Consider the following 70,295-nt stretch of genomic DNA (forward strand, 5'->3'; position numbering starts at 1 on the left):
TCGGCATCCCAGAGCGCTCCTAAAAGAAAGGGCGAGCACAGTAGAGGAGCGGCCCAAGTAAAAGGCTGCTAATACTGCAATTAAGTACTCTACGCCTGACAGGTCCATGCTCTTCACCATGCTCTTCAGTTTTTACAACCACCCCCAACCACTTTGGGTATGGGCTGAAAAGACAAGTACCTGCCCTAAAAAGCGAAACCTACACGTAGACGTATAAGAGAGGGGAAAAGCTAATATAAAAGAAGAGGGAAGCAGCCAAGAAGAAGTGGAGGACATATCGTCTCCTGGACCATTGAGCCCTAAAAAGGAGAATAATAAGAACATGAAACTCCTCGGACGAGGTCTAAGGACTGGAGCCACTCAGGTCGTGTTGGAAAAAAGTTTTGTTAGATACGCCAAGTTCATCCTCATGCAAATTATTATGAAAACCATAGCTAACCACCGTCTGGTGACCAAGGCCTAACCTTTTAGCCAACTTTCTACAAATTTATTGTTTGAGCCTTTAACGTTCGAACCCAACACACCAACTTGGAGTCGTTACAAATTGAGTCCTTATAATAACTATGTACTCTTTAAGTTATTCAAGACATATAAAGGATGAACTATTTGTAAGGAGCATTAGAAACAAATTTCAATTATACATTACATTATTTACAAAATATCTCAACTTACAAAATTTAAAACACGATGAAATAATAAATATAGATGGCTTAATTTTGAAAAATCTAATATATTGTATCAACTATAATTTATTAAAAAATAACCACATCATTTGAAGAAAGGTTTGAGACACATTTATAAATGTCATCTTCTATTATAATTTTTCATTTAACAAAAAAAAAAAATACAAGTCGTCAAATTTTTGTCGTGAGACTAACAAAATGAAAATCTAGTGTCAAAATAGAACATGGCTTCGGGCTACATGTAAATCACTCTGCAAGAACTTCCTTGCTTTTATAGGGCGAAAAAGTGAAGTTACTTGAGGGTTTCATGGGAAAAAAAATCCCATTATTGTAAATAAATTAAAACTACAATACTCTATCTGCAAAATTATTTCCCACCTGACAGAATTTCTTGTTGGAATTGGTAAAAGCCCAGAACCAAGTCTCAATACGTCCCCCTCCATGAATTCCACTTCAGTTTAAGTTGATACCACAAATGAGGAATACCCAGGACCCCTCTTGATAACCTTGGATCAAATACATCAAAATTTACCCTCCTCAGGGAATCCAAGAGAACTTGAGCGGGAACAGCATGCAGAAGCACTGGGCGAGCCTCAGCCGGCACTGTTCCAGCTAGTTCACGAGCCTTCTGTAGATGGATATTAGCTACTGATGCCATCTCAAAGACTGCATCACACAAATGCTCACGAGAATCCAAGAGGATCTCTGAACGACCGCCATCCTTCACCAACAAGCCATGCTTGGAAGCCACTTTAACTGGTATGTATGAAAAATGCTGGTTACGACTGGCATGGTAAGGTAGTGACTTAAGCAGCAAAAGGAGGCCACTTGCTTTACCAATATGAGATGCTGCATGATCAGCTGCAGTAGACCTGATACCACCACCTTGAAGTGTCATGTACAGAATAGTTGATACAGTATCCTCGGCATATTTCTCCAACTCTTCAATGGATTCGGGAATATCAGTAACCTCTCTTCTTGCATCATTGATCCGAGCTTCAATAGACCGTTTCAACCATCCCTTGCTGATTTGATTCTCAGATATCACTGATGATAGAGCCTGTGCTGTGGGGTGCTCTATTAACTTTTTAGCATAGATTTTGTCTATAGCTTCCTGCCACCAGACGAGGCGCATAAGCCCAACCCTGGGATCAGAAGCAACATCCATGGCTCTCGCTGTTTCAACATTAAAGGCACGGAGTGCAAAAGCAGCCTTCCGCATTGAAGGGGGAAGTTCAAGGAGGCAGAGATAGTGATGGTAATCATAGCTACGTACTTGTTGTACACAGTGGGAGAAAGCTGACCGTAGGCTACTAGATGCAGAAGCACCATTCATCAAATCCCAGATGTAGTTCTTCCTGCAGATACATAACTATATCAACTATAACAGTGTACAAAAAGTAACAATACACTGAAAAAAGATATACGAACATCCACTCAGTCATCCTAGCATTCCTTGTTAGCCTTTTTTAGTCTTCCAGCTTGTCTCACAAATTTGTTTTTTCAGTTTTTTATTCTTTTTCTTTCCTAAAGACTAACAAGCAGTAAAGGAAAGGTTGTACTTTGTGCACAACCCTCCCACTTTTGCAAGTTTGGGAGAGGTGATGGTAGGTCTCAAACCCATTACCTGTCGCTTCTTGGCAAAAGGCACTTGCCATTACACCAAGGCCTGATCTCTTGACTGATAAACACAACTAAAATAGGAAAAACAATCAACGATGGAAAGATTGAAAAATATATCTTCCAAAATCCATTTAAATTTCATTTAAAGCTATCCATCAAACACATAAGGGCTTCTATGATGTAAAGAAGAGATTACAAAACAATATGTCTAACAACTCCTTAGTGCCATTTCTAAAGTCTCAAACACAATGTTGGTTAAACAACTAAATGCTCCAAACGTTGAAATCTTTTTCATTCTCAATTATGTGTACATCAAGTAAAGCACTGCTGCAAACATTCAAGTTTCAAGAGCCTATTGTTTTCATGGAATTTTTAATAAATATCACCCTCGGACTTTCATGTGAGTCTGAGTGTCAATTTGGCCATTGACCTTTAGATTTAAACAATTGATCCCTAGATATAAGGTTTGTGGCAAATTAAATCTTCTTTTAAAGCTTAACAGATTTAATCATGTGATGTGCACATGGTTTCTGCCACATCATCAATAATTTTGAATGTCATTATAAACATGAGCACATTATGTTTATACTAAAAATTATAAAAGAAGGTTTGAATTGTCACAAACCTAGTGTCAAAAGGGTTAGTTGGTCAAGTTGAAAGTCCAAAACCAAATTGACACTCCTGTCAAAATCTGAGGATATATATGTGTGTGTTGGATAAAATCCAGATTCCAGACACAAGACACTCATGGTTCTTTCCATGCACATTAATCCACATCCTTTTTTGTGGTCAGCAAATCTGGTCTTCAATACAAAGCAAAAGTCATGCTTTTAAAAACACAGAATCCAGCTGAACAAACAATGTCATTTATGAGAGGAATAGTAGGGCTGAACTTTAAGCATCCACAAGAATAGGGCTTAGATTTTGAAGGTGCGAGTTACAATTTCACAACAGCACTGGATTTCAAAAGTAAATAGAAGTGCTTAGGCTGATTACCACAAGAAATAAAAGGTGGAATTGGCACAAGATGCTTAAGAGCATAATGATATCCCTGAATCACAGTATCTGAATAAATATCATCTATGGCATCTGAAACACCACTAGAGCCTGTACTCCCTTGGAATTCTAGCTGATGCTTATCCTAGAAGAGACACTGAAGTTTCTTTATATTCATCTTCCTTACCAGCAGGCTTGGAAATAAACTAGAAAGTAAAAATACTAAAACACCACAAAGGCACTATGTATCCACACCACAAAATTGGGTCTTTGAAAACATGAAGTTGATTGATTTACATGTACAATCATATTTACAGAGTTGGCAACTCTACTTAGATAGGGTTATCAAGTTGGAAAGGAATGATTTGGGCTGAACTTTAGAGATGACCATCAAATTACACATCAAATGCACCCCAATTACACAGGCAGTATATTAAGGTAGCTACAAAAATTACGGACATCTAAAAAATCCTCCAAATTGGAAAATGAATGGCCACTCAATGCAGCCATCTAATCATATATTCATTTTTTTTTTTTTTTGTAAGTAAGAATGATATATACACAAAAAAGGCTACTCTATGCATGAAAACACAGAGCACACCAAATATTACAAGAAAATGAAAAAAGAGAACTGCCCCCCATAAATTAGCCCGGTGGCTATGATCTAGCCAGATGGTCCACAAGAGGTATAAAGGAACTGCCCCCCATAAATTAGCGTGGTGGTGACCACCAAAGCCTCCTTTCCAGCTAGCCAACAACTACACCCTCTCGGGCATAACCCAATGAAGAGTAAAGAGCAAACAAACAAAACACCAATGAGGTAGAACCTATAGCCGAGATATAAAAGTTGAATCCTAAAAACGATCAATCCTATCATTACAAACTTATAGGGGGAATATGCATATATAAAATATTAAAAACTTTTTGAACTGTTTTAGAATTGCATACATTGAAAAAAAAAAATGGAGACAAAGTTGAGAACCTTCTTAAAAGATTAGATCATCCAGCAATTTAAAAAACTTACAGGTATGTTAAAATATAAAATAATGCAAAGAAAAAAGTTTTTTTTTATTCCTGACTGGTATGTTGAGGATCCATAGCCAACACCAAAATTTTGGGACTAAATCTTGGTTGCTATTGGTCCCAAAAGATAAAAACTATTACTCAACATTTCCCCACCCCCATACCATACCAAATAGCAAACATCTAAACATCACAATCTGTCAATATGGCCAAGAGAGAGAGAGAGAGAGAGATAAAAATAAATAAATAAAATAAAAAAAGAGTAAAAGGAGGAAGACAAAAAAAAAAATTGAGGTAAGTGAAAATTTATTTAAACCCATAATTTTTAAATTGGATTGTAATTATTTGAATCTTAGACAGTTTGAATTGAAATTTATTATATCAGGGATTTTCTTATTTAGTTTTGAATAATATATAACTTAACTTAATTATTTATCAAAATGAATATCTCTCTCTCTCTCTTAGCAAACACCACTAAGAACTAAAGCCTGTACAAACACTATGTTTTAGGGGGAAAGATAGAAAAGCTCTTAGAGGAATTTTGCCTAACAGGTGAATTCTTTTCTTCAGAAACCTAGAATAACACAACCAAACTCATAGCAAGTAATGAAATCCAATTCCAAAAAAGAATCCAGCAAATATGTGTACAGCTTGACTACTCTTAAAACTCCAATCAAAATTACCAACAAATGGGTTTCAAAATCTACCATAATCTCTGAGAACTAAATGCAAAAATGACAAAAAATGGCAACTAACTAACTAACTAAATAACCCATTCCCAAAGACCACATCAAATTAAAAACCCACAAACTGATTAAAACAAAACAGATAATGGAATTAAAATATATATATATATCAACCTACAATACCCAAATCCAAAATCCAATCTTTTTGCAAAACCTTACCACGAATGTATTCAATACAGAGAATCACAGACTCAGAACGAAAATTTCCCAAAAAAAAAAAAAAAAAAAAAACTAAAAACATAACATTCTGATCTCAGACTCTCTAAGCTGAGAGAGAAAGCTAATTAAAATTTAATGGAACTGGGCATACCATTACCATGTAGTGTAATTGAAATAATGAGAGGATATTAGATCTTCGAAAGAAATAATGAAATGGAAGCTTACCACAACAGAGGAAAGAGAGAGAGAAATGAGCTTGGCAGCTGAAGAAGCGAGAGGTGAAGCTGAAGAATTACTCTCCCAATGCTCTGCTACAGACTCACACGACTAGTCGTCTATGATCTCTGTGAGTATCACCAAAATTGAGAGAGAGAGAGAGAGAGAGAGAACTGTACTGGCGTGTGTGCACTGTGCACAACGTCATTGGTGGTGTGCATTTCACTTCAGTGTGGGTTAGGAGGCCCAATGGTTTTGGACAAGACCAAAGGGATTTACTAAAATTTGGAACATGGATTATGTTTCCATCTAAAAGCCCAGCCCAAACCTTACACCCACAACAACAACTACAAGAAGCTAGAGGCGGAAAGTTTTGTTTTGTACACCCTTTCTTAAATACTATAAAAATGGGATTAGGTGGTGGATTTAAACTGAGTCACATAGAATGTCATAACCTTACCACTATATTCACCCCAGGTTTTTATGTTGCTTTGGGTCATGGGCTTGACAAAAAGAGATTGCGATGACAAAGAATGATTTTAGTTATAAGTGTGGAAAATAGAGTTTTGGTGGGATGCGAAGTCCTCCTCGTACATAGAATTGTTAATGAGGCACGATTTCTTTGGTACTTGTGTATTTTTTTTGTTTTCTCTCTTTTTTTTTTTGATTAAGTACATAGGTAGAAATTGAATTATAAATGGATTAGATTGATGCTCAAATGATTTTTACTTTTTATTTTTATAATCGGTTGACAAGAGTGTTTTAGGGAACAACTCTTCAGTTTTTTTTTGTTTTTTAATTATGTGTTTTGGATATATTTTTCTTTGATTGTGCATGCACAATGTGGCATTGAGTTTTAGAGTTAGTTATGATATGATCTTGGCTATCCACAATGACTAGGTCATGTCAAAATTTAGAATAGATTCAATCATATTAAAATTTGAAGTTACGAACTAGGGGTGTGTCGGTTCGGTTTCGGTCGGTTTTCTAAGTGTTGGCCAACCGAAACCGAAATTTTCGGTTTGTGAAATTCTCAACCGAAACCGACCGAAATAATTGGAAATCCGTCGGTTTCGGTTGGATTTGATTTCAGTCGGTTTTTCGGTTTCCTCATCATTTATTTTCTAAGAAAGCAAACAAAGAAAAAAAATTAACAAACCCAGAAAGCAGAAACCCAGAAAATATTAACAAACCCAAAAGAAATAAACAAACCCAGAAAATCCCTTTGCTTTCCCACGTTTTCTCACCACCCAAACACCAACAAACACCAAGCACCAAGCACCAAGCAAAGTAGCAAAGTAGCAAACACAAAACCTAAAAAAAAAAAAAAAAAAAAAAAAAAAAAAAAAAAAGAGAACGGCGAAGAAGTGTACCAGCGAAGCCAAACTCACAACCTTTTACCTTGAAACCCAGAAATCACAAAGAACAAAACCCAAACCATGAAGAACAAAACCCAAACACCCAGAAACCTTGAAACCCAAACACTAAGAACAAAACCCAAACACCCAGAAACCTTGAAACCCAAACACTAAGAACAAAACCCAAACCACGAACCCAGAAACCTTGAAACCCAAATAGAAACCCACAAAGAACAAAACCCAAACCACGAAGACAGAAAAATCAAACCAGAGAGGCGGCGACAGCGTAGGAGGCGGCGGCGATTGAACCCAGGTGGCGAAGACTCCAGGCAGCGGCGACAACGGGGTTTTCTCTCTGGATCTTTGGGTGGGTTTCTTGATTCTCTTTGAATCTTGTTCTTGGTGTGGGTTTTTCATTTCTTGCTTCTTTATGCTCTCTCTTGATGTTGCCAACGGAAGTGAGAGAGAACAAAACCCAAACGTGAGAGACAAATGCAGAAAATAGGATTAATAGGGTTATAAAGCAAACCCCAAAACGACGTAGTTTTGGTAATAAGGAGAGGAAAAATAAAAAAGGCATTACTAAGGGTCGAACCTGGGCTGACTGGAGACAAGCATGTCTCCTTGCCGCTAGGATACCAGGTACTTTGTTAAAACATTTTGTACAAATTATAATTTAATATATTTCGGTTCGGTTCGGTCGGTTCGGCCTATTAGAAATTGCAACCGAAAACCGAACCGAAATTATCGGTTTTTTTATGATAAAACCGAAACCGAACCGAACCGAAACCAAACCGAAATTTTTACATCGGTTCGGTCGGTTTGAAGCGGTTTTTTCGGTTCGTCGGTTTTTTGCACACCCCTATTACGAACCAACTAAAAAGTTCATTACTATAAATTGTTTTAGTAATTAAGTGTTTGAATTAATAAATTAAATAGGAAATATCTTATAATCAACTTTATATTAACAATTTAAACTCTATGAATAACATATATGGATTCAATTCTTATCTATACTAAAAACCAATTGATGTTTTAACTTGGGAAACTCAACTCGCTTCACGCCTTCACCAACTTTATCATCACTAGAATGACTGTTGTCATGTTCATTCACCTTCAAATCAAGGTAAGAACAAAACTTTGAGATCAGCTAACTCAAACCAAAAGTCACAAGAAGCAAAATATATTTCATTTACAGGCTTGGATAGTAGGGAAAAAAAATGCTAATAGATATCTTAATACATATAATTTGACAAAAAAAGTATTAAAGACACCTAATAATAACCCTAAACTTAAAATTTTAAAAATTACATCAAAAAATACTATAAATAATAAATAACAAAAATTGCAGATTTTGTTCTACATCAAGCATGCATAATCCTTCACTTGCCACCCATCAATTTATAGCCCTACTTGACACCCATCAACTTCCTATAGTCAATAGCCAAGCTTGAACCAAGAAAAGTCGGTATAGATCGATTGAACAAACTATCCAAATTCATTATACCAAGGTTAAGAATCCCTTGAGGCATGCCTGACGAATCACGCACATGAAATGCCATAACGTGTTGGGTTTTATCCATCAAACTCTCCAACAAGATATGAACTTTACCAATGCGCCTGTCCTTCCTGTAAGGCCGCTTGCTGTAGATTTCAAGTACCAACGTAGTGTTAGGCTTGTGAAACACCAAGTCTTTATTGATTGCAAATATAAACTTGTCGTTCCATGTGGGGTTCTTGTTTCCGGCATAGTCAACCCTTGAAGTAAGCTTTTTTTGCGGGCTAATCCATGCAACCACGTAGGTTTTGATGCTTGATTCTTTGTATGAAGGCAAATCTTGTGCAGAGATGAGATTGATCTCAATAATTGTTGGTTTAGGTGGAGTTGCCATGGCCATAAACATGACCGTGACAAAAGAAAACAAAGGTAATTGATGAAGAAGATGAGAAGAATAGGAAGGTCTAGGTGGAGTTCTTGGGCTGTAGGGCAATATAATATATATATGATTAAAAGATCCTAATAGTTATATAGAAAGAAACTAGTCGGTTTGAATATATATGATTAAAAAAAAAATCCTATTAGCTTTCGACTTGTAGTAAAAAACACGTTTTGAATGTATATGATTAAAAAATCCTATTCCTATTAGGTTTCCACTTAATAGTTAATACAGAGAGAAACACTGTTTGTAGGCATATAAAGTCTTGTTTATGTGCACGATTGGTAATGATGTTGTAAAAGGATTATATTGTTGGTTCGAAGTCATTGACTCGTGAAAGGTTTATTTGAAGATATACTTGGAAGATTCTAGTAGTTAAAAATCCAAAATCCAATTTTTTTGCAAAACCTTACCATGAATGTATTCAATACAGAGAATCACAGACCCAGAACGAAAATTTCCCAAAAAAAAAAAAAAAAAAAAAAACTAAAAACATAACATTCTGATCTCAGAGTCTCTAAGCTGAGAGAGCAAGCTAATTAAAATTTAATGGAACTGGGCATACCATTACCATGTAGTGTAATTGAAATAATGAGAGGGAATTAGATCTTCGAAAGAAATAATGAAATGGAAGCTTACCACAACAGAGGACAGCGAGAGAGAAATGAGTTTGGCAGCTGAAGAAGCGAGAGGTGAAGCTGAAGAATTACTCTCCCAATGCTCTGCTACAGACTCACACGACTAGTCGTCTATGATCTCTGTGAGTATCACCAAAATTGAGAGAGAGAGAGAGAGAGAGAACTGTACTGGCGTGTGTGCACTGTGCACAACGTCATTGGTGGTGTGCATTTCACTTCAGTGTGGGTTAGGAGGCCCAATGGTTTTGGACAAGACCAAAGGGACTTACTAAAATTTGGATCATGGATTATGTTTGCATGTAAAAGCCCAGCCCAAACCTTATACCCACAACAACAACAACAACACCAACACGAAGCTAGAGGCAGAGGCCTTCTTTGGTAAGAGTGTTTAAGTGATCTGTGAACAGTAAAAAAAAGAACAGTTTTTTTCACCTTTTTTTTTTTTTTACTCAAATAATCAGCAGCAAAGTCTTGTCATTTTCTTTTATCTAAAGTGCCAAATCTTGCTAAAAGAGAACTTGAAAAGACCAAAAGCTTGAGAAAATTTCTTTTTCAAAGAACATCATCATAAGCTTGAGGAAACTCCTTTTTCACAACACTTATTTTTACACATTTTTTTACATACACGTTTTTTTGTAAAACTTAAACAACATTGCTAGAAATCTCTTACCAAACAGAGTGAGGAAGTTTTGTTTTGTACACCCTTTCTTAAATATAAAAATGGGATTAGGTGGTGGATTTAAGCCGAGTCACATGGAATGTCATAATGCATAACCTTACCACTATATTCACCCCAGGTTTTTATGTTGCTTTAGGTGGACTGGCCATGGGCTTGACAAAAAGAGATTGCGATGAAAAAGAATGATTTTAGTTATAGAAAATAGAGTTTTGGTGGGATGCGAAGTCCTCCTTGTGTATTTTTTTTTTTTTTTTTCCTCTTTTTTTGATTAAGTACGTAGGTAGTAATTGAGTTATAAATGGATTAGATTGATGCTCAAATGATTTTTACTTTTTATTTTTATAATCGGTTGACAAGAGTGTTTTAAGTAACAACCCCTTAAGTTTTTTTTTTTTTTTTAAAATTATGCGTTTTGGATATATTTTTCTTTGATTGTGCGTGCACAATGTGGCATTGCATTTAAGAGTTAGTTATGATATGATCTTGGCTATCCACAATGACTAGGTTATGTCAAAATTTAGAATAGATTCAATCATATTGAAATTTGAAGTTACGGACCAACTAAAAAAATCATTACTATAAATTGTTTTAGTAATGAAGTGTTTAAATTAATAAATCAAATAAGACATATCTTATAATCAGCTTTATATTAAGGATTCAATCATTTCCTACACTAAAAATCAATTGTTATTTTAATCTGGGACAATCATTATAAAACAGATATTATAAGTTTAAAATATTAACGAATTTATCAAAAAGTTTAAAATACTATCGAATTCATCAAAGATACTTTTTCTTCATCACATATCTCCTAATAATAAAAATATTCTTCCAAATCAAGAATCCAACCAATAATTCAATTTACGCATAATTTTGTTGAATTAAGGAATGTATCTCTGAATAGATTGATGGGTGTTGCCATGGAATGACTTCATAGCAAGAACAAAGAATGGAATGGATTTTTTTTCACGAAATTGAAGGAACTCAACTTGCTTCACCAACTTCTTCATCACTAGAGTGACTTTTGTCACGTTCATTTACCTTCAAACCAAGGTAAGGACAAGACTCTGATATCAGCTAACTCAAACCAAAAGTCACAAGAAGCAAAATATATTTCGTTTACAGTAAGGACGGACCTACACCATGCAAGAAGGGGGCCATTGTCCCCACCCCCCCCCCCCCCCCCCACAATTAAAAAAAAAAAACTTTTAAGATTTGCCCTTATATATATATATATATATATTTGTCTCTCCTCCTCTAAAATATTTAAATATTGACCTACAATAAAATAAATAAATAAATAAAAGTCATGCCCCTTTAACTACAATACCAAAATAAATAAATAAAATATGGACTTAACAAACATTGCACACAAAATAAGTGTTATTTTGTATGTTATACTTTGTTAATGTATTTTATAATATGAAATGTTTAAGAAATACTTATTATGTAGGTAGTATTTTGTTAAATATGAAATAGATGTTAATTTTTATTTTCATAAATTTTTTTTTGGTTTTAAGCTTTGGCCCCCTAGATATGAATTCTGATTCCGTCCCTAGTTTACAAGTGTGGGGAGAAGGAGAAAAAAAATGCTAATAAATATCTTAATAGATATAATTTGACTAAAAAAGTATTAAATACACCTAATAATAACCCTAAACTTAAAATTTTAAAAATTACATAAAAAAATACTAAAAATAATAAATAACAAAAATTGCAGATTTTGTTCCACATCAAGCATGCATAATCCTTCACTTGCCACCCATCAACCCATCAATTTATAGCCCTACTTGACACCCATCAACTTCCTATAGTCAATAGCCAAGCTTGAACCAAGAAAAGTCGGTATAGATCGATTGAACAAACCGTCCAAATTCATTATACCAAGGTTAAGAATCCCTTGAGGCATGCCTAACGAATCACGCACATGAAATGCCATAACGTGTTGGGTTTTATCCATCAAACTCTCCAACAAGATATGAACTTTCCCAATGCGCCTGTCCTTCCTGTAAGGCCGCTTGCTGTAGATTTCAAGTACCAACGTAGTGTTAGGCTTGTGAAACACAAAGTCTTTATTGATTGCAAATATGAACTTGTCGTTCCATGTGGGGTTCTTGTTTCCGGCGTAGTCAACCCTTGAAGTAAGCTTTTTTTGCGGGCTAATCCATGCAACCACGTAGGTTTTGATGCTTGATTCTTTGTATGAAGGTAAATCTTGTGCAGAGATGAGATTGATCTCAATAATTGTTGGTTTAGGTGGAGTTGCCATGGCCATAAACATGACCATGACAAAAGAAAACAAAGGTAATTGATGAAGAAGATGAGAAGAATAGGAAGGTCTAGGTTGAGTTCTTGGGCTGTAGGGCAATATAATATATATATGATTAAAAGATCCTAGTAGCTTTCGACTTAATAGTTATATAGAAAGAAACTGGTCGGTTTGAATATATATGATTAAAAAAAATCCTATTAGCTTTCGACTTGTAGAAAAAAACATATGATTAAAGAATCCTATTCCTATTAGGTTTCCACTTAATAGTTAATACAGAGAGAAATTGATAAATCCGGGGTAAATAGCAATTATAAAAGATAATTTTGGTTGTATATGAGGCAACCAGCCTCCTGAACGTGGGAGAAAGGAAGGGAATTAAGATTAATTTCTGCTTGCCTTTTACTTCTTTCCTTGCTGTATTTAAACACAGCTTCTGATAACAATCACCAATGATTACTAGATAATTCAAATAGCCGTAACAATTGGCTAAACACTATCCTAATAACAATCAACTCAATCTCCTAAATAATAGAGAACCAACCTAATCACAACCAACCTAACCTCCTAAATAATAGGAATTCTTATTGCAATCAAATTGAACTAACAAAATATAAACATAGCAGATATTTGAATCCTCAGCAACTTGGTAACTTCAGCTGCGTGACTTCAATTGTATCAGCCACGTGATTTTGGCTGTTCCAACTTTGTCTGGGGCATAACAGAAACACTGTTTGTAGGCATATGATGTCTTGTTTATGTGCACGATTGGTAGTGATGTTGTAAAAGGATTATATTGTTGGTTCGAAGTCAGTGACTCGTGCAAGGTTTATTTGAAGATATACTTGGAAGATTCTAGTAGTAAAAAAAAAAAAAAAAAAAAAGAATATCACCTAAATAGGCACATCACAAAAATGTATTAACTCTTTTTTTAGGTAAATACATTAACTTTTATATATATATATATATATATATTATAGTAAAATAATAAATTTATTCTAAGTCTCTTGAAATAGTTGGTAAGAGAATTTCAGTTGGACTAACATTTTAAATTTTTTAAAACTTTCTTTATTACGAATAAAATTTTTTAAAATTTGGGTAATAAAAATTTACTTTTATTCTAAACAATTAATAAGTCAACTTATCCTTAGAGCTCCAAACAAACTTATCATGAGGCTTTGAATTAAATTATAGTTAAGATTTAAGAATAATAATTGGATTATTATTTGGGACTTGACTGCAAAAAAAAGCTACGGTGGCTCTTTCACATTATTCTCGACTCTCTGAGAAATGCTAACTTCTGCTCAACCCAAACATAGTTCTAATACTACATAAATTGCCACAATTATTTTACGGGTTAAACAATGATTGGCTACTTGTCACTTTCACATGAACTCATAATTTTTTTTCTACCATTTGCAGTTTGCCACATGAACAATTGTAGCACAAGTTGTGCCATTTTATGTGGTGTTAGAATTTTTCCAAACAAAAAGGGTAAAGACAGCTTCTTGGACTCATTATTGATATTTTCCCATGAGCTCGAGCCCTTGTGGTCAAATAGGGGGAAGAGGGAAGCGGGCTCAATTGAATATATCCAACTTTCTGATAAGGCAACCAGTAAAATATTATCTAATCATGTGTTTTGATGAATAAATTTCCCCGATTTGGCACCAAATCAAAATATATATACAAAACTGGACCGGCAAAGGATGAAATAAATGCTCTCATGGAACTAATTAAAAAATAGGCACAACGAACTAATTTGATTGATGCAATGAGTTCACAAGGAAAAATTATAAAAGTTAAAATGGCAGATTTGCTAGTCCTGGCTACTCCCAAAACTGTCACGGTTCTCATGCTGCCAGCCATAGCCCTGTCCGTCATGGCTTGATTCAGAATAGAACTTTCTTTTAAGCTGGGACGAGTGAGGTGGGGGTGGTGGTGGCGGTGGGAGTGTCATAGGCTGTGGTGCCAAAATGCCCTTGCCATCCCTTGGATCCATCGCATTGCCACTCTGCGCTTGTTCCATGCCCTTGTTAGCCAAAGGTGGAGGATTTAAAAGCAAACCTCCAGAATTGCGTCCATAGTCACCTTGATGGAATGCAGCTTTCCCATGAGAATCTGATGCATTAGCAAAGCCATCTAGCATTCCATGACCACCGTGTGGATGCTCAAAAGGTGCACCAACAAAGCCTCCATTCCAGGGTTGAGCATAGTTTCCTGAGAAATTCACACCACCCACTTGAACTGGTGGGAAACCCAACAATGACCCCTGTTCCGCTCCTACTTCTGAAGCTGAATCTTGCCTTGTCATCTCATAGGGAGCACCATAAAATGGTTGACCTCCCTCAGTCTGGAAAGGAGGGTAACCAAAAGGTGGAGGGGGATTTAGCATTGGATTTGCATTGACTGGCACAGCATAATTAGGTGTCTGAATGGAATGCATAGGTGGGTATTCAGGAAACTGGTTCTCAGATAGGATTCCCTGCTGCTTGTCTGGAAACTGACCAGACTCTTGTTGTGGGCCACCTTGGGTGTCAAAACCCTGTTGATGGAATCGGTTTTGAGGACCCAGCCTGTCAAAGCCTTGCGGTCGGTTGTTATCTGGTTGGAGCTCTGATGGATGATTTTGCACTTGTCCAAAACTTTGTGGTTGCTTTGGCTGTACATTTGGCCTTGAAGGTGGTGGTTCTCTAGGTTGCTGTCGACGGGTTTTGTCTTCACGATCATGAATCTGGGAATTTGAACCAGGAGAAAAGACCGGCCTTGGGGGAGCCCGGGCTGTGGATTCAGAAGCTCCAGATTGTTTAACACTCTGAGACTCTGATTCATTTCCATCTTCTTTCTCAGCATTGGGTTGAAGAAGGTCAGCATGGCTCTCATTGATGTGAGATTCAAATTCAGACCTCTTCAGAAAAGACTTTAGACAATGAGGTGCTGCACAGATGAAGATCCCTTCCATCATTTTAATTGTCTGAATCTTCTGTATACGTTCATCACAACTGTATTCAACAACAGGCAAGAAATGACAGCTTAGCTCATATCATTTCACAGATTCTAGCACAAAAGGCTTTAAATTGGCGGACATAAAATTTCACAGAAATTTATAGTAATATAGACGCTCTATTAGAATATATATATATATATATATCAGCACAGTTTTTATCTTGTCACAAGACTGATTGCTAATAGATTAGTTGTACCAACAGCCCATTCCACAATGTTCAAGAATTTGATTCTTAAATCCTAAGTGCTAAATAGATACAGCTTAAAATCATGTGAGGTAACTAGCATGAGAATATAAAAAAATCTGTAAAGTAGGTTAATTTTTTTTTTTTTTTTCTTCAGTGACTCCCGTACCTGAGCAGTGCCAGAAGGACTCAATAACATAACTGCACTTTTCCTCATTTAAAGAGTTTCAGGGTTTGAATCTGTGTAAGAAGTGGGGAGAAGGTATTTGGTGGCCTCCTCCCTTGAATACAATGACAAAGCCTAGGTCCCAAATTTTTTGGGGCTGACTATACATCCATAACAAATTAGTTAGGGTTGGCCCCATATATTGTTTTCTTCCATTCTATTTTTAGATTTTATTTGAAGTCATACTCGCAATTACTTTTTTAATTGACATGTCCTTTTTTACTGCTTCTACTAATGCTATTTTTTGTCTCATCCACCTCACCAACTTGCTCTTATAGGGGAAGGCACCATTTGAGCACCCTTTTTTTAAGTGAAAACCCAGCTTCTGTAATATTCCTAGGTCTTTGGCAACTCTAGAAATCATTCATGAGTTGAAACTGATTGTAAGTAGAGAACCTCAAAATCACAATAAATCATCTAAGTACATGTGCAAGAGTGAAAGAAAAGTGGGCACAAACAAGTGATTAAATTAATAAGTACTATAAAAACCCTAAAAAAATCTTGCATATTTGCTTTTTAGCAGGGTGCTAAAAGGAAAGAAAAAGTTGCACAACATAAATATTGAGTAGCGCATCGCAATGATACAAGAAAGAAACAAGTTATTTCTCTTAGTGATGAACAGATCAGATATCCACTTACAGGTAGCAAATTGAATCACTCCTAGCACAATCAAGACAGAAGGCATGCTCACAAGGGCTCTGCAAGAGCATAAACATGTTAGACAATGATAAATCCACACAAAGCTACAAAAACACTTCTAGTATACATGTTCCATCCAGCTAAACTGGAAAGAAACAGATACAAGCAGCCTTCATTTTGATAGGCCTCACACTTTTACATATGGAATTGATAATCAGCACCCAACTGCATAACATGGCTTTAATGAGGGGTAACAAACTTGTCAATTCCTTTTAATAAGTGTCCCTCAAAATACATGAATGCATACGAAAAATACAGAGTAAAACAACTAAGCACACAGCAAAATAACCACTAATTGAATTATTATTAAAAACTCCCTGAGCTTTCTACAAAGTAATGTATTTACAAGAAACAAAAAGGTGGAACAAGGAAAGGATTATATCACATAAACTGAACAAGTAAAACTGCACAAATAACACCCCCTTGCCAATATATCAGAAGGAAGCCGCATGAAATTCTGAATATGTTTGAATTGGAATGTTGGCCATATGAAAATATCTTATAGCTGTTGGAAAACTTCATTTAAAGATAATTATCTAGTTATGGATCTGTCTTAGTAAGGTCCTAGGAGGAGTGGCTTAGAAACCGTCCTAACCTTTAGCATTTCTCAGAGATCATTATTTGATGCACAAAATGCCCCTAAAAAAGGAGCTGCTTGTGACAGTTCAATATCAAACAAGATTATTTAAGATATCCCTATGGTTTTATAGCTAAGCCTTGAAGTTTTAAATGTCAAGAATGGTTGAATGAGATAAACATGATAAAGGGTTTAAAAAACACATGCATTTGAATATTTCATAGCCTTTTAAGTAAGAATTGAAGAAAATTAAAACCTAAAACAAAAAGAAGGATTTGTCAGTTTTTCCCCCCACATCCCAGATACGGATTCATATACTAAGCATGATTGGGCTCATGATCAGATCGAGCTTTTGATTGTCTATGAGATTGAATTGGTTGTACTAAAGTCATTTTATTAGATTTAGTGATTTGAATTGCACAATCTAACAACTATGACCTGTCACTACCAGAATAGAACTTCCTCCAAGCCTCAGCACTCCAGGAAGCAGATATGCTTCTGAAACTCATATTAAAACTTGTTTTCCTTTAAAATCAAATTATATCTTAGAAATTTTTTTTTTGCACTGACTCCTGTGATATCTGCTTCCTGGTGCATTATTCTTTTCTCACTTCTGAGATAGTCTTTTGCATAAAATTGTCACAACTTAGTACCTCTGCAGATTTGCAGCCACTGAAAAGTGGTCATCATAATTGTCTGATGAGAAAGACCAAAATATAAATGAACTTACCATGCAGTTTACTTTACAGTGATACAAAAAGAATACAAAGTGCACCATTGTCTCTGACTATATGTTTAGTGTAATTATCCAACACCATCAAGTTCAATGTTATTGTAGGCATCATTTTTCATTGCTTATGTTGTCACATCTGGATGGACAAGCACTTCATCGGATCTCTTTCGCTTAATCCGTCTTATTGGCAGTCTAATAACAGAACCATGTAAAAGCAGTACAGATGATGAACTTGTAGTTCCTACTAGAACCATGTAACATTCAGTACAGATGATGGAACTTGTAGTTCCTACTATTCCTTACCACAGGGACATTCCAAGACTTCTATTCTTTGGACTTCTTGGTATCACATTTTTTTTTTTGCTCCACTAATTCTACCCTTCCTCTTAGTTTACTTCTGCCTTGGATATATCATCTACCTTAACCAGGTTAGTTGGCTCTCCCCACTTCATTAGATTTTCATTTACCTTGTAAGTTTATCATAGTGAGAGGGGCTCTTTAGACATGGTGAAATTGTATGTCAAATAACTAATTACAATTGAGATTTAAAAAAAAAAGGTTTTTAATGTTATTTTGATCCTTAGGCAATGCTAGGCAGATTCTCTTTATTATCAAAATCCCAAATTGACCCTTAAATCCCATGACAAAGCCGTTCACCTCTTTCAAGGTTAATTTGAAGATTTTATACAATACCAGGCCCTCAGAAAGGGATGATATATTTAGTGTTCGTGTTAAGATTTTTAATCAATTCATTCATTCCTTATGGAAGAAACCAAGAAAAGTTCCCAGATAAACAATCCCCTCGTCCTTCTATAAAAAATAAAGCTAAAAAATGAAATTTGATATAAAACATATCATACTAAAGTTCAATGGCAACCATGAGAAGAGTGTAAGTACCAGGCGTCCATAGATAGCGACCGGGAAATCACAACGAACGCAGAAGTGGACTCGCTCACCAAGCGGGCGGCGGGACCTGCGACCAACAGTCTTGACAAGGGAAGCAGAAGTGGCTGCACCAATGCCCTTTGCCACAGGGAGTTCAGCAAGGACAAGGTGGTCAGGGCACGCCACCGTCACACTATCCACCGGCAAGGGCTTCGCCCCTCCAACACCTTCTGCAGCCGGAGCCTTGCTAAGCCGAATCTGAAGCATCTTTTACACCCCAACTACTCTCTCTCTCTCTCCTCTTCTTCTTCTTCTTCTTCACTTGTTCTCCTCAATTCCCTTCAAAATCAATCATGTAACTAAAAAAAAAATCAATTCCTTTACCTCCAGTTTAACAATTAACAAACAATCAATCAATCAATCTGATAAAGCCGAGTTTGGTTTTCACAAATCCAAAACCACATTCACAAAGCATTATTTTCCTTTCTTGATAAATTCAAGCATATAATAGTAACAAAGAACACAATTTATAGTAACAAACGAACAAATTTTGGTTCAGATAGAACCCTAAGATAATAAAAATAATAATAATTTTCGACCAATAATATATGAAAAAAAAATTAAAAGAAAAATAAAAGTACTGAAGAAAGCTTACACTATGGCAATCGCTGTGGTTTCGCCGATCTGTGTTTGTTCTTTGTCGTTGTTCTCTGTTGCTTCTCTTCTTCTTTTTTCTTCTTCAACAAAACGCAGAGTTTTGAACTGGTAGAAGCTTATCGGAAATATAATTTTATTCTTTTTACCTTTTTTTTTTAGTAATATAATTTTTTTTTGATAAAAATAATTTTATTCTTCTAAATAATGGTAATTTTTAAAAACCTAAACGGTTAAAGAACGGAAAATAGGTCTGTCTCCTAATTTTTATTGGTTTTTTCCCGATTGATTCAATTAGTCCAATTTGATTTTAAAATCATGATTATAAGTGGGTTCCAGTTAGTTTAATTGGTAAAGTCTCAGATGATTGAATAAGAAACCTTTACAATTTACAATTTACAAAGGTTGAAACTCTTTCAAAAAAAAAAAAAAAAAAACCTTGATTACAATTTACAAGGCCCTTTATTTTTATTTTTATTTTTAATAACCCCTCCCTTTATTTCAAAAATAAACAAATAAATAACACCTCTCTCACTTGAGTTAGACCCCACAAATAATCAATCTAAGAGCACTTTTATAGTCGTTGTGCAAATTTTTCTTGTTTATTTTAATATAAGAACCTACTTTTTCTATTGTATATAACCACTTTCAAGAACACCTATATCATCTTATTTATTTCACATTACATTTCATTAAAATACTATTTATTTAGCAAATTTTTTTTACTCTTTCAAATCATCTCTCTCTATATATAAGTAAAGAAGCATTTAAAAATGTACTTGCATATAAATAGTAACTCCATATATTTACACAATTATTATAACAACAATCTAAATTTACATAAGTTCACATGAATTGATATAAGTAGGTGATTTTTGAAGTTAGATGTGCAAAATCTCCCCTTATGCTATTATACATTGATTGATGTAGGTGCTCTTGTGTGAGAAAGGTTTTATATATCGCAACTACAATTACAAATAATATCACCTCACAAGGCTCTGTTAGGTATTGAAAATTTGAAATCCAATAGCTCCGGTGTGGTGTTTTTTATGCCTATCTTAAGGGCAAAAAAACGTATGTTGTCTTGTTTCAAACTTTTATTAAGTTATGGGTTAATTACAACCATTATAGATTATGAAAAAAAAAATAGCATGCCCATGTGATACACATTAATTAAAAATTCTATGCAAAAATATATTTTATAATATAATTGGAACTCTCATAACAATTAGTTAAACATTTGAAACTTTAATAGAGCTTTCACCTATATTAAATTTGGCTAGTTATCTATCATGATTCATCCATATATTTAGTTACTTGGAGTAAGAGCAGTAATTAGTTTGTAACTTGTACTATATTAAAATACAAAAATTATGATAGATGATGAAATAATTAAAATGAATAATTATACCTTATTTGAAATTTTTAGTAATAAAATTATAATTGAGTATAATTTAAAATTTATTGAAACTTTTTAAATACGCATTTTAAGTGAGGTGAGGGGATTTAAATCCTAAAAATCAAGAAGTGTAATATTTTTTTTAATGGAACTTGGAGCTGCCAAGGTGCTGTTTGGCCTAACAATTAATAAGCTAAAATATTGATTGGACCAAATTTGGCCGAAATGGATTGAATTGGACCGAAGTGGACTGAATAAACCAAATTGGAACGAACAAGACCGAATTGAATTTAGGTTGATAGAATTAGACCAAATTGGATTGAAATTGACCAAATAGACGAAGTGGACCAAAGTAGACCAAATTGGACCAAAATAGACCAAACTATTATTAAATCAATGACCGAACTAGACCAAAGTATGCCAAATTGATCAAAATTCTACATTATGTGCCTCAACCAGAATGTATCAACAATAAATATTAGGTTTTAACTTTTAGATATTATATATATAGATCTTAAAGGTAAATTTTTTACAATAATATCATTTTCACTTGTATCTATCGCTGGCACAATTTCTAACATTCGTTGATCAGCAGTTGTAAAAAAAAAATATTTGTGAAAATTTTTGCAGATTTATTGATTGTTTAACTCTAAAATAAAACAATCACGTAGTCTGCTATGTGTTGCTGTGGGCCAAAATACCAATAAAGCAACCTGGTGTTGAATGATATGATTTTCTAGTTTCCCAATAACGCATTTCTTTCATGTATGTCGGCCCGTCTTTGGGATTAATGTTAAGAAATAGTACAGATTTGAATCAATGTGTATACCACTCAACCAACCTAAACCAACTTTCCATATTCGTTTCAAAACAAGTGGTTTTCAACTTTTTGAAGAACATAAAATGATAAAATTAAAGAACTTCTCCTCGCTCCCTTCTTTCTCACTCCATTAATCTTCAAAGTTAGTGGCTCTTCCTCATGTTTCTTATATATTTTTGTTTAAATTTTGAGCAAATTCTCAAAATGAGTTTATCTTTACTTGAGACTTTGTTTTGGCGGGCTTGCAATTTAGAGATAAATTGGACAAGCACAAGGCAAAGAAAGCAAGGCTACATTAGTGATTTAAGTTTAAATGGATCCCTAGAAATGACAGGGAAGCAACATGTTATCGAGAAAACAATGATCATCATTATTATCCAGCAAAAAATATTCTCTATGTTTCTCTTGCAGGACCCTTCATCTGAATTAGCAAAATGAAGAGGCAGCGAGAACTGAAAATATTATTATTTTCTAAACAGCCTCCATTGCTGCAGGCACAAAGCACTTGAAAAATCCATAAGCTCTATGCTTGTATACATTTGTGGTCAAGAAGATTCTATACTTCTGACAAACTTCTTAGCCTGTCATGAAGAAGAAAAGCAAAACAAAGAAGAAAAGATGAGCAAGCTTTTCCAGAAGCACTCTTATAAATGCAAAAATATACATAAAAAGAGAAAGGCTTGTTCTTGCATTACTGTCGTCCCCTGGTTCAAGAGGCAATGGAAGATCTCCATGAACAAATTCTCTTAATATTATTCTAATGTTAATACAGAAGAATCTAAACCCCCAATGACTGATATGGGCTTTTTGATCCTACTACAAATTATAATATCTTACCGCTGAAGCAGAAATTGGAAACCGGTGTATGAGCAAACATGAGAAAATGCAAGACACTTTAAAAGAGGGAATTGCAAGTATCAAAATCAAAATATATAGATTGCAATTTGTACCTGCTCTAATGTTAGAAACATGATCACATTCCAAGATCCCAGCCGACCAAAATTTGGGATAAAGCCCTTGTAAAAAGCCAATGGTCCCTGCAGAGTGTTAAAATGCTAAGTTTAAAATTGATATGGAACAAGGCCCTCCTACTAACAGAATAATTTCCCATGTAATGAAAACTTAGAAATTAAAGAGAGATCTTTAGTTTTCTTTTCTTTTTTACTTTTAGATTTTTAATCACAGAAGCTTTTTTTTTTTTTTTTTAAATATAAGAATCAAGGAAGAATGTAATAATGCAATGCAAACCTTCTACTTCTCTTCTTTTTTTTCTTTTTTTCTTTTTTTCCTGGAAATGAATTATGATTCATGCATCAATGTGAACAGACTCAAATCAATTTGCAGTTACAAAAGCTTTTCACTAGACCATCTCACACACAATGACCCCACAAGAGGAGCATTAGCAAAAAGGCAAAATGACATCAGAAGTCACCAAATTTTATGTCACACTTTTGCAACTTTCTATAGGTTGCAGATGTTCCTTTTCTTACCCACCCAACCCACTGAATAAAAGAACGAGTTCTATTAGAGTCAAAGAAGAGAAAACATACATCATTCTTCAAAGTTTTGACGAAACAATCAATCGTGCTTTTGTACGCAGAATCTCCCATCATTCTTGATTTAACCTGTCAAAAGAAAACCATTAAAGCAATTAAATTTTTCTGATTTAAAACATCAATAGGATGAAGCAACACCTTTACTGCAGCAAAACGAGAAGGCACAAAAAGAGAGGAAGCATAGCACTGAACAAGTTAAAAAGATAACAGGCAACCAACTCAGTCCCTAAAAATAAAAACAAGTTTTGAACCAAACATACTTTCAACTGCACAAAAGTGACCAGCTTTCCAATCTTCCATATGGATGCCAGTACTACTTAAAAAATTTATAATCACAGCTTAAATTGAAGGCCCATGGTGGTCACACAGGGCACACACTTGACCCTTTGGCATTTTCAGGTCTCTGCATCTTTGAGAGTAGTATTGACCAGTGTGCGTTGACAGAACCAATGAATGTCTACTACTTTTTTCCCATTTTAAAGACATTTTATGTAAGGATGAGTGGTGGGTTTCCTGTTAAAGTCACCGCTAGGGGAAGCAGCACTGCAACAGACTTTCCAATTGAAGAAGGCAGTGTGTAGCCATGGGCTGTTCATGATGGCACCTAACCAGTGGAACCCTCTCTCCAAGACCCTTATCTCACCACTCCATCTTCTCAATTTAGAAACCAAAAGCTCAGCCCCCATCTGCATCCCAAGACAAGTGGGACAAGTATGTCCACATTTATGACACCTATTCTCTCTCCCTGCAACATAAACTCTATCATTGCTAATACTCTTAGGACTGTATTATTCTCTTTCTGGTTGTAGTATTACTTAATTTGGTGGGTACCATACTGGGACTGATAATATTCCAATATGGAATTGGCTCAAAGATGATGGAAAAATTTTCTTAATCACAGGATTCACAGCTTGACCAGAAGTTTTAAATCATCACACAGTTATAGTAACAACAACAACATTATAAGAATGGGGGTGGTGGAATCCACTGTCGACATGCTACATGTTCACTGACACATAGGAGGGATTCCCATATTAATATGTAAAAGCTGCATAGTCTTATCCTCAGTTAACAAGATCATTTTAATTCTTCATCTTGCATAATAGTTACCAAAGAGATACCACTACAAAGTCCAGTCAACAGCATATCCAAAATCAAAAGCATATCAGAAAGAGATCATATGCGAGTCACAATGCTGCTTAATGTAAATTGACACCATGCAACAAAATATAATTAAAAAACTGTTCAGAAAGAGAGCATGTGTGAATGTAGATAGATTACCACATCAACGGGGGATCCAATACAGACTGCAAAAAACCCTGCCCCAAGACCAGAAAGGAGATGAGTGAAGACGTTATCAGTGAACCCTGGAATTTTCAAGATTGTCTGCATTGAAATAAAATACACCAATTGGTTAGGAGTATCAAAAAGAGTTTTATTCCAAAAGACAGCAAAGTTTAACCATCATGAGTTTTTTTATTATAGAATTTACCTGCTTCACTTGATCATAGCTGGCTAGTTCAGCAGCATTTATAATAGCATTTCGTGCTACATTGGGCCCAACACCAGTCCAAAGAGCCCCAAATCCTTCCTAATAGTTAAGAAACAATTTAGGAAAAGAGAATAAAATTATCAACCGAAAGGAGACCAAGTGACATTCATTTGATGCACAACCTGTTTCACAATTGTTGAATAAGCATTTAGAGCTCCACTATAACGCCTTGGAACACCAGGTGGTAATTTTCCTTCAGCTTGAAGTCTAACCTTCACAAGATCAGTTGGATTTGCTACCATAATTGCCAGGGCACCTGTTTCATAAGACAAAGACTTGTCAAAACAAAAATACTCTCTTAACTAGCAAATTAAAAATAATAATAATAATTACAAAAACTCCAACAATGTGCTCACCAGTGGTAAGTCCGGCAAGTATTTTCTTGGACAAAGGAGCATCTCCAACAAAGTCCTTGCCCACATATAAGTTTTTAACCTGTCAAGCAGACAGTTAATATAACCATATCAGAAATCAGCAAGCAAACAAAACATTTACATTTAGAATAATTCACTAAGCACCGATTTAAAAACTCACTGGTTCATACAACCCAATTCTCAAACCACCAAACAGGCACTGACGATGTAATCCTGGGACAATGCCTTTCCATAGTGCCGCCAAACCTTCTTCCCTCCCAATGGTGGCAACCGTGCCCAGCATACCCTTGTATTTTGGTAAGGTCAATCCATCACCTGCAATGGGTTTCTTCTGGAGCTGAAGCCTAACTTTTGCAGTGTCCAAAGGAATAGTACAAATCTGCATCAGGTTCAAGTTCATGCAGCTAAATATTTCTTTTATCAATAAGTTACACACGCAACGCACCCAATTGGTTTTGAATCCCTGACCTCACCCTCCGACCATTCTTATTGTTTAAACAAATGAACTCTTAAAACTCAATTTTACCAAGACAATAATAGTCGACATTTGTTTAAAAGCCGATGACATAACAAAATCCAATCCGCTCATTTCACAGGACTTTAAGAACTCCATACTCGAGTTATCCTAAGAGCTCTAAAGGATCCTTGTCTATTATGGATAAACTAAAACACAAAAAAGAGAGTTAAAAAACAAAATCGGCAAATCTTAGTCATTTCCTACTGAACTGTATTGATCTCCAAAAGCTCAAAATTGATTCATTATCTAACCAAAGCATCACCAGGTAGCACAGAGGTCATGCTTTCTCCAAGCTATGTATAATGCTCACATTCAACATGGAAATGTGCAAGTGCAATCAATTTGTTTTAGTGAATCCAATTTCCAAGACCTAGAAAATTGATTTGCTAAACTCAGTGTCTCAGATAGCCACATCTATCACATATCAATGATATCGATAAGAACAAATCATAACTAGCCTTCACAAAACTCTTTAATATTTTATAATAATTTTCAAAACGGAACAGCTTATTAAGTTATTTCACTGTAAAAATAAAAATAAAAACAAAATTTTAAAATTAAAAACACACACACAAACAAACAAACAAACAAACAGTCTTACAGATACCATTTGATCAATCACCAAACAGAGAAACAGAGAAACAGAGAGAGAGAGATCGCAAGGTACAAACTAGAAAATTGTTGATTCAATTGAAGGATAATGTTGCTAACCTTTTCACATGCACAAACGATATTAATATAATCTATTAAAAATCCAAATATGATTTAAAATTAATGAATAATGAGTGATTTTAATTTTTTATAAATTTTTTGAAGTACCTCGGCGAAACAAGCGGCGAAAGCGCTGCTAGCGAAAGTTCCGGCGAAGGAGATATCGGATTTCGACTTGCTATCGGCCACCATTGCGTAAAACGAACGGCGGAGCTAGCAGGCGGAGTGTGAGAGAGACAGAGAGAAAAAAAAAACAAAACGACTAGTGTTTTTAAGTTTTTTGTTGTGCGAAAAAAATGAGAAAGAGAGAGAGAGAGAGAGAATGCGTGTGTTTGTGTGTTGTATGGGGCAACGGGAATCTCGGGAAAAGGAAAGAAGCGAGTATGGAAGGTAGGCAGACTCTCTCTCTCTCTCTCCTGCTGCAGCTTATTCAGTTTTTTTTTTTTTTATCTTTCTTCTTCGTCAGCTTTTGTTTATTCTTTGTTTTCCTCCCCACTTGTGTGAAATTATTATTCTTTCTACTTATTTATTAAGTAAAAAAGATATGTTAGTTTAATCAAGTGACATTTTTTTCTCTTTTTTTAAGGAATAATTTCCCAATTATTGTAGTTGCAATCATTGTTTAGTTTAATTCTAAAGTAATGTTCTTCTTCCTTTTTTTTTTAAGTAATGTGAAAGATAATACAATTTTTATAATATAAAATTTTGAAATTGATTATCATAAATCACAAAAAGTTACCGTTATTATAACATCAATTTGTAAATCTTTTTGTAGTAAAATTTAGAATATATTTAGCATTTTCCTTAATTATAATAGTCTCTCTTTTTTTTTTTTACTTTAGTTAAAAAACAAATTTATAGTTAATATCTAACCAATAAGTATTAATTTTATTAATAGTTATCAAGAGTCTCATAATTCAACTAATACTTAGAATATATTTAGCATTTTCCTTAATTATAATAGTCTCTCTCTTTTTCTTTTCTTTTTTACTTTAGTTAAAAAAAAATTATAGTTAATATCTAACCAATAAGTATTAATTTTATTAATAGTTATCAAGAGTCTCATAATTCAATTAATAGTGAGCAAAACTTTGAGGATTAAGGCTCAATGTCATTTCCAAAGAGGACAATTCCTTCTTGGGGTCAGAAATTCGTCCCTCCCACAAGTATAATTTTGTAACTAAATTTTGTCCAAATGTAATTTAGATAAAGTTTATCATCTAAGTTTAGAAATTTAAATTCTTCTCCAACTAAATTCTATTATTAAAATTTTCAAAACTTATATATATATGTATATATTTAGTCATGGTTTTTCGATACAATTCCTCTTAACTAATAAGCTATCCCTATAATTAAATCCCACACAATACACTCCATGTTGTATTTATTTTATTTTTTTAATGCAACTTACTCTTTTTTATTCTAATAAATTTATCATACTTATTGTTCTCTGTTTCTAATTTGCGTGCAAGATATAAAACTAAAGTTTACTATAAATAAGCAGAATAATAGACACCCATTTAAATTCTTAGTTGTCTTAGGTAAGTTTTTATTTATTTTTTTATATTCTCAAATTTTGAACTCTTTTGTGTATATTTTGATTTTAGTTTTGGCTATTGTATTTAATTTGTGTGTGTTGATTTTTTCAATTAGACTATCATTGGAAAAAAAAATCGGTATTAAGGAGCTATTTTACAACATAAATTAAACATAACTAAAATAGCAATGATCAAACTCATTCCATATCTCATATTAAGATAACACAAAGCACAAAGAGAATTTTAATATATAAAAATAGATAAACACTTATAAAGACTAATCTCTAAACAATTAGAACTTAAAGTAATTTTTTTATTAAAATTATTTACTTATTTATATAATTTATTATTACCATTTATTTAATAATTTAGTTTTAATTATTTAAAAAAAAATTGGCTTAAATATGAATTTTCATATACTACCGTGTGTGTGTATATATATTTGTTTTTTCCCGCTCTTTGAATTTTCTGCGGCCGTTTATTAATTCATACATTGAAATGGGATAACTACGAGTCGCCACGCACAAAGGAGTACGGACTATATAAGGAAAACAAAGAGGATATAACAGTAATTTTGCATAATTGATTATTTGGTCTGCCCGGATTGGTCAAAGATGGGCGAAGATAGAAAGTGACACCTGTACATACCAAATACTTACAAAACTACCAAACGTCCGTGTTCTTATCGACTTTGACGTAGGTAATTTGACAAAAATTTATAATAAAAAAATCAATTAAAGTTAGTATTTTTTTTTTTTAAAGAGAAATGCTAACTAATATTCTAAAATAATTCATTTAAAGAAAATTTTTATGAGAAAAAATTAATATTTTAATATTTTTTTCATTTCTTATAAAAGTAGTGTGAAAACTTTTTTAAAATTGATTGTTAACCAATATTTTAAGGACACTTGTTAGCATAAATTTTTTTTTTCATGGCCAACAAATTTTGGATTTGGATGATGAGTCGTGTATTCTGGCACTCATAAGTCGTCCCTTTTTTTTTTTCTTGGAATAGAAAGAAGTAATTTTTCCAAATGAAAATAGTCATTTTACAATAATACAATTTCAACTCACACTTCTTACACATCAGTTCTTACACGCTAGATTATAATAATCAACAGTCATAAAAAATATAAGACTCATTTGGTAAGAGATTTTTAGTAATATTGTTTAAGTATTGTGGAAATACGTATAGGTTAAAAAATGTTGCAAAAATACGTATTGTGATGACACTGAAAATTGTTATTTAAACAACAGTACCAAATGGGCCTATAATGAGAGAAATAATTTAAACTACTTTTACATATTTTATTGGAAATAAATTTTGAAAATATAATCGTTGAATTTTCAAGTTGTTTATATTTTTAATATGTACATCAAATTTCATTAAATTAGATGTTATCGAACTATTTTCTATTTGATTAATAAACTTATTTTTTATATATAATTTTAAATCACAAAAGTTTGAAAATTTTAAATGTTTGATTGATGACATAACTATTAATTTTTAATCTTATTGAAATTTTGCAAGTATGAAAGATATAATAAGAACATATAATTCAACAATTAGATTTTCAAAATTCATATCTAATAAAAAAAATATTGGCAAAATTTGAACAGTTTTTGTCTAAACTAGTTTAGAAATAAACTTTTTTTCAAAAAAAAAAAAAAAGAGGAAGTAATGACTTGACTCTCTTGGCCTTTTGATGATTATTCGACTCCTTACGCATGGAACACCCAAAAAATCTATCGGCCAATAATATGGTGAATTGAATATAAGATTTCAGATTTATGTCATGTCCGAGACCATAGAACTTACCATCAAGAGACGTATAGGAATTGTGATCGGTTAATATAAAGAAATACATAAAAGCCAAAGGGATAAGAATATATGGTTTCCACATGGGCCATTCGTGATGTATGGAGGCAGTGGCCTGTGATTGTGAATCATCATCAAGTAGAAGGATAAAAGTTCCAATGACAAGTTGTATCATTGGTGCATGGTGCAGCCTCCCACGTATAGTGGAATTTGACTCGTGCCTCAACTATACAGTTGATTAAGTTCTTTGGGTGATATCAGCTTGTTGAAAGAGGACAGCTTTATTGATTCTAGAAGAGTATATATGTGGTCAAGTTGAGGAAACTAAAGAATATCACTATATCAACAGCATCATATTCCTGATAGTAATCAAGGAATGATTCATGGTGTATCTAGATTTAATCACAATTTATTGACTAACTTGACATTAGAATGAAAGCAGAAAATCACTTTGAAGACTTTTGAGGTACCAACAACATCCACACCAAAAAAAAAAAAAGGTTCTAATTTTCTGTGAAAGGTAGAAGCAAATTATACGATCAAAAAAAGTTCTAATTTAAAATTAATGAATAATGAGTGATTTTATTTTTATAAATTTTTTGGAAGTACCTCGGCGAAACAAGTGGCGAAAGCGCTGCTAGCGAAAATTCCGGCGAAGGAGATATCGGACTTGGACTTGCTATCGGCCACCATTTCGTAAAACGAACGGCGGAGCTGGCAGGCGGAGCGAGAGAGGGAGAGAGAAAAACGATTAGTGTTTTTTGTTGTGTGAAAAAAAAAAAAATGAGAGAGAGAGAGAGTTGTATGGGTAACGGTAATCTCAGGAAAAGGAAAGAAGCGACTATGGAAGGTAGGCAGACTCTCTCTCTCTCCTCTGCTGTAGCTTATTCATTTTTTTTTTTTTTTAATCTTTCTTCTTCGTCAGCTTTTATTTATTCTTTTGTTTTCCTCCCCACTTGTGTGAAATTATTATTTCCTTGCTTTCTGTTTTTTTTGGGAGGAGTTGCTTTTTGTTTACTTTTGTTTCTTAATTTCTTTCTACTTATTTATTAAGTAAAAAAGATATGTTAGTTTAATCAAGTGACATTTTTTTCTCTCTTTTTTGAAGGAATATTTTCCCAATTATTGTAGTTGCAATCATTGTTTAGTTTAATTCTAAAGTAATGTGAAAGATAATACAATTTTTATTACATAAAATTTTGAAATTGATTATCTTAAATCACAAAAAGCTACAGTTATTACAACATCTTTTTGTAATAATAGAATATATTTAGTATTTTCCTTAATTATAATAGTCTTTTTTTTACTTTATTTAAAAAACAAATTATAGTTAATATCTAACTAATAAGTATTAATTTTATTAATGGTTATCAAGAGTCTCATAATTCAACTAATACTTCTTGATGACAGAGACTTTCAGAGTTCACCGAACTAAATGAATCAACTAAAAATGGCCTTGGTGTCAATTTTTTTAAAAAAAAAAAAAACTGAAGTTATACAATTTTATATAAACTTATTTTAATTTTATTACTTATTATGAAATTTTTTTGGCAAATTAAAGACAAGACCCCTAAAAGCTTGGGGTATGAGTTTTTTTTTATTAAGAAATGTTATGTATACAATATTTTTACAATATTTTTATAAAAAAAAAAATCCTAAATGGAAAATTACTATTGATGAGCAAAAATGTAATTTGAGTGACAAGTTTAAATTAAAATGAAAATGATGTAGCAAAATTTTTATACATATTTATATATATCATATACAATATAATAAAAGTTTGGCTTAGAAGCCGTATTACGCCAAGTGCCTACTTTCACTAATTAGTAAATTAGAAAATTTTCAAACCTCACGTTTTGACTAAAGATAAGATTTAACAATAATTTATAAAAAGAAAAAAAAATCTATTCAAACTAAAAGTCTATCATTAAAAATTTCTAAAATTAAATCCACACAACTCATGTTTTTGTTTTTGTTCTTTTTTTTGAAATATAATAAAATTTGGGTTTAGAAGTCGTGGTTGGACCAAGTGGCTAATCTCACTAATTAGTAAATTAATTTTATTAAAAAAAAACTCATGTTTTGACCAAAGGATAAGATTTAACAATAATTTAAAATAAATTTTAACAATAATTTAAAATAAGATTTAACAATAATTTAAAACAAATTTAAATTCTATTCAAACATAAAAGTCTATTAGCAAAATTTTCTAAACTTAAATCCTACACAACCCACGTTTTTTGTTTTTATTTTTTATTTTTTTCCTCAAGTATAATAAAAGTTGGATTTAGAAGCTGTTGTTGGGTCAAGTGACTACTCTCACTAATTAGTAAATTAATTTTATTAATAAAAACAAAAACAGTCCACGTTTTGAATAAGGGATAAGATTTAACAATAATTAAAAAAATGTAAATTCTATTAAAACTAAAAGTCTATTATCAAAATTTTCTAACTTAAATCCTACACAATTCAAGTTTTTTTTTTCCCCTCAAGTTGCATGATTGAATAATAATTTTAAAAAAAAAATTAAATTCTATTCAAATTAAGGTCTATTATAAAAAAAATAAATAAATAAAAAATTCTAAACTTAAATCCCACACAACTCACACTTTTTTTTTCCTCAAGTTGCATCTAATTAATTAAATTAATATTTTATTAGAATATTAACCTACAAAGCTCTTGTAGAAGGATAATACTTAACAATAATTTAATTTAGATAAAGATTTATTATCTAAGTTTTAGATTTTTAAATTCTACTCCAATTAAAAGTTTATTATCAAAATTTTCAAAAATTATGTATATTCAACAATGGCTTTCGTGGTTGAGCTAAGTGGCTATTCTCACTAATTAATTTATATTTTTTTTATAATATATTTCCTCAATTAAGGGATAATATTTAACAACTGTTTAAATTAGGTAAAATTTTATCATGTAAATTTCAAAAAATTTAAATTCTATTCAAGCTAAAAGTCATTTATAAAAAATTTATAAACTTATATCCCACACAAAACACCACGTTTTCTTTCTAAAAAAAAAAAAAAACTCACATTTTGACTAAGGGATAAAATTTAACAATAATCACATTTTTTTTTTCTCCTCAAGTTGCATGATTTAAAAATAATTTAAAATAAATTTAAATTCTATTCAAACTAAAATTCTATTATAAAAAATTTCTAAACTTAAATACCCATGATTTTGATTTTTTTTTTCCTCAAGTTGTATCTTATTAAATTAATATTTTATTATGATATTAAGCTATACAAAGCTCTTGACTAAGGGATAAGATTTAACAATAATTTAATAGACAAAATTTAGCTATAAAATTGGTTATATAATTTGAAAACTTCCTTTAGCTACAAAGTTTAGCTAAAACTTCCTTTAAAAATTACTACATATTTTGAAAATCAAATCGTTATGTTGCATGTTATTTATGCTCTTGATACAAATGTAAAATTTTGTACCAGTTAGATATTATTTACTATATGATCTATAAACTTGTATTTTATGTATAATTTTAAACTAAAAAAACTTGCAATTTAAACAATTTATTGATGGCAGCGCTATTGATCTTTAATTTTCTAAAAAATTTGCAAGTATGAAGAATATAAGAAGAAAATGTAATCCAATGGTGGATTTTTCAAAATTCACCTTCAATAAAAAGATATTCTTTTTTTTTTTAGGTATAATTTTGTAACTAATTTTTGTCCAAATGTAATTTGGATAAAACTTTATCATCTAAGTTTTAGAAATTTAAATTCTTCTCCAACTAAATTCTATTATTAAATTTTTCAGAACTTATATTGTGGCGGGCGAAAAATAGCTTAACTAATTAAGGCTTTGTTTTAATTAAGTTATTGCTCACTCACACAATTAATTTGTAGAGATGGGATGCAAGGTTAACCTTTAAGTACCCATGCTATAACAAGAGACAAAAATCAAAGTAAAATACTCCATGCGAAGTGGTAACATTCAATTGGAAATATTGGCTAAGTGTTCGTCCTCGGGTTCAATCCGAGGATGAAGGTACAATTGAATGGTTTTTCTCCTTTTTTGTTTTTCTCCCCCCGCAATCTCTAGTCTCATTGATTCAGATGCTTCTTGGTTTTATATAAATTAGCAAGGATGCATCTGGATTTTACATTTAGAGGGTTGAGATTAGACTTTCTTGATACTTGTCCCATCAAGATCTTGCTAGAAGGTTTCTACAACAGAATATGAGCCGTGAGGGATACTGTTCATGGTCATTTCTCCATTAATGTGGTCAGTTAAGTGGTTGCAGTGCATTTAATGCGGAGGTGATGACTGCCTTATCCTTCTCTTCCTTATTTAGGACCAAGTTACCTTTGTTCCCATGGGATTGCACCATGCTTCCTTCATTCTGGATTCTCAGCCTTCCCGAGGTTAAGTAGGAACCCTCGGCATCTTCATCAGCAGCATCAACTTGAACTCCTTATTAGTTAAACAAGTCCTCTCTGTAAAGTTCCCCTCCTCAGAGTTACTCTTGTTGTCTCTATTAATTACTACTTTCGATCCTTGTCCCCCCCCCCCCCCCCCACACACACACACACATAAATATTCAGTCATGGTTTTTCGATACAATCCTTCTTAACTAATAAGTTATCCCTATAATTAAATCTCACACAATACACTTCATGTTGTTGTTGTTGTTTTTTTTTTTTTTTTTTTTTTTAAATGCAACTTACTCTTATGTTTTAATCTAATAAATCCATCTTACTTATTGTTCTCTACTTCTAAATTCGCATGCAAGATATAAAGCTAAAGGAAGTTTACTATAAAAAAGCAAAATAATAGACACCCATTTAAGTTCTTGGTTCTCTTAGGTAAGTTTTTATTTTTATTATTTTATATTCTCAATTTTTGAACTCTTTTGTGTATATTTTGATTTTGGTTTTGGTTATTGTATTTAATTTGTGTGTGTTCATTTTTTCAATTAGACCATCATTAGAAAAAAATCAGTATTAAGGAACTATTTTACAGCATAAATTAAACATAACTTAAATAGCAATAATCAAACTCATTCCATATCTCATATTAAGATAACACAAAACACAAAGAGAATTTTAATATATAAAAATAGATAAAAACTTATAAAGACTAATCTCTAAACAATTAGAACTTAAAGTAATTTTTTTATTAAAATTATTTACTTATTTTATATAATTTATTATTACCGTTTATTTAATAATTTAGTTTTAATTATTTTAAAATTTTTTGGCTTAAATATGAATTTTCATATACTACCGTGTTGTATATATATATATATATATATATTTGTTTTTTGCCGCTCTTTGAATTTTTTGCGGCCGTTTATTAATTCATACATTGAAATGGGATAACTACGAGTCGCCACGCACAAAGGAGTACGGACTATCTAAGGAAAACAAAGAGGATATAACAGTAATTTTGCATAATTGATTATTTGGTCTGCCCGGATTGGTCAAAGATGGCGAAGATAGCAAGTGACACCTGTACATTCCAAATACTTACAAAACTACCAAACGCACGTGTTCTTATCAACTTTTTTTTTTTTTAAGAGAGTTTCAACTTATTGCGTCCGTTTTCTTTATTACCAGATCAAGATACCAATTAATTTTTGGTGTAGGCAGAAGCGGCCCAACATAATTTGGGGTCTAAGGCAAAAAATTTATGCGGTGCCTTTAATATGTAAATATTAATTAAACAAAATTATTTAATACTAATTAAATTAAGGTTAATTTGATATATTAAATACATAAATAATACCAACTAGACTAATGTTAATTTCATATAGAGAATTGAAAATCATAGTTAAATTATAAATATTAATAAAAAGAAATAAAAATATATTACGATTGAAAAATATACTTTATTTTGGATATAAGACTATGCATAGTTAAATAAAGTTGTAATCTAATTTTTAATTTTATATTTTGATTTTAAGAGAGAGAGAGAGAGAGAGATATATATATATATATTATTTGGTGTATGGTTTTATAGGATATTAGTTTACAAAAATCAAAGTCTCAAACTATTAGGGGAGATTAATCTATAATTGATGATTTAACACATTTGCAACATCTTTTTAAAATATTTTAGGGTTTCAATTGAGTTAAGGTTGTCTCATACTTTGAGAGTTTTAATAGAAATGAAAAAGAAAAATGCGCTAATTAAAAGTACTATAAAATGTTCAAAATATAATGTGATATTGTTTCTCATTGATGAACTTCATCAATTTAACTAATGAATGTTTATATCACATTTTTTTTGTGATTAATAACATGACAATTTGTAAACTAATAATAAAATTTGTACATCACTAATAAAAAAAAGTACAACTTTTAAAAAATACATATAATTTTATAAAAATTTGGGCCTTTTACTATAAAAAATAGGGCCCTTTTTCTCAAGAATTTTTTTTTTGTTTAGTGGGGCCTTAGGCCTAGGTCTTGAGCCGGCCCTGGGTGTAGGCGGAGATTGAACCCCAGATCTCTTATACAGCCATCATAGACTTTACCAGTTGAATTAACTGAAACTCACATGTTCTTATCAACTTTGATATAGGTAACTTGACAAAAAAAAAAAAAAAATCAATTAAAGTAAAGTTAGTATTTTTTTTTTAATGGCCAACAACTTTTGGATTTGGATGATGAGTCATGTGTAATTTGGCACTCATAAGTAGTTCCCTTTTTTTTTTTTTCTTTGAATAGAAAAGAGTGATTTTTCCAAATAAAGTAGTCATTTTACAATAATACAATTTCAACTCACACTTCTTATACACCAGTTTTTACACGCCAATTTATAATAATGAATGCTAGTTAAAAATTGGATGTTATTTTCTATTTGATTAATAAACTTATTTTATATATATATATATATATATATAAAATCATAAAATTTTGAAAATTTTAAACATTTGATTAATGACATAACTATTGATTTTTAATTTTATTGAAAATTTGCAAGTATGTGGGATATAATAAGAACATGCAATTCAACAGTTAGATTTTCAAAATTCACATCTTAATAAAAAGATATTGGCAGAGTTTGAATGGTTTTTGTCTAAACTAGTTTGGAAATAAACTTTTTTCAAAAAAAAAAAAAAAAAAAAAAAAAAAAAAAAAAAAAAAAAGGAGGAAGTAATGTCTTGGCTCTCTTAGCCTTTCATGGATTATTCTACTCCTTACACATGAAACACCCAAAAAATCTATCAACCGATAATATGATGAATTAAATATAAGATTTTAGGTTTTATATCACGTCCGAGACCATGGAACTTACCATCAAGAGAACGCGTAGGAATTGTGATTGGTTAATATAAAGAAGTACATAAAAGCCAATGAGATAAGAATACATGGTTTCCACATGGGCCATTTGTGATGTATGGAGGCAGTGGCCTGTGATTGTGAATCATCATCAAGCAAAAGGATAAAAGTTCCAATGACTAGTTGTATCATTGGTGCATAATGCAGCCTCCCACGTATAGTGGAATTTGACTCATGTGCCTCAACTACACAGTTGATTAAGTTCTTTGGGTGATATCAGATTGTTGAAATAATCCCAAACCAAGCATAGAAATAATCTTTGATTCATATGAATTTTATTTGTTCATTAGTCTATTCCATTCTTAGAAGTTGATACTAATTATCCAAGAGAATACATGTGAATTGGACCTATAAAATGGGACCATCATCGTATAATATTTGTTAAAAATAAGGAATTTGCTTTCCTCTTGTTGTTCTCCGCATTATTTTATGTTTCTCTGTTTATAAATAATAAAGGTGTGCAAATAATCAATTTAATTATGCTTAGAATATGGAGAAGGGTGGTTTAGATGTCACATGGAAAAGGAAATCAGATTGAAACTATTCTTTTTTGCAAAGTCAACAATTTAATTATACTTATACTCTAATAAAAGAGGGGTGGTTAAGATGTCATATGGAAAAATAGAGTTTAGGTTAGGTTTCTATTTTATCTCTTGACATGACCGATTTCCAAAATTTTGAGTCTAAGACTTAGATGCCATATCACACTATTCATTTAAGTAATCTTAGCCTAAAATCAGTGGTCTTCAAACGGCATAATTCCCTCTATCCAATGTGTCAATATAAAGAGTTAGTAACTTGGAATGGTTGCAGCAACCACAATGGCGACACTGCTTTATGTTTCAATGTTAAAGAGGGCAGCTTTATTGATTCTAGAAGAGTACATATGCGGTCAAGTTGAGGAAACTAAAGAATATCACTATATCAACAGCATCATATTCCTGATAGTGATCTAGGAATGATTCATGGTGTATCTAGATTTAATCACAATTTATTGACTAACTTGACATTAGAATGAAAGCAGGAAATCACTTTGAAGACTTTTGAGGTACCAACACCATCCACACGTTCTAATTTTCTGTGAAAGGTAGAAACAAATTATACGATCAAACATGTCCCTGCAGATTGAATAACATTGTACAGCTCCCATACAACAAAATAACTTGAATCCTAATGATGATTATGTTGAATACAATATTGAAATACCTGTCAGTAAATAATCAAGGTATGGCACTGAGTCTGAGGCCTTGAGGAGGAAAAAAAAAAGACTTGAATGCATCAGGTCAAGCAGTACCCTGAAACAAAAGCTGATACTGCGGCCTAGTGAGTGGAGATCAATGGTTTTGTATAGAACTTGCTTGCTACTGAATTTGGTTGGTGTGTAATCATGGATATTATCTTTATAGCTTCCAAATGGTAAAAGTTATGCAGGCACATTATAGGCATCAGGTTAGCAAGAGGTTGAACCATGTTACTGAAATCTTGATAGTGTCCCTGCGTGCCAAGTAAAAGGATGATAGATCAATGTGCTTGCTTGATGATCACATACACAAATTTCATCTGAATCTCTTCTTGGCTTCACTGTAAATTACAACTCCAACAACCGTGAGCCCGTAACCTGCCATCCCAATAAATGAAACTGGGTTTTTAAATATCAAAATTGAAATGACCACAGCAACAGCTCCTTTTGCATTTCCCAGAACCTGAAAATGTTTGAAGAATTTAAATCTTATTAGAAGATGGTCTTTCATGAGCAAAATGTCAGATAAATCTTTCAAGACTGATCCAGCCAAGCTATTAAGAATTTGGGATTACTCTGTCTTTTATTTTTTGGTAAGTTAGTCAAAACTAAATGCCTTCCTTAGTGCCTATGTATAATAGCTTATTTTTAGTTTATTCAGCTTATTTGACTTATGTACAACGTTTTAAAAGCTTACACTTTTTAGGTATAGTGTACTTTTGCCCAACTCATTTTTTAAGCCCAATAAACCAATAAAAATAAGCTCTCCCAAATTAGATGAAACATTATGAATTTGTTACATGCTTGTGACCGCTTGCATGAGCATTGCCCTTAACAAGTGTTTTCAAAGCTTCGAATTTGATTCCCTAAACTTGCCAGCAAAGAAGTTATTTAAAATCTATACTGAAATATACAGAGTCAGTAATTTGTCAAGAAAGGGAATTGGCAATACAAAAACTTTTGAGAGTGGATGGACTTAAGGCCTAAGGGAAACAACTCAGACAGAAGGCAAACCAGACAACTAAACAAACTTATTAAACTGTGATAGTACTAGGAGACTTGAGGTAAGACTATAGCCACAGTTAAAAAGAAAGTTCTAATGTTGAGGATATATATAACATAAAAAGAACTCCTTTATGGAACTTGGATTAGAGCTAAGGAGTTTAATAGCAATGATTTGAATCACGTATGTACTAATGTGAGCAAGAATGTAAATACTGAAACCAGGTAATATACAGTTCAAGCCCCTAGAAGCAAGAAAAAATCATTCAGTAGTTGAAATTTCATGTAACACATAACAATCATATGGAAAATTAACCAGATGAAGCATCATGTGTGACTACTTTAGTAAACCACAAAGGAGAGAAAAAGAAACTAAAAAAAATGGGGCATACCTGGAGAGTCAAAGCACTTGTGTGTTTAGTGACCAAGAAATTGGTCAAGTTCACAAAATATGCAAGTGAAGAATTGAACAGCAGATACCAGACCATTTTGGAATCTCTTCTGGAAAGATCTACTGTGATCTCAAACACATTGTCCTCCATCAATAGTGTTGCAGGAAGTAAGAAAACTATAGCTATTGGCGCCATGTACAGCAGAAGGTTCATAGAGTTCAGCTTTTCTCTGGAAAAAACATTGGGATCATCTCAAATTCTCAATCTAGCTTATCAAAAATGAGTGCCAAATTAAGGCCTAAATTCTTAAATTTCCTGAAATATTGCAATAACTAGAAAGATAGATCCATACTCTTCTGAGGATAGCAAAATTTCCTGAAGCACTGACTTGAATGCCCTTCCAGCTGTAGCTGAAACACAAACTATAAACCCTAACAAATGGAAACTCGGTTCACCCTACAACCAAATAATACATGTACATAAACATCTTCTCTGATATTAAAATTAATTAATTGGAAAAAAAAATAACAACAACACAATAGGTAAGTGGGTAACCATACAGAGCCAGCAATGAAACAATTGATCAAGTACACGCCTCACATGAGACTTAGCACATGCCTGCGCAACTCACACTCATCCAATTCAATACCAATCTAGACAATCTGAGTGCCACACCATATATTGCATTTAGCATTAATCTATTACAGAAAATTTATACCCTCTCTGACTTCCTATTAACCATTACTAAAACTAATTCATTCCTTAATGCAGCCCTTATTGATAATTACTGATTAGCTGCACCAGAGTATATATCCGTTGATCCAAGAGAGCTCTTCATTAATCACCTCTAACTTTTCAACAGTTCCTTCTGGCTCTATTTGGCTCTCAGAAAGTAAGAGGGAAAAGGAAGAAATATACAAAATGAAAATCTTTACCATTTTCCTGCCCTTCAAATTTTCTAGAACTAATCAGAGCTAGATTTGAATAGTTCACTCAATTTCTTTGATTCATGAATGAATTACCAATTTTTATTCAACAATTTGGATTTTTTATTCTACAATCTTATTGCTCTCTCTCTAATCAACCATCAATTCATTGAAAACCCTATCAGAACGTTGATTATTAGAGAAAATCATAGAATTGGTTGAAAAATTAAGAGATTGATTGATTGTTAGACAAAATTGAAGGATTGAAACATTGATAACTGACCGCATAAACAGTGCCTAACCTCAATTGTGTGGATTGGAACAAAATTCTTCTAGTTAAACTGTGCCATATTTTGTATATAATACAAAACTATGTCCTCTCCTCTCCTTTGGACTTTTTAAAAACAATTCACTGTACATATTTCTCTATTCAATGAATAATTTATCGTTATTTGTAATATTTCAATATGCAACTTTTTCGACCTTTCTCCATTTTCACTAAGAAAAAGCTCTAAAAACAGCACAAACAAAAAATCCACACTGTTCAATAACATCCAAACAATTTCTTTATTGATCCCTATTGACCAAATTTACCAAGAGTTTCTCTAATTCACCCGCTAAAATCATCATCCATACAAAGAAGAAGAACTGAAAAACATAATAATAATAAGCCTAGTGAAACAAAAAACATCACAACCGTTAATGACCATGTTATATTTGGTGTATAATAAAAGTGGTGAGTCTATGTAAAAATAATTTCATGCGAATCACGTCTTACCCCAGTTGCAACGATGACCCCAGCAACAACAGGAATGAGAGTCACATAAGTAACCCAGGACTCCCTCCTCTTGCTCATCACGTAAGCAAAAACCGCTGTGAAGAACGGCGTGGTGGCCCCGATTGCCTGGTTAAACGACACCGGAATATACCTCAATGACACATTCCCACAAACCACGGAGAAGCAGAAAACGACACTGAGCCCAGCGATCTTGACGAACTGTGTCTTTGACGCAATGTGTTGCACGGGAACCACTTTCATACATGCAATGGCAACGAAGCTGAGCACAGAACACATGGACATGTGACACATGGTGAGGAACACAGGGTACTTGAAACCATAGTTGGTGAGCAAGTACTTGTTGAGGAGCAAGACACCGATGTTGGAACTGTACCATGCTACCACGAGTCCAATCGTGTACCATGGGATCAAGCTCTTCATCGTGGTTATGTACAAAATTCCTAATGGGTATTGAAAAAATTGGAGCTTTTAGCTTTAACGAGGTTTTTAGAGAGAGAGACAGAGCTGTGTGATTTTTGGGAGGAGTTTGTGACGTAACGGTAAGAGGTAACGGTCGTGCCAGTTGCATGGTTAATTTATTGGGGCCAAAAGCGACATATCATATCATATATCGTTCTTTATCATGGTTTAGAATTAAAATACTATTATTTTAAAAGTTTCAAATTAAATCTTAATAGAAAATCAATGTACGGATTCATAGGCCTGAAAATGGACGGAATTAAACTAGGATTTTGTTGTATTTGGTAGTCTTTTTGCTGTCCTATTATGATACTTTGAGCTCACTCTGTTTTAGCTATTTAATTAATCTATGAAGATACTCAATTAACCATAAAAAATAAAAAATAAAAGGTTTAATTTGAAACTATTATGTATTAAAGCCTATTGTTTGTTAGTTTCAAATCTCGAAGTGGACTTTTACATCACGTTCGGTTGCATGGAATGGGAGAGAAGAGAAGAGAAAAAAAATTTACGATAGGGAAAGGAAAAAGAGAGGGGAAAGTGTGTTTGGATGCATCATGACTCTCCGTATGGACATTTTTTTATATATTTTTCATATGGATATCTCTTTTTTAAATACATTTTAAATGAGAAGGAGAGAATTTAAGTCCTTGAGGTCTTGAGTGGAAATACTAGAAAATATCGTTTAACTTAGAGGTCATTGATCAGATGAGTCTGGCAGCTTGGACCCCATTCTGGTACATACTGATCAGATGATCATGTACAAGTTTTGGTACCTAAATTAGACGGCTGTTGTCAACAATTTAAATGAGTCTGTACTGAGTTGTAAATGAGAGTTGCATGGCACTATCAAATTCTAATCACGTGGTGCCATGTTTTTTAAGGTAGTTTTCAAAGTACCTGTCAGGTAGTTCTCAGTATTTGACTAATTACGCACCACTTCCACGCCAAAATTGACATGTATTATGTATAGCCTTGTGTTTGGAAATTAATCTGTGTACCAGTTCAATTTGCCATCCTTATTTGATTTCAAGGTGCACCAAATACTGCAAATTGATTCATTCTAATTTCAATGCCAGCAGATCAATTTGGATAGTATATGTACCTCATTTTTTTAGTTCATGACTAGGCAATCTCAGATTTCAAATCTCCTTGGCTTTACTACAGTTTTAGGCAATTGTATTAGTTAAAAGGATCCGGTTAATGTATGCCCTTAGAGCATACAATAACAATCTATTTTAGAAAAAATTTATTGGGAATTAAAAAAACTGTCAAACTTTTTTGACAACCTTTAATAAAAAATTTCTTGAAATGGCTTACTAACGTATACCCTAAGAGCATATGTTAGTAAAGCCCTAGTTAAAATTTGATCCATTGGAACATTGTCCACCCCTAAGTACCTATGCCTGTGATTTATGACCTATGACTGACCATTTCTAATGTGGCTTAAATCATGCATAGCTCAAGACTTGTTAGGTTGGTTAGCTACTTTCCTTCCTGCACCATTTTTTTCTTCTTCTTTTTTTAAACATTTCTTTAACAAAATTTAGGTACAATTCTTTAGATATTCACCAAGTCTGGAATGTATTGAACAAGAAGCCACTTGATTGACTTGAATTGTCATTAAGGAAAGATAACGCCATTTGTGATGTATTGGTCAATGCAATCACATAATTGAATTCAATTTGGATGATTTTACCTAAATTTTACCCATTTCCTCAAGCAAATTGTTTCTAACTTTTTTATTTTTTAAATTTCTTCGCTGCATAATATTTTAACATTTAGTTGAAAAGACGTACTGAAACGCTATGATAACTATGGAGACAGATTTTGAAACAACGTATATTGTTTATGAAGTATTAAGTTTCAACATTTATCTACTGCTGCACACACACAAAAAAAAAAGTCTCAACATTTATCATAGCTAGCTGGTTTCTCAGTGTAATTGAAAGAGAGACTAAGGGTCCGTTTAGATGGAGGAGTGGAAAAGTGGAAGGATGGAAAATTGTGGGAAGATGGAAAAGTAAAAGGATGGAAAAGTGGGAGTGTGGAAAATATTTAGTTTTCCCTCTTGTGTGTTTGGTTGGAGGGGTGGAAAAGTAGGAGGATGGAAGACTCTTTTGTTTGATTGGAGAGAAAATGGAAAGGATGAAAAATGTAATTTATATAAATTGACTATTAAACCTTTGTTACATAATAGGTAAAAAATAGATTTATTTGTACTTATTACATAATATTAAATTTATCACATCATATATATAAATTTATATTTATATTTTTATTATTATAATGTAAAAATTAGATTAGGTCACGTTGAAAAAAAAAAAGAGAGAGAGAGAGAGAGAGAGAGAGAGAGAAGAGAACGTTTTAGGCCACATTGAAGAAAAAAAAAACTAGGGAGGGCATTATCGTGCAGTTTTCCCCCCATTGCTTTTCCTCCCGATTTGGGAGGAAAAAATTTGTGGGCCCAGGGAGAAAATTTTCTCCCTGGTTTTCCACTCCCCCTGTTTTCTTCTTATTCGCAAACAGAGGAAAACTCAGTTTTCTACTCCATTTTCCTTCTTACATTTTCCCTCCCTCCTAAAATCCACCCAACCAAACACGGTGTAAATCAATGTACTCTACAGAAATGGCCAGAGCATACAGCTGATGAATTGTTTATTTAATTTTCCTAAAGAATGAAATTGCCATTTCCTGCTGTTGGTTTCTCTCTGAACTTACAATTTCTAACTTCCTGCTAATATTCATTTCATGTCTTGGCCATCCTTTACTTTCTAGGAGCTATGTGACGGAGAAACAGCAGTGAAGATGATCATTTATGTATTTCTCATTGTGGAACGTGGATAACTTTGACAATGACTTCAGTATATATTGCCATCTATCTATGCCACTACAAAGGCACTAGATGAACCTGTGAAATGGCTGATTGACCCGAGAAGTGATTTGGAAGCACCAAAATGGCTTATCCGATACACACCAGAAACTGCAAATGCAGGAATCCTCCATTCTATAGTTGCAAAGCTCTCAGGACTAAGTTTTGCAGGCCTTGACCATATAAACCGTAGGCTGAAATCATCATCATCATAAGCTGGTGCCCATTTGTTTTGGTTCTGGAGAATCTCAACCAGTGCAAATGTGCCCTCAGTCATAAGGTCATTTCTTGGGCAAGCAGACCAGAAGGTGACTGTAACCAATTGACCCTTTTTAAAGGTGGAATTTGAAGGAATATCAGTTTTGACATCCCCAAAGTTCACTCCAAAAGGGGTAGCGTCTACGACAACTGGTGGAAGTAAGCTGATTTGCTTGTCAAGGAGATCTGGGGGCTGTGGTCCTGGTTCAACAGCTTGGCCACTGATGAGAGCTGCAGCTAATTTTTTGAACTCTTGAATGTAGGCATCAAGTGTGTGTGGACCATACAGCGTGGAGGCTCCCTGACAATCAGAATACCCTGACATTAGTCATTAGGAATCCTATTTGAGAAAAAAAAAAATTGTGTTTCACTTCAGGATGAACTCTTAAATAGTCTTTTATGAATCTCCTAAAGAATAAGGTTAAAGGATGACACTAGTGGGAAAATGAACTACATAGCTGAACAGACAAAAATATTTGGAGACATGGTGGACAATGCCAGGTTGTTGTCAACAAGGAAGTAGAGAAGTGGCTGATACATACCTCATATCTTTGCACTCTGTACTCCTCAATGGTGGTCACATACTGTGAATATGTATTGGTCAGCCCTGCAATGACTATATGGACATTGCTGTCAAATTTTCCCTTACCTTTAGAAGTAAGCACCGTCTTAACAGCATCACGGAGGCGCCTGCCGGCCATGGTTGTGAATTCTACAAGAAATAAAATCACCTGGAACCTTAGGAATCTATGCCCAATATCTTATTGTAAGAATATAGTTTCCATCCCTAAGCAACATTCGTTAACAATGTGAATAGCGTAAAGTAGAATTCTAAATTTCTAATGGAGGAAGTATTAAGAGTACAGCAGGATCATTTTACCTCCAGGAACGCCGAGAATCACAAGTTGTCCTATCCGCAAAATTTGAACTGGAAGTATCGAGGGCTGCAAAAGTAATTCAATCTATATATCTCAGTATCACCAGTAAACCCATACTTGAAAAAAATTAAAGCACTGGCTAATTGATCTACATACAGAATATCACTAGGAATTTGATCAAAATACTAAAGTAATCATCTGAAATTATCACTGAACTCTAATGCTTGCCCCAAATCTGTTCCATTACTAATGAATGATAACCTAATGCAAACAAAGTAGGCGATAGTATTAAATACTTATTTCCAACTCCAGAAATTAATTCAATTAGATTGTTGCAAGGATTCCCCAAAATGTGCTCTCAAAAGGAAATCTAAAATGGGATATTCATAACAAGTTCAATTATTGAGTGTGATTTGATGTATGAGATTTCCAGACACTGCCATTGACTTTAGTTCAGAGCACCTCAACATGCAGAGCTTGTCCACAAAGTTAATGTACTGTTGTAGGCTTCTTCAATATAGACATTAAGTGGAAAATAAATTAGGTACTTACTGCCCAGTCATATGGTTTCTTCGTTTCCCCAGTATCAAGCAGAATAGGCTTTGGAAGCTGACATTTGACCTGTTCCTGGCTCGGTGTTTTTATCAAGTTCCTCACCGCCCTCCAGAATGCATTCCCCTGTAGAAATACCCAAAAAAGGAATCAATTCCCAGTGTAGGTGCTTCAACAGGGGCATTGTATAAAGATGGGTCAAACATGTACCAGCAATTCCATACCTTATCATCTCCCTGATTGAAATCAAATGCTCCGGGACCATCAGTGGTCCCTGCAGCAAAAGAAAAGCCCATTGCAGCTGGGCATGTTTTCACCACCTCCTGACCCCCTCCCACTTTAGGAAGTGAGACCTCAAGGCTGGAGAAATTTAGATATGCATGTCGGTCATCAACTTTCCCTTTCAGCTGCTCAGATGCTTTGTCAAACAGTTCAACAGCTTTTTTGAATTGTCTTTCTCCAATTATACGAGTACTTTCAAATTCGTCAGGGTAACTGTAAATGAACATAAACAGTTTAAAATTTCCAACGAGCTCCCTTGTAAGAGTAAGATGGAGGGTGAGGTCATGCATTCAAGACCCAACAGGTGTGTGTCTGCACGCATGCAAGTGTAATTTACCAATAAAAAATAGTTTAACAACAATTAAGAATATATTTGAATGTTATACTTGAAGAACTTGAAGAACTTTAAAAGTACATACCCTGGTCCCCTACCAAAACATAATTCATTTTTACCATTGCAGGTACTGTGATCAAAATCACAGGGCAATCCAGTGTCTGTGCAATATGCACCAAGAACATTTGGGCTCACATCACCACAGTTTGATTGACAAAATGCAGATACAAACTGAGGCCTGTCAGCTTGCTTCAAAGCATTCCTGACCCTACTTGCAAGACTCAAAATCCTTGTTGCAGGCTTTCCTTCAGAAGGCTGAAAGGAGGAGGCAAGTCTCAGCAACTCATTTCCTGTTTCAAACAAACTGTATATAATGAAGTATGAAGCATTTAATGTTTCTGTTTCCTAATGAAAGAAAGTTCTTGTATAAGATGTCACGCTGTGAATATGGCCTACCTATGATCTATTTGCGTCATTTTAATAATTCAAGCCAATACTTGAAGAGTGAGTATAATCCAAAAACCTTACCTATCTGTGCTTGTTAATGAAGTTGCCAAATTCTAAGAAGTTGGCATATAGGTCCTGTAATCTTATTTTCTGAATGAATGAACCAATTAAAATAGATCTTGTAAGAGTATTTATTAGTCTTTGTTGATAGTCCCTCCAACGGTGTTGGCTTCTGTTGGGAGTCAGAGTATAAGATTCAGTGGGTTGTTATCAAGTTTTAAACCGGTGTAATATATGCAAAATTATTTATGCAAATAAATTATGGATACCTAGTCTGCCACATGGCGACATTACAATGAAGTGGTTCAACTGCTAGCAAATAAATTTATGCCATTTTAAAATTAATTTTCAAGATTAAAATTGAACATATAATAATCATGTTCAGTGGGTTTGGCTAATTAGATTGTGGTTAAGATAATCTTATCTAAATGAAAGTGATTTCCGGCTGGATTTTCTGAGCTCAAAACATAGATGAGCAAAGCACATAATATTTTGATGACCCCCTAACAACAACTTTGGAAACCAGATTTATAAAATGCACTAGGATTTTACTTGATTTCACTTACGGTTTTCGTTAGGGCTAGGAACTATTGTTGATACCCTTTGCGGGACTCCATCATCTTCAGACTTATTGAAATATAGTGTATCAGAACCTTCCGTTAAACCCTTCTGTTCAAACCAGTCCTCCATAAACCGTGCTGCAGCTCCTTTGTTGTCACCACTTATTAATGAGTTTGTATTACTCATTGAAGTTCCATGAGTAGCAAACCAGTTGAAGCTACCTACTGATCCCCATTTATCATCTACAAACTTTAAGAGGGTCATATCTTTGTCAACATCATCCTTATATTTAGCCCGTTCTGCTGCAGAGTTATTGAGATAAGCACTAGGACTACGATTCACCCCAGCATCTAAAAGCTCCCCTGTGAAACCAGGATTAAAGTTGTGAAGTCTCATAATACATTAAAACATATCTCAAATAAGAAAAAACACAAAAACATCAAAGCCCCACTCAACCTCAGACTGAAGCACAGAGAATGAGCAAAATGCATCACTACATACTAAGTAGTAACAGCATATTTCTTGTGGACAGAAAGTGTCTCATATGCCTGGTTACAAATACCATTATTCATAGACAACTGGAAAGTTCAATAATAAAAAAATGTACCAATTATTCAGTCGGACACCATTTCATCACAGTTATAAAGTTAAAGATTTATGGTCTCTTCAATGCCCAGATCTCTCAATAGGATTGGATCATTTGACATACATCCCAAATATAATTATTGTACTTATTCAGCAAATATGTCAGACGAACCACTTTGCTTCATCATAATTATGTTCCTCTAACCAAACCTAAATGTAAGAAAGAACATTTTTCTTCCCGTTATTCCATGCAATATGCATCAGCTGCATCCATTTTTACTTTCACAGGTAAGTAGCTTGGTGAAACATGAACCTTTAGGGGTAAGATTTTCACCTAAGTTTATGCAGCAGATATGGTTTTGCAGAGTTGCACAAACATGAGTACAGATATGTTGAGTCACCTTCCTAACCTTTATTAACAAATATTGACCCTGGTCGAAGACTTTCGTGAGCTTGTACAATGCTTTTCTCAATGCCATCAACAATAACATCAAATGACTGGCGTACAAATCCAAGAGATGTTATGATATATACAACATATTGGAGATAGCCTCCAGGACCAGCATGAGTGTGGATACCACTAATGGCAACATTCTGCTCTGTATAGAGGTCCCCATACCTGAACAAAGGAAGAAATTTGATGATCTCAGACAATCCATTGGTATCAATCCAATTACAGCACAAAAAATAAAAATTGAAAAGGATATATTTGTAAGGAGGATTCAGGTTCCCATGTCCTAAGATAAAAAAACATCATTAGCAGATGTAGATATTTAGGCAACAGCTTCCTTGGGTCGAAAAAATGGATTGGAGTGTCAGAAAACTAAAGAGAAGAATAATGTATGCATGAGAACATGAGTGGATTTCTTTGAAACTATTTGCTATATTTAGCAAGAGAGAAATGAAAAAATATTCAGAAAGAAAGCAGAGCATGTCCGAGAGTGGTTCAGAAAATCAGTGATGATTTTAAATCTCTCTCTCAAGGATTGAAGAGGTAGCTGTTAATCAAGGGAAGCAATATTTCATTTGAATGGTTGAACTTTAATGTTGTGTTTACACAAGATAATGAAAGAAGACAAATAGTAAGAAAGTTGCAATACATATTGCAGGTGGGAGCTAGCACCACGCGCCCTTGGCACGATAGTCACTCCACAAGTGCAAGTTCTTGCGAGGTGCAATGGCAAGGGCTAGAGTTCAATTCTCCAAGAGAGAGCTTCACACGCATATATTTAGATTAAGTTAGAATAGGATTTCTACGTCGGATTAAAAAAAAAAAAAAAGATTGCAGATGGGAGCTTGTCAGAAAGAATAATTTCTTTCTTTCTTTAGATTAAATTCTAAATTGAATTTTCTGGTCCATACCCTCTTTTATATAGATACCCTACATGTACAATTGAAAATTGAAAGGGTAGGTCTTGCTGTAATAGATTTGATCTTACTCGCTGCATATAATCTTATTTTGGGAGATGGTGAGATATATAATTCCTGGTTAGACCTTCTTTCAGTAGGATTTGAATTGAAAATTTACATTTTTAAAAAAAGTCCAAAATGCTAGGAGACATATATTAGTATGTAAGTATTGATTATATTCACAAAAGCTCATGTTATGTTTCTATTCAATTACCATATAGGTACTACTGCAATGAAAAAAAGAAAAAAGAACACAAACACACATTAAAGCATAATGAGAGTTCAGAGTTGTCTACCTTGCTTTTAATCTCTCAAGTACTTTGATTGTAACAATTTGTGAGGCCATGCAGGCATCAAGATTTACAAATACTAGACGGTTCCCCTGAGGTTCTGCAACAATAAATGTACGAGCTCTCAATCTGAAGTGAACTCCAGACGCAATCTGCCCCAAACTTGCATAACCCATCATATTGACATCCGCAGCAGGCCCTGTTATGTCATAGCTTCCAAGACCAATCAAGTAATTCGAAGCCGATGAAGCCCCACTAATATTATGTACTAAGAAAAACAATAAACCCAGGAACCAAATTGTTGCAGATGACCACTGTATATGGCCATAGAGAAGAAAAGTAAGCATCCCCATAGCTCTCTTCTGAAAGAAATAATTACCCTTCACTCAATTCTTTCCATCCTTCACCAAAAGAAAAGATAAACCATGAGAGGTATATCATTTGTTCATACATAGGTACTAACTTCTAAGTTGTAACATTTAAAGAATTGTAGCTAACATACATCTTAATAGTCTTTTTTTTTTTTTGTTGATATGTAGCTTAATAGTCCAAAAAATGGCATCCCAAAAGGCATAAAAGTCCAGGCTTTCTAAATCATAGATTAAAAATTTCACTCTTTCTATCCTTCACCAATACAAAAGATAAACCATGAGAGGTGTATCGTTTAATTCATACAAAGGTACCTAACTTGTAACATCAAAGAATTGTGGCCGACATACAGCTAAATAGTGTAAAAAAAAGGCATCCCAAAAGAGCAAAGAAGTCTAGACGTTTCTTAAACATATGTTAAACTTGCATAGAATAAAAAGTGGATACACTCATACACATAACACATTATAATCATTCAATCCCAGTCCATTCTCAGCCTCACAACCATTTATTTTGCTATTGTTTCATAACCATAAATAAGAACAAAACGTGAAATCAAAGGAAAACAATACATAAACTGTCCAAAACAAACAACTGAACACTATCTTATCCAAAACTACTCTTACATGAGACAACATAGGCCAATTTTGACACAGTAAATTATCAAGTCATGACCCAACTCATCCAAACAAATTCAAAAGTTTCCACAAACAGGTCCTGAAGTCCCCATGCAATAACTAAATGTAACAGAAAAGAAAAACCAGAAAACAAAGACTTACATAGGTATCATATAAAACAATCTGTTACCTTCACTGTGATAAAAATAAAAAATAAAAAATAAATAAATGAACTCAACTCAGTGACACCAATGGCGAGAAGATCTTCAACATATGTAATATAGAGGTTAAGTGAGAAAAAGGGTAAAGAAGTCTTGAGTCTTGACAGATCACAGAACCCAATTTTGTCCACTCCAAATGTGGGGTCACTGAAAAGACAACTACATAGGCTTAGTTACGATGCTATACATACATACATACATTATACATACAACCATAGTATGAGTCTTTGCCTCGTAGTCTTAGCGCTACAGCCAAGGAGAGCACTTCATTTCAATAGAAAAGTAGCACTTTTTTTTGGGGGGGGGGGCACTCTTCTTCTCCAAAACTCACAACTTTACTTTATCCTTACTCCAGATAAATAGGCGTTGATTTGAAATCAGGCTTTACCCAACAAAAAAATAGGTCAATATTGCCACTGAATTACAAAATTAATTTCTGAGATGAAACACAATTTTTTTTTTTTTTTGGAAAAAAAAAAAAAAAAAAAGCAGTAAACAATAAACATCATTTTACTGTTGAAGAATGAAAGCACTGGCATCATGCTCAAGGCGGGCCGGGGAGTTTAGTTTAGATGATGGGGAAATGGCAAGGGGGTGTTTACTATACATACACTAACACATACAAATGTATACACACACACAAATGTACATGCACATGATTTAAGCGTGTACATTTGTGTGCATTGGCAGATGTGTTAAGGGTTATTTCTTTAAAAGATACCTTATATCCTTATAAGTAGAAGGTAAAAGTGCGACAAGATCGGCCTATTCCTTAGACGAGTTAGGTACTGCCTAAGACCCCCAAATATTAGGCAATAGGTTAAAAAAAAATACTAAAAACGAATGACACAAAGGCAGTGCATTTAATGCTTTAGTATATACAATGTTTTAAACATTTTTCAAAAAATAAAGTTAAACCGTTCCCAATGAATTTAAGCATACAAGTCAATGTATTATTAATAGCACCCAAAAGTATAATCTGATGCTAGGAATACTAAAATCAAAAGACCTAAAAAAAACTCAATCTCAAACTTTGTTTTTTGTACTAATTGCTGAAAATTTTGGCACTCTTCGTTTTAAAGCATTAAAATTTAAAAGTGATTTCTTGAAGCTTCTTTGTAGCTGTGCTTTGAACTTTCTTCTACTAGGCATTCCCTTTAGGTTTGACTTTAAAATCTCTGTTCAAATTTGTGTAAAAATTCTCTCACTTGGTTTGGCTTATTGTACCTGTAGACTAGCTCGTATTTGTCTTTATTTCTTTGGTGGTTGAGTCTAGTGTCTAGAAGACACATAGGTCAAAAGGCATTGTTTTAATGTTTTATCCATACTTTTTTCCGTACAAACTATGCTTCACACTATACAACAGCTTTACACAGATCACATTCACACGCTCTGCATTAATTATTGCATTCACTGTTTTTAATGTAGCTCTCCTGCCATTCACAAGTTAGTTGAGTAGAATAGGTTTTATTTATTTATTATTTTTAAGAAAAAAAAAAGTAGTAATATAGTGGTCCACATCCACACCTCTTTCTTTGGGTTTTTTTTTTTTTTTTTTTTTTTTTTTCTTTTAAATTAATAAATTTCAACTTCTTAATATAGTGCTCCACATATATTAGTTGTTAACAAAAATTAAGTTTTGTACAAAAGAAAAGGTCAAATAAATATATATATATATATATATAACTAATTATTATTAAATAAAACTATAATCAAAATGTTAGGTTTTATTTTAAATGCATATATGGCTTATAGAATTTTACTAATAATTCTTGTTGTTACTGCTTACACGCAAAAAAGTTTTTCAAAAATAAAATTGATAAAATCATATATAGGAGTATAAGATTGACTATATCACAAAAAATATTAAGTGGATTAATCATATTATTAATTGAAAAATAGATGTTAGTAAAACTTTAAAAAAATAAAATAATTAGTAAATTTGCATATTAAAAAGCCAGAAGAATATAATTTAAGTAACAAAATTATATAACTGAAATTTAATTATATAAAATACTTTAACTTAGTTATTGTCTTAGACTCCAAAATACATCGGGTTGGTCCTAAGTGCAATCAAGAGTCTTGTAACTCAATAATATTACTCGATTTGATTACTACGTAGAATTTAATTTTAAATCTCCTACTCCTATTTGTTGAGAGGGGAAAAAAAAAGAAGAAGATAAAAGTGTAGTTGTGAATTTAGTTTGAACCTTGAAGTATTGTTAAAGCAAAACTCAAAGGAAATGAAATGATGTTTTCCTTTTACTCATCATTCATTGTTTGATGGAATAGAATTTGGAATAACATGATACAATGTGTATCATTAAGGATTCCACCATTTTGTCATTTTGTAGGAAATGGATTCTCTCCCTTAAAAACTATAATCCATAAAGGATTTTCATCATTTTGTAGATCAAAAGTATTGTTTATTCTCCTTGGTTCATATCTCCCATCTCCTATTATTGTATCTATCATATATTAAACCAAAAAAAAAAAACTTTCAAAGTTACACACTAACAAAGTTGTATCTATCATATAATAGTATTATTCCCATGGGAATAATACTATTATCTTTTCTTTAAGCTCATTATTGCAAGGGGCGGAGCTCCACTACAAAAACCTTTCTTGTAAGCCACTTTGACTCTGACTCTCTAGAATTCACACATGGGGCTGAGTTATAAACGTGTGCGTTCAATGCGAATTGTGTAGTCGGTAGAATAAAATGGTAGGTTTGGTAGCGATCTTTGTGGGTGTGGCACTAAAGTCTAAAGCAACAGCAACCGACAGCCTCATCTTCACAAATGTAGCATTTTGATCATAATTTTTCATTGCCTTAATGATAAGCAATGATTCTGACGGCATAAGAAACATAATTGAGATAACAACCATGAATGGCACACTTTGTGTCATTTGGTCGAGATCTGGCTTTTCTAGTTCTTTGATTGGTTGATTCCACACTTGTCCTTAACTCCTTGTATTGGTTAGGTCAGGTTTTTGTTTGTTGGGGCTACAGTGATTTAAAGCACCTCCCATTCCCAAAGTAGCACCGAGCTATAAAAGAGGCTCCTGAGTCTTGACAGGTCATGATTTATGTAGACAAACACGTCAGTCTACAGAAAAAATGTGACTTCTTGTAGGATATATATTTATATATATCACACCTATTTTTGTTTAAATGCCACTTATTTATTTTCCAACGTCACCAAATTATTGAGATTCTTTAAGTATTTTTTTCCTATTACCATACTAGTCCACAACTATTCTTTTTTCCACCACAAAATTGAGCTATAAATATAAAACATTATAAGACCCAATATTTTTGCAAAGCAAATAATTTAGACCCACCCCCAAATTATTTATTTATTTGAGCAAGTCAAAATCTCATTCTTTTTTAAAAGTTCAAGAATATTCATGCTGAGCAATATTTGAAAAGCTTACGATTCAAATACATGGCAAAACAATTTTATCAATGGAATCCAAATTCATGATCAAAGCCGATGATTCAAATATATGGCAAAACAATTTTATCAATGAGATTCAAATCCATAATCAAAGCCCATGATTCAATTTCATGGCAAATCATTTAAAAGCTTAGTTCTCACTGGCAATATCAAAAAACCCAAATCTCATTGATAATATCAAAAACTCAATTTTCATTGACAACATTAAAAGCTTAGTTCTCACTGGCCATATCAAAAAATCCAGTTCCCATTGGCAATTTTAAAAGCCCAATTTTTATTGGCAATATCAAAAGCTCAATTTTCATTGACAACATCAAAAGCCTAATTTTCGCTGGCAATATTTAAGACTCAATTTATGTTGACACTATTTTAAAAAGCCCAATGTAAGGACACGATTCCTTTGCGGCCCACTAACATTTTTGGGCTCACACAATAAAGGTCCCTCACAATATTATTTGTAGAGAGTGGGCTTGAAAAGCTAGCCGCTGGTCAAGTGGCGATGCCCGGTCATGGCTTTAGAGGAATTTATGTAGAAAAAAGGGATTGGGTGTGAACATTTAAGCCCTAAGGCGTCGTACCCCGTGGGGTGGAACTCCTCGGAGCTGATCCGAGGACCTTTTGAGGCCTTATCTCGGTTGCCCAACGACGGACTTTCTTCCGTGAAGTCCGGTGTTGTTGAGATGTTTTCCCCATGTAGTCTTCCTTTTTTCGGAGGTGGGATCGGCCCCCTTCAGATTTACTTACTTCCTTATTTTATACTAGCCTGCATTCGCTGTCCTTCGTCCACGTGTAGGGTCAATCTTTACAAACACTGACATTTGTCTCATCAGTCCAATCCCGGAATTGTTGGGGATGGTTTGATAAAGCTGCAGAGTACGGCTCTGTCAGGCGCTGGGTCTTATCTGGAAGGGTAGTAAGGATAACTTCCCCAAGGTATTTTGGATCTTACAAATTCGTCCCTATGCCAGTTTTACCCCTTTATTTCGGTGGGATTATGGATCTGCCGAGGACTAAACTGTCCTCGGCTGCCTCCTAAAATTGTTTTGTGCTCTGCATTGTAGAGTTTGGGCCACAGCTCTCCTCGGATTGGGCCTTCAGACTCTTTAAGGGCAAATGGGCCTGGTCCACGAATTGTTGGGCCCCACACCCAAGGTTATTAATACTTGGTAAGATATTATATCGTAATTATTTCATTTAAAGTCTAGTGATAAACAATGTTTTAAATTCTTAAACCTACTATTATAATATTACAAGCCCATGAAATTTATGGCAATTATTTATTTTCAAAACTCATGGCAATCGCCTTATAAAAGCCCATGAAAATTACAATTATTTATCTCAGACCCATGACTCCTATTTATTTTATATCATATTATAAGCTCACGAGATTTATATAAGAGCACATGTTCACTATCTATCTTATATCACAATACTTATTTTTGAAACTCTTGGTAATTATTCAATTTTATCATTCAAACTGTAAGGACACGTTTCGTAACGAACCGTAACAGTGTTGGGTTCGCACGTAAAAAGGTCCAAACAATATCATTTGTAGAGCATGGGTTTGAAAGGCTAGGCCTTGGTCACCAAACGATGGGTTTTTCGTAGTGTTCATACACGGTTAAGTCGTCTTCGCCCTAGGAGTCTTTCTCCTGGAGGCGGGCTGGGAGGCTCTGGTTTTTGGCCATTTTTTCCCAGCCTCTTCTTTTGGCACTAACTTTTACATTATATAGTCCTTCTTGGTTGATCCTAGCCTTCCACTCGTTGGTCAGGCAAGTGCTTACTTCTATACCTGTCCCATCAGCTGTCCCCTCTTACTTTCTATTAGTTGCGAGGATCGAAGTTACACCGTCCAAGCGTCTTTTCTCATTAATATGATCAGGACGTTGGCCGGTGCATTTAATGCGGGGGGGACGTATTTTCTTTGAACCTATTTTGCACCGTACCTCCACGTGGGCCCTATTCCACTCACATCCCCTTCAGGGGACTATTTGGAGATGGCCTTCACTAAGAAGTTGCTCCTCTCATCAAAATCTTGGAGTGCCGAGGATAGGGTCATCCTCAGCTGTTCCCTTTAACCCCTCGGCCTTTGATCACTCGTCCTCGGCACACTACCTCCTCGACACGGGCCCTGAGCCCGGATAGAGCGTGGGCCGGATCATAAGCTCCCCGACCCTACACAAACTATAACGTGATTATTAACCATAAACATTACTTATGCTATGAAATTTATCATTTCAAAATATCAAATGCAAAGCATTTTGAAATAATTGAGGCTCATGCTATTATCTTGAATATTACAAAATCATTATCCAAAAACCCATTACAAATATAAAAACCCAAACTATATTGAATATCAACTAACAATAAGAGTCCATGAGGGATGAAAAGCCATGGCAATATGTGTCATTGATGTCCATTTTGTAGGTCCAAATATGTTATAAAAGAAGAACAAGCCCAAGTGAAAAAGGGATGAAGCATAGCCCAGCCTAAAGGGTCCAGCCCATGTGAGCAAGCCCGGTCCAAAAGTTCCAGCAAGGGTAGAGGACTAAAATAGACAAACTAGCTTCCCTTTTGTTCATCCTTAACCAAGGTCCAACTAGAGGCCTCTACAAGAGAACCAAATCTTTAAGAATGAACTAGGGGTTGTCCCATCAACTTTCTGCCACCCTCTCCCTGACATGAACAGTGCCCAAAGGTTGTACTAGCAGCTAAAGTCTAAAGGGTAATGGGACTTCATCATTTTCCTTAAGACTATATCTCCAACGGAAAGAGAGTCATAACCAACTTATCCAAATATCAACAAACCAATGCTATAAGTGTAAAAAAAACGTTCAAGAACTGATTCATGTGCCAAGCCCATGAATCCTAAAGGGGAAAATTTGGGAACATGTGGTTTGGAGGACAAAAAATGATTTCCAACAGAATCCTCTAAGGTGAGCTTAAACTTTGACACCTGGCTTAGGGTGTTAAATTCTATTTCCTAGGGCCCAAATCTCAGTTGCAACAATAACATCCTTCTTTAATGCTTGTCTTAACCTCATTGGCTGAATATAAACTTAGAGATCCAAGCATTTAATGTAAGATTATGTTGATTTTACCCATGTGTGACATTGCTCAAAGAGGCAAGACAGCCCAAAAGAGAATCCACCATTTATAGCCAAATCCTAGGAAAATCAAGTCTAAGTCTGCTATTCTGCCTCCTAATTAGTCCTACGTTTTTTGACTTTTGCTAATTAATACCTCTTTAAACTCCACTATAAAAGGATAAGCACATTAGCTCACAAAACACACACCAACCCCTCTGAAATTTCTACTATTCTTGTCACTTTGCCACATTTTAGCTTGTAGTTTAACTCTCCCCAGCTCATAAACCACCCTCTTAGCCCACACTCACTTAGCCTTAGACATTTCCTTTCCCTTTTTTGCATATCATAAGTCCATAAATGCTTCCTAATCAGTCATAAACAACCATTTTTCCCATTAAAGACTTAGTTTTAGCATTAACTCTATCATACTATCACAAGCTTACATACCCACTCACTCAAAAACAACCTATACTACCCCATTCATGCCCCACATATATGTTCCCCAAGAATCTTAGTTTAATATCTACTGCACTGAGTTGGAATCTCTCTCGTTTCACACCATGCCAAATAAGCCTTTCCTTTTCACCATGGAGCCATTAGTTTTTACTTTTTGTTTTACTATTGAATGATATAATGTATTTGTAATAATGAAATTCTTCCCTCATTGATGTAATGATGGGCTAAAAGTACCATAGACCCTCTTGACCAAGACACACAAGGACTTCCAAAAGTGAACACTTTCTTAAATTTGTTTAATAATTGACTACTAGACTTTAAGTTTAATTTCACCCTACCGCTGAAGAATCTATTTTTCTTGTATTGTTGTAACAAGACCACTAATCTACCAATTAACTATTGTGAAGCGTTTTATTGGGCTTTGTTGTTGTTTTGTTAAGGTACAACCTTTATTTCTTGCTTGAATAGGCTTATCGCTACACCGAAAGCCTTTGGACACCATCTCAAGAGTCCATTGTTGAGTTTCGGCTTGACTTTCCCATATTTCACTCAAGAATATCAATTTCGCCCTTAACACATTCTTTGCATGACATGGTTCTTGATCACTGTTAAATAACAAAAGATCACATAAAATGCTACAACTTGTGCCACAATTGTCCACATAGCAGACTCTAAATGGTGGAGAAAAAGTGATAGGTCTATATGAAAGTGACAGGTAGTTAGTCTCAATTATAGTCCAATACATAGAATAGTTGTGGCAAAAATTGTAGCATTTTATGTAATACTAAAACTGCTTGTGAAATAAACAAGGATCAGAGAGTGGAGCATGATCATAGTGACGCTAACAATTCAGCTCACACTTCCAGAGTAGGGAAAAACCTCTGAATAAGAGCAACCTAATGAAGCTTCAATTTTCGAGTATACAATGAAACTCCTAAAAATGGGGCATGCATATAGAATCAAGCTTAACTATGCCCATCTAAGTAGAAAATCTCTCTCAACTAGGGACCTTTTGCATCACGTTATTCAAAATTAAGCTCGGGAAATTGGATTGAGTATTTATAAAACAAAACTAATGGTATGTTGATATGTTCCCAATGCTAGACTTCAAATTGTGCCCAGAAAAGAAACACTCAGTGTGAAGATATTCAGCCATGTTGTTACAATATACCTGATTTGCTTTTCTTAAATATACTTGAACGTTATCAAAGGGAACCTATCCTCTGTGCCTTCCACATTCATGTCATATGGCTTCCTCTATTTAAATGATTAAATCCAGTACAAGAAGATTAGTTAATGTCATGAAATTCTAATATCAGATTGCAAGATCTCTTATCAAAAAAATTATTAAAAATTTCTACCATCAAATGTATTCCATAAATTTAAAACACTAAAGTCACAAACTATTTTACAAACTGGTGATTATTGGTAAGTAAAAAAATAATGTTAGTGGTAAACTCAGAAAATGACCAATAAGAATTTGTCATATCAACACTAGTAAAAATGTTGTAAAATAGTTTGTGATTTTAACAGGCTAGCCAATAAGCTTTTAGAATCTACTATCAGAGGGCTTCCCATCCTTAATACATGATGACGGGGTAAGGTTCTTCAAGCCTCATTAATTACAGTACTCAAGAGCCAATAATTGTAGCCAAAAGTTGTCATCAGAGAGACAATGTTTCTAGAATTACGAAGGGTTATCAAAAATCACTGGTTTTTCTTGAACTATTAGGTATGTATTAGTCACAGACAAAGGCACACTATTAGAGCTTGTTTGGATGGGATGAGTTTTGAGTGATATCACTCAATTTTCTATTTTCATCATCCAAATCGTGTGGGTCTCACGGATGAGCATTTGTTTGGATGAATTTTGAATCATTGTCTTCATCACTCAATTCTCTGATTTTCGAGTGATGAGTTATGGAAACTGAAAACACATTTTAGATGTTTTCAATTTTCAATGGCATTTTTGTAATTAAACTCACATACTCAGCCACAACAAATTTTGAATCATTGTCTCCATCACTCAATTCTCTGATTTTCGAGTGATGAGTTATGGAAACTGAAAACACATTTTAGATGTTTTCAATTTTCAATGGCATTTTTGTAATTAAACTCACATACTCAGCCACAATGTTTGACAAACGGATTTTTTTTTTTTTTTTTTTGGTGAAACCCAGCCACAATGTTTGACAAATTATCTCTTTTTTTTTTGAAACCCAGCCGCAACTTTTAAAGTTGAAAACTAGGTCTGAGTTAAGGTGCCAAACAGGGGTTTGGAAAATTGAGGTATTTTGAGGGACAAAAATTGAAGGATGACAAATTACAAACCAAACAGACCCTTAGGCATTCACCTATTATTTACACATAGGACAACCAAGACAAACATAAAATCACATTAGGCCTATTATTTACACATAGGACAACCAAGACAAACATAAAATCACATTTGGCCTGTTCTGGCTTTTTTTTTAATGATTCAGACTAACTTCTGGGGCACATGGTAACGGGGATGAATACCAATGTATAAAAATATTCTATTGCCTAAATTGTCCATAAACTAAAGATTTCCAGAGCATTTTAGTCCATTCATTTTTTTTTTTTTTTTTGATAATTTTAGTAGTCCCAAGCATTTGATCACTCTATATGTACACTGTTAAGTAGCCCCAAGATTTAACTATTTAGTCCATCAAGGCTACCTTCTGCGAATACATACACTGTATTTAGCTGTAAAAGCATATAACCTAAGATTTTCACCTTCCAGCATTTATTTGCCATGCAAACAAATGAGTACTATCAACAACCTAATTATCTGAGTGGTCAATTGATTCTTTTTTTTTCTTTTTTTCTTTTATATGTATAAGCAATTGGCTAATTGATGCTGGAGTCTTAAAGAGCAGCACCAAGAGGCATATCCCGAATTTGAGAACAAATATGGGACTTTGGTTCATTAGACTGTAGACACCTTAGCTGGTGGTAGCCAACGCATAAAACAGGCATACAACATTCCACCTGTGCATGATTGACAATGACTGAATTTCTGGATGTAGCACAAATCAATAACTGGAAAAACATAAATACTCCGCATGAAAGAGTAAATGACTAACAGGTTACAAATTCAAAACTGGCACAAGTGTTCCACGAATATTCCATATCAATAATAACCAAAGTACGCAAAAAAAAGAAAAAAAGAAAAAAAAAAGCCAGAACAATCTAATTCGATTCTTGAGTACAAAAATAAATTGAAAATCACTGTTTCACTGCCGACCTCCAAACTAGCCTCTATATAAACCACTGTGCTGCAGGCCAGAGAAGAAAGAGAACAATAAGATATCAGATCAGCAGAAACTATAAGGAAAACTTATATACTGATCTTAAAACAAATTCATGATACTAACAAGGTCCAACCTATGTCACGCAGATCAAGCAAGAAACTTATAATTCAATCACAAAATAATAATGGTTATCATTTTCTTTCCAGCCAAGCTATGCCTTTTCAGCTTTCCCAGAAGCTATGATGCTTTTAGAAATCATAATAGAAAGTGCAAATGGTGTCCATTTAAGATTTATTCAGAGTCTGCATCTGGGTGATTATATGGATTTTCAGGCAAAATTTCCGCAAAATTCAACATTGAGTCTGTTTTCTGAGGGTGTGGGGAATGGGGATTGGGTGCTTTGTAAATTCTCATCAAGACATATATGGACCGAAAATAATTTGTCTCAATAACCCAAAATCATGACAAAATCAGAACATTTTAGGAATGGACATAGAAAATCGTTCCTCAGCAGCAATACTTTCTCTTCGTCACCACTAGAAGTCTAGAACTAATGCAACTGAAAGACAACAACAACAAAGCCTTTCTCCCAAATCTTTTGGGATCAGCCATAAATCCTCAACAAATTAGTCAATATTAGCCACTTGTAATCTCTTCCGTCATTCTGTTCTATCTAAAGACTTACTCTTGTTACTTCTTTAATTGGCATGTCCTTTTGACTATTTCGTATGTTATTTGTGTTCTTCCTCTACCATTTTGTTCCCTCAACTATAATCGATTCACTCTTTCTAACTCACCTACAAAAATGACCAAACTATCTAAAGTGACTCTCCCTTGTCTTTTCATCAAAAGGGCCACCCCTATCTTCAAGGGGATTTACTCATTCTAAATCCTATTTGTTACTGCTACTAATGCAAAAGAAAGACCAAAAAATTAATTATCATTGCTAATTTTATATCCAATTATTTTGATCCACAAGGCATTAAGTTAAACCGCAATGCTCAGTAGCAAACCCCCCACTGTTCATGCATTTCCACAATACAACAACAATAAGCAAGCCTTAGTCCCAACATTTTGGGGTCAGCTATAGATCCTCAACAGACTAATCATGGCTACTACACATTTATTCTTTTCCGCCATTCTATTCTATCTAAATTCATTCTCATTGTTATCTAGTTAAATGACATTCCAAAGAAACAAAAACTAATGTAGTTACGAATCTCCTACACACTTAAAACCCATGACCCAACAAACCAAACGGCAACACAATCAAAAGGAAAACGTAGTAAATACCTCATATATTGCTGGGGTACATGAACACTCTCACTCTAGCTCCCTGATAAACCAGACAAAACGACATTAATAACCAAATACAAATCAAATCAGCAGAATCAAAGAAAATGAAACAGAATCAGCAATCAACCCTTACCATGGATTTGGGGGGGAGGTTGGACTTGAACTTGGCGCGAACAACACCACTGTTACCATGAGGCCTAGCCACCTTGCCCCAAATGCACCGATAGTGAGACCCGTCCTTCTTCACCTTAGCCTTGTAGATATAAGCCATGCGCTTACCTGCGTACCACCCCACCTCCTCTTTCGTGTTCACACCCTCGATCTGGATCAACGATGTGTTTGGGTACTGGTTCGACTTCGACCTTTAAAAAACAAAACAAAGCAAACAATAAAAACCCAAAAACGTGTCAACCCAAACAATACCTTAGCTTAAGCTTTCTGGGTTTTTAAGGACATGGGTTTTTTTAAGCTATTTACCTCTTGTATCCGAGGATGGTTCCTCGTACATAGAGTCTGCGAAACAAAAGCAAAAATAAGAACACGATAAGAATGAGTTTAAGTTGTTCGACGAAATGCATGAAAGAATTTGAGAAGTAAAGTGAATGAAAAATGAGAGATTTAGATAGAGATTATTGGGACCTGACGCGCTCTCCTTGACGACCCTTCACCATTTTCGAGTTTGAGCTGTGTGTCTCTGCGGCCTGGGAAAGACGGAAACCCTAATTGAAGACTGAGAGGGTAGGCGAAGAGGAACGTGTAATATATATAGTATCGGGGTTTTGTATGGTGTGTATATGCTTATAAAGTTCTTTGTGGAGTCTCTATGGTTGATGACCGTTGATTTGGACATTTGGTGCCAATTGATCATTTATGATTCATACACGTGGAAGGCTAATTTTGGGGTTTTCGAGCGAGGTCCTTGTTTTTTGCTATAAATGTGAATGAGCCTGATAAAGTGTTGGTATTTATTATATTACCACGGTATTTTTTTTAGGGTTCTACCAAAAAAAGATACTTTTTAAGGGAAATATTACCCTATGTTATTTCAATTATTTGAACCAGAAAAGCAATATTTTAAAATAGAAGGCTTCTTCTTCCTGGAAAAAAATCAATTCAAAAAATAAAGGAAAAAAAATAGAACTCTTTTTTGTAAACACGAAACTCTTGAAGTTTTGCACGTATCACCGCACACCCTTGGTGCAGTGGTCACTCTACAAGTATAAATGCTTGTAGGGTGTGGGAGGTAAAGGTTGGGGTTCAAATCTCCAGAAAGAAATTTCATACACATATACACTTAGATTGTGCTAGAGTAGAAATTCTATCTTATATTAAAAACAAAAACAAAAAAGTTTTGCACGTGACATTTAATCCATAGTAGATTTATTTTATGTAAAATGCGATCTCAAGTATAAATATGCCATCACGTGATAAATTCACCATTTATTTTCATGGAAAAACTTAATGAATGCAAGGGTATGTTATAAATATTCATTGATTTTATAAATTTTTTTTATGGGAAAATAAAAATGTAAGGGTATGTTTGGTAACTTTTTTTTCCTTTATTTTCTGTCTCTAAAAACAATTTTTCTATTTTGAGACTAAAAAACTTGTTTGGTAACTCAAAATGAATAGAAAACAAAAAATTGTTCTAAAAACTCAATTTTAGTCAAGAAAATTGAAAACAGACAAAAGGTTTTTATCTGTTTCCAATTTCTAGTTTTCAAAAAGCCAATACAAACATGTGCCTGATTTAATAAATCTGTCTTATTTAATGAGTTAGCGCCAAAGTTCGAATCTTAGTAACAACAAATTTCAATATTTGTTTTTTTCAATCTCCTTACTTTCGCATAGGATATTCTCTCTTTATCTTGCACTTTATCTTTTTTTTTTTTTTAACTCCGTTGTGTGAAACTCAATAGTGCTATAGAGAAGCACCACCTTACAAAAAAGAAGATCTTTGGCTTCTTCTTTTTCACCAAGTTTTGAGAACCATGACTCTCTTTTCTCTTCTCAAATTTTGAACACGGAACTTTTAGGCTATGTTTGATAACTCTATTTTTAAAAACTTGTTTTGAGGAATATAAAGAAGAAAAATTTTCTTGTATTTTTTAAATCAAAAACATGTTTGGTTTATTGAAATTAAAAAGATAGAGTTTTGGAGAAAAAAATTGAAAATACTAAAATATGTTGTTCTTGGAATTTGAATTTTAATTGCAAACTCATTAAATGAGACAGATTCATTAAATTAAATGTGAGTTTTCATTGACTTTTGAAAATTAGAAACTAAAAACAGCATTTTACATGTTTTTAGTTTCCTTCACAAATTGAGTTTTGAGAACAGTTTTTGTTTTCTGTCCATTCTGAGTTGCCAAACAAGTTTTTTTATCTCAAAAATAGAAAATTGTTTTTGAAAATAGAATAAAGTACCAAAAAGTAATTATAGATAAATCTAAAAAGTAATTGTGGAGTTGTAGTGTCCCTTTGTATTAGAACTCTTTTCCCTCTCCCTTGTGTGTGTGTGTGTTTGTTTCTAAAAAAATAAGGGTAATTGTCCCACATTGCTTAAGAGAGTGTGTTGTGTGTAGTATAACTTGCCCCACCCTCCCTTAAAAGTTACCATGGCTTTTGAGTGGAGTTGTGGTGTGCCTTTGTGTTAGAACCCATTTCCCTCTCCCTTGTGTGTGTGTGTTTGTTTCTCAAAAAAAAAAAAAAAAACTAAATAAGTTGTCCCAAATGGACTCTATCGTGCGTTTGGCATTACTTATTTCTACAGCTAATTCTGCATTTAGTTTTTTTTTTTTTTAAGCATCAAGTGGGTCATTTTCACTATTCATGGAGCTTATTCATTGTGTAAAAGAAGGCAGCTTATTTTGCCCAAAATGAATCGTTTAGCAACAGTAATATTTTGAATTTTCCCCTTTCTCTTCAGCCCAGCGATGTGTATCTTGCAAGAGCTCAGCTCTTCAATTCCCACACAGCTCGACTTTCTCCTCATCAATGCCACAACTTCTTCCTCTTCAATACTCTTCAATTTTACATCTACCCACCAACAACCCAAATATTTGCTTCACATCTGTCTGCCACTCTTTTCTTCTTTTATTTGGACAAACCCCCACTGGTGATATAAGAGGCTGTGAGAGAATGAGAAAGACAAAGAAATTGATGCCGCCATTGTAAGGTAGATCAGCCAATGTGTCAGTGAGTTGTAAATTATTTTTATTTATTTATTAATGTGTTTTCCCTTTTGTTGGGTGTGGCTGAATTTTTAGGGTTTGATTGATGATTATGATGAGTATAGATTCTTGATTATAGATAATTTGATAATTATGATGGGTATAGATACTTTGATAATTATTGACTTGATTTTCCTTTAGAATTTTTTGTTTTAAATAGATTCTTGCTTATTCTTGACAGGGAAGATCAACAATATTCTTTGATTTGTTAGTTGTTACACCTGCAAATGAAAAATTCAATGAAAATTTGTTCATTCTTTTTTTCATTAATTTATGTCCTGTAGATGCCTTCGGTTTTATACATGGTTTCTTGCTTCTATATATTTTGGCTAATTAATTTGAGAAGCCAAAGGCAGATGTTGGCTTTGATGGGTGGTTGTGGGGTGCTAACATGATAAATGCTAGAAGTATATCAAACTCTATTATTGTTTGGTTAGTTGATTCACTCGAACTTAAGGTGGCTAGAGATGTTGCTCAATCTGTTAATCAAATTCTTTTGCTACAATGCAGGACTCAATTGCATTTAGTTGGGTATGAGTATCATCTCTTTATGAAAGATCATATTATAAGCACATCTGCAACACAGCTATGTTCAGTTTTATACATGGTTTCTCGCTCATTAATTTGAGAAACCAAAGGCAGATATTGGCTTTGATGGGTGGTTGTGGGGAGCTAACATGATAGATGCTTGAAGTATATCAAGCTCTGTTATTGTTTGGTTAGTTGATTTGCTCAAACTTAAGGTGGTTAGAGATGTTGCTCAATCTGTCAATCAATTTTTTTGCTACAATGTAGGACTCAATTGCATTTAGTTGGGTATGAGTACCATCTCTTTATGAAAGATCATATTATAAGCACATCTGCAACACAGTTATGTTCAGATGATTTGAGTTTTGGCTGCTGGCTAAAATGAAATCTATTCATGGCCTTGTTTGGCTTGAAGAATTTGAGTTTGGTATCTACTATAGGGTCTGCAAAAATTGCATTTGGATTGACAGATATTGATAATTTGGGATCTAAAGATTCATTTTGCAGCATGCAGCTAAAGGCTTAATCATCAGTCATCACAGGAAGGAAGGAGTCTCCAATAGATAATAGCTAGGAAGGGGCTTTTTGCAAATAGAGAATTGTAGTTGGATTTAGAGAAATATGGTGGATCAAAATATGAGGTGTAGTTTATGATTTTGATACTTTGGAGAAAATTACGAGGTGCAGTCTGTGTGTGTGTATTTTCTATGTGTGCAGTCTATGTTTTCTTCTTTAATACATTTACTTCCCTATAAATGAAAAAAAAGTTGAATATGCCCTATTCTTTCTATGTAGTTTTGCTAGTCTTGTGAAGGGCCCATACATTTTTCATCCCTTAAACTCAGTCCATAAGGAAGACTACAGTACACACTAAACCAATATCAACTCCGTAGTCTAGCTCCACAGTCCATATTGCAATAGTAACATCTCCATAGTAGCAAAAACAGTTCCACAATTTGCTCCATAGTAACAATTACACAATTATAACTTTGTGAAATTGTTATTCTTGTTTGTAGCATGTCTTTATGCACACAATGTTTATTTTTCCTTGAGAGACTTATGTACACAATGTTACTTGGGCTGTTATTTAAATGAACGTGCAATAACAAAAATTTACACACAACAATGAGATTCTAATTAGGAAGGTTTAATAGAACATGGTTTGGAAGGCATTTGTATTTTATACCAGTAATTTTTTAGCATATGAACTATATGAAAGGATGCTTATGAGTATAGAATTTATTTGTAGCCAAAATGGTAAAGGGGAAATCGAAGGATGTTGAACGAAAAGATGATTGAACAGAGTGGAAAGATCCAATAGAACTAAAAGCCTTTTGTGATTTGTGTGCTGCTTAAGTCCTAACAGGCAATCGGAGTAGAGGATCTTTGAAAAAGGAAGGGTATGACGAAGTGATAAAGCAGTTGAAGCTGATGAACAAAATGGTTAGTTAGTTACAAGTTGAAAACAAATGGGATCATATGAGAGTTGTATGGAAGGTATGGAAGCAGCTTTTTTAACGTGAGACTAGGTTGGGTTAAGATCCTAACATTGGGAAAAATTGATGCAAGTGATGAACGGTAGGAAAGAAAACTTAAGGTTAGTTTACTTTAGAGAATGTTGACATCCTCAATTTTCTACAACTAATAAATAGTACCATAACTATTGTTTGTAAACATGTAGGAATGTCCAAAAGTAAAAACGTTTCGTAGAAAAGGGTTGCCGAATGCAAGGGCTATGGAAATCATGTTTGAAAGCATTGTTGCAACGGGAAAACATGCATGGACCCCAAATAGTCAAATACCAAAGGAAAGCACCAAAGGTTCTGGGGACTCTTTTGATAGCAATGTCAGTCTCCTGTGGATGTTGACCCAATGGATGTTGAATGCCCATTAGTGTCAAGAGCAAGACCGGAAATCAATAAGGGAGAATGCTTGGCAAGAAATGTTCACCTTTTCAAAGGACTTTACAAGAAGTGTGATAAAAAGCGTTCAATTGTGCAAGAAATGTCCTACTCTTTGAAGAGCATGACAGGTGTCATCATTGAAAGTAAAAGTGGAAGTAGTCCTGCACCATTTACTTTCGTAGCAGCTATTATGATTTAAGCAGTTATGAAAATGGTGTTGAGTCTTCTTGGGGTGCAATCGGGTCATCACCTCCATATGTTCAACTCCTTATTTTTTATGGGAAATTAAAGTGTGATGCACATGTTTGCAGCAAATAAGCATGATAAGACGTTCTAGTTGCTTTGGTTAGAGAAACAATATTAAAAAAGACCTGATCTCTGGTGAACTATGCTTGTATTAAAGATGGTTGATTGGAATGGTCACGTCTATGTTATGTAATTGGGGTGTTTGTCTTTTATTAGTATTGGTTAAAAACATGTTGTGTGGTTAAGAACTTATGTTTTATATAGGTGGAAAAACTATTTCCGTCCCTACATTTTCACCCCATTCTCACTTTGATCCCTACTTTTTATTTTTACTGCTTTTAGTCTCTATTTTGAAAAATGCGTTTCATTTTGGTCTCTACGGTCATTTCACTAATGGAAATATCCTATGTGACAAACGGATTATTGTGTTGGCATACTATCCTTTTATTGGGATGGTTATTAAGTGTAGTAGTCACTATCCTTTTATTGTAGAAAACCTAAAGTGGCAACCCTTTATTGGATTAACTCTCTAAGTGGTGTCCCTATATACTATATTAACTATTATCTCCCTAGCAAATGGTATTAGAGTTTAAGGTGGCGTGCGACAAATGTAGCGAGGTGTTTAGTGTCCCTTTCCTAACAAGGACAAAGCAAAGTCTAAAGGGCCTATACTAGGGTTGTCCACGGGTCAGATCAGTTCAGGTTTGGGCTTAACCAAGAACCAACCTGATCTCGTTACATTGCAAGATGGCAAACCACTGCTGATCACGAAAAACCTTAGGTCAAGTCGGATCGGGTTTAGGTGGATGACAGTCGAATTCAACTTTAATTGAAAAACCGAGTTCAAAGACCAAACTTGGTACATTGAAGAACATATCTACAAACCTAAACACTAGTAGACCATAAATCCAAAGAACAAAAATAGAAATAGAGAGAGATGACAGCAAATCTGAATTGTACGAGAGACTGAAATGAAGAAATAGAGAGAAAATGATTGAAAATCAACCTGAGAGAGAGAATCACAGATCCGGAGGTGAATCAGTGAGTTTATAATGGAGGAGAATCGCAAATCAACGATGGTGGAGAATTGAACATCTAAAGATTTTGAACTAAAGGCGTTGGCTGTTGAGAGATCGAGAAAATGAGAAAGATCCAGAGATTGAGAGAGATCTAGAGAATTGATAAATTAAAGGGTGAAGAGTCTAAATTGAAGAGACCATAACCTAACTAAGAATTGAGGCTTATATTTTACAGTCGGGTTGGGTAGATTGGGTTTTGGGAGGGAAGACTTGCCACTCAACCTGCTAAAATCAGTTTGGGATGGTAAGGACTCGTCGTCAACCACAAGGTAGT

The 70,295-nt window shown here is 33.8% G+C and overlaps 8 protein-coding genes across 17 annotated transcripts; all 8 read right to left on the bottom strand.

Annotated features, from left to right (window-relative positions):
- Nucleotides 1–873: 873 nt before the first annotated feature.
- Nucleotides 874–5,637, bottom strand: LOC115953943 (NADH dehydrogenase (ubiquinone) complex I, assembly factor 6-like). 2 transcript variants are annotated; one of them, XM_031071775.1, is made up of 3 exons: nt 5,456–5,637; nt 2,932–3,109; nt 874–2,041 (listed from the first exon to the last, which is right to left on the bottom strand). In XM_031071775.1, exon 3 carries the CDS (start codon nt 2,017–2,019, stop codon nt 1,108–1,110), a length of 912 nt encoding a protein of 303 aa, XP_030927635.1. In that variant the 5' UTR covers nt 2,020–2,041; nt 2,932–3,109; nt 5,456–5,637; the 3' UTR covers nt 874–1,107. The 2 variants fall into 2 exon arrangements, with proteins under 2 accessions (XP_030927635.1, XP_030927634.1); XM_031071774.1 differs by lacking the exon at nt 2,932–3,109.
- A 2,576-nt stretch (nt 5,638–8,213) lies between these two features.
- Nucleotides 8,214–8,696, bottom strand: LOC115951983. Its single transcript, XM_031069092.1, has one exon. The coding sequence runs from the start codon at nt 8,694–8,696 to the stop codon at nt 8,214–8,216; it is 483 nt and encodes a 160-aa protein (XP_030924952.1).
- Nucleotides 8,697–11,844: 3,148 nt separating this feature from the next.
- LOC115951984 lies at nt 11,845–12,327 on the bottom strand. The gene has a single exon (XM_031069093.1). The coding sequence runs from the start codon at nt 12,325–12,327 to the stop codon at nt 11,845–11,847; it is 483 nt and encodes a 160-aa protein (XP_030924953.1).
- Nucleotides 12,328–13,967: 1,640 nt separating this feature from the next.
- Nucleotides 13,968–19,411, bottom strand: LOC115953553 (E3 ubiquitin-protein ligase HAKAI homolog). Of its 2 annotated transcripts, none has more exons than XM_031071282.1 (4): nt 19,294–19,411; nt 18,651–18,977; nt 16,384–16,442; nt 13,968–15,329 (listed from the first exon to the last, which is right to left on the bottom strand). In XM_031071282.1, the coding sequence occupies exons 2-4, from the start codon at nt 18,903–18,905 to the stop codon at nt 14,147–14,149; spliced, it is 1,497 nt and encodes a 498-aa protein (XP_030927142.1). In that variant the 5' UTR covers nt 18,906–18,977; nt 19,294–19,411; the 3' UTR covers nt 13,968–14,146. The 2 variants fall into 2 exon arrangements, with proteins under 2 accessions (XP_030927142.1, XP_030927141.1); XM_031071281.1 differs by having other exon boundaries at nt 18,651–18,997.
- Nucleotides 19,412–21,787: 2,376 nt separating this feature from the next.
- On the bottom strand, nt 21,788–30,341 carry LOC115952182 (mitochondrial uncoupling protein 1). 2 transcript variants are annotated; one of them, XM_031069258.1, is made up of 9 exons: nt 30,188–30,341; nt 25,154–25,372; nt 24,976–25,054; nt 24,742–24,875; nt 24,560–24,658; nt 24,349–24,453; nt 23,062–23,136; nt 22,462–22,548; nt 21,788–22,092 (listed from the first exon to the last, which is right to left on the bottom strand). In XM_031069258.1, exons 1-9 carry the CDS (start codon nt 30,269–30,271, stop codon nt 22,057–22,059), a joined length of 918 nt encoding a protein of 305 aa, XP_030925118.1. In that variant the 5' UTR covers nt 30,272–30,341; the 3' UTR covers nt 21,788–22,056. The 2 variants fall into 2 exon arrangements, with proteins under 2 accessions (XP_030925118.1, XP_030925117.1); XM_031069257.1 differs by lacking the exon at nt 30,188–30,341 and adding an exon at nt 26,330–26,651.
- Nucleotides 30,342–38,006: 7,665 nt separating this feature from the next.
- Nucleotides 38,007–41,783, bottom strand: LOC115953831 (probable sugar phosphate/phosphate translocator At3g11320). The gene is made up of 4 exons (XM_031071640.1): nt 41,239–41,783; nt 39,887–39,990; nt 39,535–39,763; nt 38,007–38,603 (listed from the first exon to the last, which is right to left on the bottom strand). The coding sequence occupies exons 1-4, from the start codon at nt 41,677–41,679 to the stop codon at nt 38,457–38,459; spliced, it is 921 nt and encodes a 306-aa protein (XP_030927500.1). The 5' UTR covers nt 41,680–41,783; the 3' UTR covers nt 38,007–38,456.
- A 2,542-nt stretch (nt 41,784–44,325) lies between these two features.
- LOC115953830 (neutral ceramidase 2) lies at nt 44,326–51,766 on the bottom strand. Of its 7 annotated transcripts, none has more exons than XM_031071637.1 (10): nt 51,654–51,766; nt 50,254–50,648; nt 48,958–49,166; nt 47,968–48,324; nt 46,980–47,244; nt 46,503–46,773; nt 46,279–46,404; nt 45,729–45,792; nt 45,391–45,560; nt 44,326–45,149 (listed from the first exon to the last, which is right to left on the bottom strand). In XM_031071637.1, the coding sequence occupies exons 2-10, from the start codon at nt 50,598–50,600 to the stop codon at nt 44,601–44,603; spliced, it is 2,358 nt and encodes a 785-aa protein (XP_030927497.1). In that variant the 5' UTR covers nt 50,601–50,648; nt 51,654–51,766; the 3' UTR covers nt 44,326–44,600. The 7 variants fall into 7 exon arrangements, with proteins under 7 accessions (XP_030927497.1, XP_030927492.1, XP_030927495.1 ...); XM_031071632.1 differs by lacking the exon at nt 51,654–51,766 and adding an exon at nt 51,473–51,639; XM_031071635.1 differs by lacking the exon at nt 51,654–51,766 and adding an exon at nt 51,424–51,639.
- Nucleotides 51,767–61,497: 9,731 nt separating this feature from the next.
- Nucleotides 61,498–63,791, bottom strand: LOC115953832 (60S ribosomal protein L35a-3-like). The gene is made up of 5 exons (XM_031071641.1): nt 63,671–63,791; nt 63,509–63,544; nt 63,165–63,393; nt 63,029–63,071; nt 61,498–61,759 (listed from the first exon to the last, which is right to left on the bottom strand). Exons 1-4 carry the CDS (start codon nt 63,700–63,702, stop codon nt 63,030–63,032), a joined length of 339 nt encoding a protein of 112 aa, XP_030927501.1. The 5' UTR covers nt 63,703–63,791; the 3' UTR covers nt 61,498–61,759; nt 63,029.
- Nucleotides 63,792–70,295: the final 6,504 nt, after the last annotated feature.

This window comes from Quercus lobata, chromosome 7 (genome assembly GCF_001633185.2).
Source record: "Quercus lobata isolate SW786 chromosome 7, ValleyOak3.0 Primary Assembly, whole genome shotgun sequence".
In the NCBI taxonomy this organism is placed as follows: Eukaryota; Viridiplantae; Streptophyta; class Magnoliopsida; order Fagales; family Fagaceae; genus Quercus; species Quercus lobata.

What these genes read in the sequence shown, in the direction of transcription:
- LOC115953943 (XM_031071774.1), bottom strand. Translation starts at nt 2,019, where the DNA reads ATGAATGGTGCTTCTGCATCTAGTAGCCTACGGTCAGCTTTCTCCCAC.
- LOC115951983 (XM_031069092.1), bottom strand. Translation starts at nt 8,696, where the DNA reads ATGGCAACTCCACCTAAACCAACAATTATTGAGATCAATCTCATCTCT.
- LOC115951984 (XM_031069093.1), bottom strand. Translation starts at nt 12,327, where the DNA reads ATGGCAACTCCACCTAAACCAACAATTATTGAGATCAATCTCATCTCT.
- LOC115953553 (XM_031071282.1), bottom strand. Translation starts at nt 18,905, where the DNA reads ATGCTTCAGATTCGGCTTAGCAAGGCTCCGGCTGCAGAAGGTGTTGGA. An exon ending in TCGCTATCTATGGACGCCTG is followed by an intron (nt 16,443 to 18,650) that starts GTACTTACACTC and finishes ATGCTCTTGCAG; the next exon opens with AGCCCTTGTGAGCATGCCTT. An exon ending in AGTGATTCAATTTGCTACCT is followed by an intron (nt 15,330 to 16,383) that starts GTAAGTGGATAT and finishes TGTTGAATACAG; the next exon opens with TTGTGATGAACGTATACAGA.
- LOC115952182 (XM_031069258.1), bottom strand. Translation starts at nt 30,271, where the DNA reads ATGGTGGCCGATAGCAAGTCCAAGTCCGATATCTCCTTCGCCGGAATT. An exon ending in TCGCCACTTGTTTCGCCGAG is followed by an intron (nt 25,373 to 30,187) that starts GTACTTCCAAAA and finishes AACCTGATGCAG; the next exon opens with ATTTGTACTATTCCTTTGGA. An exon ending in TCAAAACTTTGAAGAATGAT is followed by an intron (nt 22,549 to 23,061) that starts GTATGTTTTCTC and finishes AACACTCTGCAG; the next exon opens with GGACCATTGGCTTTTTACAA.
- LOC115953831 (XM_031071640.1), bottom strand. Translation starts at nt 41,679, where the DNA reads ATGAAGAGCTTGATCCCATGGTACACGATTGGACTCGTGGTAGCATGG. An exon ending in GGGTCATCGTTGCAACTGGG is followed by an intron (nt 39,991 to 41,238) that starts GTAAGACGTGAT and finishes ATTTGGTTGTAG; the next exon opens with GGTGAACCGAGTTTCCATTT. An exon ending in ATTTTGCTATCCTCAGAAGA is followed by an intron (nt 39,764 to 39,886) that starts GTATGGATCTAT and finishes TGTTTTTTCCAG; the next exon opens with AGAAAAGCTGAACTCTATGA.
- LOC115953830 (XM_031071637.1), bottom strand. Translation starts at nt 50,600, where the DNA reads ATGGGGATGCTTACTTTTCTTCTCTATGGCCATATACAGTGGTCATCT. An exon ending in GTCAATATTTGTTAATAAAG is followed by an intron (nt 48,325 to 48,957) that starts GTTAGGAAGGTG and finishes CTGGTTTCACAG; the next exon opens with GGGAGCTTTTAGATGCTGGG. An exon ending in ACAGAGTGCAAAGATATGAG is followed by an intron (nt 45,150 to 45,390) that starts GTATGTATCAGC and finishes TCTGATTGTCAG; the next exon opens with GGAGCCTCCACGCTGTATGG.
- LOC115953832 (XM_031071641.1), bottom strand. Translation starts at nt 63,702, where the DNA reads ATGGTGAAGGGTCGTCAAGGAGAGCGCGTCAG. An exon ending in ACCATCCTCGGATACAAGAG is followed by an intron (nt 63,394 to 63,508) that starts GTAAATAGCTTA and finishes TGTTTTTTAAAG; the next exon opens with GTCGAAGTCGAACCAGTACC. An exon ending in ACCTCCCCCCCAAATCCATG is followed by an intron (nt 63,072 to 63,164) that starts GTAAGGGTTGAT and finishes CTGGTTTATCAG; the next exon opens with GGAGCTAGAGTGAGAGTGTT.